The sequence below is a fragment of the Polypterus senegalus genome, chromosome 10 (genome assembly GCF_016835505.1).
Source record: "Polypterus senegalus isolate Bchr_013 chromosome 10, ASM1683550v1, whole genome shotgun sequence".
Lineage (NCBI taxonomy): Eukaryota > Metazoa > Chordata > Cladistia > Polypteriformes > Polypteridae > Polypterus > Polypterus senegalus.
Window position 1 is genome coordinate 138,034,262 of NC_053163.1, and position 60,948 is coordinate 138,095,209.

General features: G+C 41.7%; 2 protein-coding genes across 3 annotated transcripts in view; one reads left to right on the plus strand and one right to left on the minus strand.

The window, feature by feature from the left end:
- Nucleotides 1-3,082, minus strand: part of tmem59l (transmembrane protein 59-like) — a 67,337-nt gene extending 64,255 nt beyond the window's left edge. The window contains exon 1 of the mRNA XM_039767713.1: nt 2,872-3,082. Coding sequence (XP_039623647.1) covers nt 2,872-3,021 — 150 coding nt within the window. The 5' untranslated portion in view covers nt 3,022-3,082. The remainder of the gene's footprint in view (nt 1-2,871) is intronic.
- A 27,714-nt stretch (nt 3,083-30,796) lies between these two features.
- Nucleotides 30,797-57,977, plus strand: crlf1b (cytokine receptor-like factor 1b). 2 transcript variants are annotated; one of them, XM_039766825.1, is made up of 8 exons: nt 30,797-31,098; nt 43,041-43,319; nt 43,435-43,564; nt 43,648-43,817; nt 46,975-47,132; nt 48,343-48,511; nt 48,712-48,897; nt 55,551-57,977. In XM_039766825.1, exons 1-8 carry the CDS (start codon nt 31,041-31,043, stop codon nt 55,565-55,567), a joined length of 1,167 nt encoding a protein of 388 aa, XP_039622759.1. In that variant the 5' UTR covers nt 30,797-31,040; the 3' UTR covers nt 55,568-57,977. The 2 variants fall into 2 exon arrangements, with proteins under 2 accessions (XP_039622759.1, XP_039622758.1); XM_039766824.1 differs by having other exon boundaries at nt 48,712-48,893.
- The last annotated feature ends 2,971 nt before the right edge of the window (nt 57,978-60,948 follow it).

Genomic DNA, 60,948 nt, shown 5'->3' on the forward strand with positions numbered 1-60,948 from the left:
AATTAACAGCTGTACAACATAAAGACCGAATGAAAGAGCTGCGCTGCACGTGCATTGTTTCATTATGTTCACATTACAAGCCTCATCGTGCAATCCCAATTTTTCACTCAGATCGGGTTTGCCTATACTGACAGTTCACATTCATAAGAACAAGTGACCTTCTGTATCTAACTTAACGTGAACGCATCTGACCTCCGAAATGGCGTGCATTTATACATTTGTGCCCATATTATCTGCATCACCAACAACTGAAAACATATTTGTGAGACGAATCATGGTATTAAAACCAACTAAAAAGATAAGCTAGTAGCTAGTGTGTGCACTGCATTTTGCTCTGGAGGATGGCAAACAAGTTCGTCAGCTGTACATAATTAGGTGGAGAAGACAAACTAAAGCCAGGCGACTAGATTTTGGTGTTTTAGCAGCTACTGCTGGCACTGCTGCAACAAGAGATGTGTAGGGACAAGAAAGGAGCCTGCAATGGTGGGACCATGACGACTGTCACAGCTGTAGCTCTCATCCATCGTTGTTTCACCACGCTGTTGGGACTGGCTGATAACAACAGCGCTCTGCTCATGTGTAAAGGCAAAAAAAAAAAAAACATGAATTTTGATCATGCATGTTACATCGCCAAAAATTGGATACGTATCCAATCTAGGACCACATATGAAAGGGATGCAAATCTGATTTGAAAAGGTTAGCTTTCTGTGTCACACAGTGCTGAAAACATTAGACATGTGTCATGTAAAAGCAAAAATAAAATTGGATTTGAGTCACTTCAGCCTTGTAATGTCAAAACCGAGTTCTTTAATTTGGACTGATATGCAAACAACTTTGTAATACTGCTGGATACAAAAAAGCACTCAATTAAATTGCATTGAAATTTCTTATGAGAAATGCTGCCATGGTCCAAGCACACAGACACCTTGGTGAAGAAGGCACGATAATATATTTTGCCACCTCAGATGCCTCATAGATTTTATGCTTCCCTTCCAGATAGTAATGAACCTCTACATTATCCACCATCAAAAATATCCTCAAGGAAAAAAAATCACCACCTGGTCTGGAAATGGCATGAAGCAAAGGACCACAAGGCTCTACTGAGAGTGGTACAGTCAGCTGAACTCCTCACCTGGCGGCGTGCACTCTCTAACTTCCAGGACATCCTTAATAAATGATGTCAGACCAGGGCAAAGAAAATAATCAGAGATGTCAGCCACCCAAGCTACAGCCTATTCTCTGTGCTGCAGTCAGTGAAATACTATAGCTCTTCTGAAAGACCGAAGAGGTGCGACTGTTCACAGCCCACACACATCCACATGAGGGCAGAGTCTACATGATGCCCTAAAACAATGCAACCTACTACTGTCACTGTACAGTACATAGCAATTTTTACTGGGTCATTTAAATGATTTTTTATATTCTTCTTGTAGCTCAGCAACTAAGCATTTCACTACATGCGTGCAACTGTATGTGACAAATGAAATTTGATTATAAAGTAAAGATTATTATTAAGAGGGGACATCCATAGCAGGTAATTAATGCACAATTTCTTCATACACGGGACCTCGATCAGCTCTCTAACACACCTTGTGTGCTCAGTAATGTAACATTCTTAAACTCAGATAAAGCTGTTCAGGGTTGCAATTGTCCACTGCCAGCTATCCAGCTGTGGATATCACTGTACAAATTGGTTACTTGACTGACTGACCTGTAAGCTGAAATTTTGTGTTCTCTCTTTGAAATAATCCTTTTGAATGTGTGTATATATATATATATATATATATATATATATATATATATATATATACATACAGAATATAGTCTTGTAATATAATTTATTTATTAATTGTATTATTTGTCTTCTTAAAGCTATTGAGTTAATAAAGGTATTGTAATAATCATAACCTGCATGTGTTTTTCCATACCAACAACTGTAAAACCTACATTTGCCCACCCCTGCATGTATGTATATGTACACACACACTTTTATAGTGTCACTGAGCGTATACAGAAGTATATTGTTTGCTCTAGTGAATTTGGATTGTGCAGATTCGGTAAATTTTTGGATGGACCTTTCAGGTTGTACTGTGAACTGATGTATTTCAGTCTTGGCACAGCAATAGACATAAAATGCACTCATTGTAATAAAAATAGATTGCTTTGCTGCCAGTCATCAATGCATTCCTTAATGCATTTTTATTTATATATACTACATAATGTTATCAATAAGCTTTGTTTAATAATGTACAACTTGGATCTCGAAATTGTACACTGTAATGGTTTTCGCTGTAAAATGCGCTTAACCACATAAAAGACACAACTGACACATAAAATATTCTTAGCTGATACATTATCACAACGTATAGCCTGTACTGCTCACGCTTGCCTGCTACCAAGAAAATGTTTATAAACTGAAACAGTGCTCGTCTGGTTTATTTTTAACCCCGCTCGCGGTTGTTCGCGTGTGTCATATCAACACCGTGACGCTCCTGCGGTAGTCTTTCGTGTGTAATGACAGTTCAATTTCTATCCTGGGAAATATTTTATTCCACCATATTTAAATCAAGGCTTTGCGTTTGTGTTTTTAAGCATAACGATACGCTGTCTTCGCGTCATTATAAATATTTTTTTCTACAGCCAGATCTGGCGACATTCGTTGCACAAAATGGTACTGAACGAGCTGCGGTTCCTGCGCGTCGTCGATGTGAGACCCGATTAGGCAGCCGCTTATCCCACAAATAACATAAAGGCAGACATCGGAGGGGAGGCCTATTTGATTCTCGGTAATCCCATCATCATCATCAGCAGCAGCAGCGGTAGCGCCGGCGGAGGCCTCTGTCTACTGGGACGAGGGTGCCCATCTCTTACCTTGACGGCGCTCCGCTCCCGGAAAGCTGCCTTACATTGCCTTTTGCAGTAAGCGATGTCGCCTAACTGGGAGTCAAAGAGGTCGGAGGCCAAAGTCAAGGAAATTAAGGCGAGTGAGATGCAAGCAGAGAGCGTCACGTATCCTGCCATCCTGCGTCTTGTGTACGAGGTGAGCCGAGCCGAGTGGAGTGCAAGAGGGGAGGGAAGGGGAGAAGATGAAAGGGGCGTGTCTTCAGCGTGACTCCTCCCTCTTCCTTGTCTTAGGGCTGCTGCCTGTCTTCCTGTACTCGTTGTTTAATTATGCGGCAAATCGTTTTAACATACATTAAAAAAAACATATCTCTTATATTGGAAAAGAAGGAACTCGTGTAGTTTATCCATTTCTAACCTGCTGGTCCAGCTGAAGCCAGGCCGCGAGGAGCGCAGCTTAGTTATTTTATATAAAAGCAATTAAAATTAATGTCGAATGCATATGGGTGTGTGCGTGATTGGGCTCACCACCATTCAGTGTCGATTCCTCTCTTAAGCCCAGCGTTTCCTGGGCAGGTACAACACACCGCTGTCCTGAACGAGACGAGGCTGAAGTAACCAACCTAATCGGCTGGCTACTTACTCGCTTCTAGTCAGCTTCTGATACGAATGAAACTTCAGTTTTGATTTATAATAAATTTGCAAACCTTTCTGAAAACATGTTTTCATTTCGTCATTGTTGGTTATTCAGCGTAAATTGACGGGCAAAAATAAACCGGAGTAAAAGTAACGACTTGTGTTTGTGTTTGAAAGTTCTTAAATTTCCCAAGGGATCGATAATGTGACTATCTATCTATCTATCTATCTATCTATCTATCTATCTATCTATCTATCTATCTATCTATCTGTAATTAAGTAAAAATGCAGAAAAGACAAATTCTTCACATATACTCAGGTATTAAATGGAGTATTTATTTCTGCTTTGTTGCAATACAACACTAGTACTAGGCTGCAATTTGCCAAAGTGCCAAACTCCATATGGCAGTGCATCCTTAAGCCCTATTCGAGTCTGTTCTAGTCGGACTCATCGCATCTTCACTCACACCTTCAGTATACCACACAATGTCCATCCATCCAGTATCCAACCTGCTATATCCTAACTACAGGGTCACAGGGGTCTGCTGGAGCCAATCCCAGCCAACACAGGGTGCAAGGTAGGAAACAAACCCCGGGCAGGGCGCCAGCCCACCGCAGGGCACACACCCACACACTAGGGACAATTTAGAATCGCCAATGCACCAAACCTGCATGTCTTTGGACTGTGGGAGGAAACCAGAGCACCCAGAGGAAACCCATACAGACACGGGGAGAACATGCCACACAATATCACATCCGGAAAATGTTATTCTGAAAGCTATTTTTTAAGTTTCAACTGCAGATCACTGTGTGGGATCACGTTATGTCACGTTACTGTCTAACCCACTTAGTCCAGACCAGGGTCGCAGGGGGTGCTGCAGGAGCCTATCACAGCTAGCATACTCCTTTGAAGGGAGAACACACACACTAAACACATATTAGGGCCAATTTATTGTTGTCAATCCACCTAACCTGGACTGTTGGAGGAAACCCACACTTATATGGGGAGAACATGCAAATTCCAAGCAGGCAGGACCTGGGACACAAACCCTGGTGTTACTACAAGGTGGCAGTGACACCACTGACCTACAGCGCCACTTGTAGAATCAGTTTCAGGTTTTTTTTTTAATTTATTAAAATCAAATAACATTCCATACAAGCAAGTCAAGTTTTACAAAACTAGGTTTGAAACAAATCAACCCCCAGTTTCATCTTATTTTTGTATAGTACTCTTCAATGAGTCCAGTCGTACAGCACTCCGTCAAGTTCTACAAATACAACATTTAATATGACGAGCAACAAAATGGTTTGACACTGTTTAACATAAGCAGAGCCCAGCGGTATTTGGCCATTAATTAATTGCTGAACTATGGTGCCAATTTAAACCTGCTCTGCTTCCTTATGACATAAAAATGCCATTCACCCATATGAGCAATTGACAGAGAACACACTTATCAAACAAACCTTCCTGGTCCAAAACAGAATTTAATGTGAGGTTGTGTTTAAAACAACCATGGTATGGTATGCCTTGCACATTTTAGGCCTCCTAGCCTCAGGAGGGCAGTGTGATTATCTTTCAAAGTAAATGAGTCTTTGGCTCCCCTCTAATTACCTACCACGCTAACACCTTTCCACTATGAGGCTACCCAGCTGGTAATGTTAGGTATCAGGATTCTGTCAGCCCCTCAGTCAAAGGCAACCTACATGAAAGCACTTAGCCCAGTTACTGTATAAGAAAAGCCATGTGACTCTAAGTTGGCCCTATGTGAGTGGGATTGCAGGAGTGTTTGTGTGTGTGCACAACCTGTGAAAGATCTGCACTCCATCCAGGTTGTTACCTGCCTTACACCTTATGGTTCTGTCATGGGGTTGGCCCTCATAACTCTTAACTGGGTTAGTCAGGTTTAATAGTTTAATGATGGATGAATGTGATGGGTGGTCATCTGAAGGAATTATGGGTCGAAAGACAAGATAAATGTTGGGGTACCAACCCAGCTTTGCCTGTTTACTTGCAAAGTGAAAAATAAACAGCGCTCAATGGTGTGAGTACAAACAAAAATGTCGCCCTCTAGTGTCCTAACAAAACAAGGCTTCTTCAGGTGCTTTTCTCTGGGCTTGCAGGAGCTCCATCTCCAGTGCTCTCCAGTCAACAAGTGATGCTTCCTTCCAGGTGGCTGGGCTTTTAAGGTCCTGGGACTGGTAGTCAGTTGCCTTCATTGGGTGGTTTCTTGGCACTGTCGAGACAAAGGAAGACAACATATTTACCGTCGTTTGCCCCCAGCCACCCTTGGCCCGCAGCAGTATTACATACCTGGTATGAACCTGGATGGTGACCTTCTGACACATATGAGTGACAGACATGAAGTACTCACCGAGTCATAATGAAAAATCCAGTGGAGGACTGCCATCCCTGCTACTAGAAGATCTCCAATTCATTCTGCTAAAGTAGCCATTTTATTAGAATGAGCTCCATTTCAAATCTCTAGTCAAAACTAAAATGAAGAACACATATTCCAAGCTCATTCAAAGACAAAAAAGAAGATTTCAAGCTGAAATCATAAGAAGAACCCAGAAAAATAAAAAAAAAACACAATAGCCAAAAGTTATGCAGGTTTCTGTTATGTTTTAGACAGGGTTCTTTCCTCGACTTATGTTTAAATTCCTTTGCTTTGTCTTTTTCATTCAATTTTCTATTTGGATCATTTATTATGATTATTTCTGTTAATGTTATGTTCATTTGTCAGTTAGTCATCATGTTTAATGTATTGTTATGTGTTAATATGTGTTTATATATTTTATTGATATTTGCTGTTTTTGAGTTATTATGTGTCATATTTTAATGTATTTTCTGTTATGTCTGTCATAACGTGCTGTTCTTTAAAATGCCCCTCTGTTCTTTCTTCTTTGTGGGTGGAACCCCAGAAGGCGGAGTCACACTAACATCTCCACCCCTGAGCCCTCCCTTTAGGTATTTAAGTTAGCTGAGAAGGCTCAGGAGTAGGAGATCACTTCATTTACTGTAGACTTCTGTGAGTATTGCTATTTTTATAATTATATTTACTGGTTAGTTCTGACTTAAGATTCTGATTTCTAGATAGAGTTTTTTTTGCACTTGTTTGCTGTAAGATTACCTTTTAGGCAACTCCTTTGTCTCTTTTTGCTCTGTTGAGAATTTCTGCATTTTTCTATTTTTAATTAAATACATTTTCAATTTATAAAGATTCCTTGTTGCTTTTTTTCTTCACAAGCTGGGGTTTGATGGTTATCCTCCATTTTGTGGGGCTTTTTAATATATGTCTCTAGACATTTTACATTACTTTGCCAGCTTTCCATTTTGGAGTCCTGCTCTATTTGGGGCCTGGCTGAGATTAGATGAGCCTCTTCTGGGTGGGTTTTTGGCCTATGTTTGGATGCCTTACACCCATTAGCCTTGTTCAAATTGCCTTTTTCTTTAAATGTCATTGTGTTCCTTGTGTTCTGTGGATGGAACCCCAAGAGGCGGGACCACTCCTTGAATTACTGCTAAGGGACCACCCCCAGAATTTAAAGGCAAACTGATGAAAGAGAGTTCCTCTGTTGTTCATTTGAATTTATTTCAGAGTACATTGTGAGTATTGCTATTTCATTGATATTACTGTTTTTCTGATCATGTTTGCTTCTGTTTTGGGTTTTCATTTTCTGCATAGTGCATTGTGACTTGTCCACCTTAAACTTAGGCAACTCCTTTTTGCTCTTTTGAATCTATTCTTATATTTATCTATTTGTGAATAAGTCCTGATTTTTTAATAGATTCTTGTGGGTCTTTTCTCTATACAAGCCAGAGTTTTCATGGTCCTCCCTCTTGTGAGGCATTTTTGCTGTTTTGAGACTTCAAAGTATTTTTGAATTTTTAAAGTGTATTCCCCATTTTTAGGGCCTGAGTAGGTTCAAAGTCTTGTAGTTGTTTTACTCAAAGCACCATGATGACCCAGCATTGATGGACTAAAAGCCAGAAGTCCACGTGATCATCATCATCATCATCATCAAGTCCTTCCGTGAGAACCCTAAATACAAAGAGGACTGTTTCATTTATGTTAGGTAGATTGCCCAGAGGGGACTGGGCGGTCTCATGGCCTGGAATCCCTGCAGATTTTATTTTTTTCTCCGGCCGTCTGGAGTTTGTTTTTTTTTTTCTGTCCCCCCTGGCCATTGGACCTTACTCTTATTCTATGTTAATTAATGTTGACTTATTTTCTTTTCTTACTGTGTCTCTTATTTTTCTATTCTTCATTATGTAAAGCACTTTGAGCTACATTTTTTTTGTATGAAAATGTGCTATATAAATAAATGTTGTTGTTGTTGTTGTAGGGTCAAGTCTCTCTGGCAGAGAACTGTATTGGGGTTGGCTCACCACCTGCCCCATTTCTCTGTGCGATTACAGCGGCAGCTTGTGGTGTTCAATTGCATAAACTGCAGGTGCCATTTTTTCGTGTGATTACAGCTGAGGCAAAAAAGGATGCACTGCCTAAAGATACCCCACTTGGTACAGCTTTATTAATGACTACTATTAACACATTTAAAAACAGATGTCAGCTAACTTTCTTTTTTCTGCAAAGTCATCAAAATTCAACCAAATACATCAGGGTGTGTGATTTTCGGGTATTTCATTTTTTTCCATTTTGGGGGGGATTTTACCATTAAATATTGATATATCGAAATGTCATTTCTAAGCAGAGACAAATTTCAGCTTTTTAACTAAATGGGAAATAGTGTTTTTGTTGAGTAAGTGAATCAATGAGTCAGTCATTTTACATTTTATATATTTTTTGTCTGGAGTGGCTGACTTATCACAATAGATATATAGATATTACACCCTGTATAATTAAATGAATAATCTCTCTATTATAAAAAAAAAATCCTGGAAAGGAAAAGCTTCTTCTCTGGAAGACACTTAAAAGACCCGCGAGACGCAAACGATATCAAATAAGAGCACGGCCAGCAAAACACTCAGTCGTGTAAAGGCACGTAGCACACACAGATCCTGTGCTCTCAGCACATATAAAGCATATAAGGACAATACGTTCTAGATGAAATGTCAATGTCTAAGCAAAGAAGAAAGAGCAGTGCAGAGAAAAGAGACCCAAAAGCGTTGGAGAGAAAAAAAGGCAGATAAGAGATTATGAAAACAGTGGGATTCAAACGGCTCAAACAAACAATGGCGCAATACACGTGCAGGGAAAGGTAAAGAATATGAAAGCAGTAAAATTCAAAAGTATTGTAGCATCCCAGCCAGTTTGAAACCTTTTTTTGTTTTAAGTAATTGTTAGGTCCGATTATGGGAGGGCGGAGTACAGCACAGAAGACTGATAGCGGGGTATTGATTGATGTGGTAAGGGGAGAGTGAGGCCCGGGGATGAGGGGCTGGAGAAAGTGCTAGAAAGTTGTGTTTGGGGTTATGAAGTCAGCGATTGTTCAAGTAAAATTTTTGTGACACTTAATTACGTCAGTCGCTACAGTATCAAACAAAGATAGTAAAAATCGCATTAGTGCAAACAAAAGGAAATTAATCATCAGGACCAGGTGTAATTGAAAAAATAGCAGGACAAAGCGAGGTCAGAAATAAAAGGCAAAGAGCAGAAAACAAAGTATTTTGCCTTCGCGTCATTCAATGCACAAAACGTAGATTTACACAATAATGGACCGTACGCTATGAGAATCTGTGGTCCCGTAACAGTTAAAGCAATGACAAGTTTAATTTCAAAGAAAACACAATTCAGTCAGGTGTATATTTATGATCATGGAGAAGTGATCACAACACAGCAGAGACACGAAGGGGCATAAAGGACATTGGCTGTACAGGCTTTAAAATGATCGATGGGCAGCGCAACAGCAGCTGCCCGCCCCCCCTCACAACGTGAGCAGCGTTATACGTCCTGCAAGAAAGAGACTTAACCACGCCCGGGGCCAGAAATAAAGGACAAGTATTGTTTTTACAATGTCACGTGAGACAAGGCAGTGAGCCATAATTTAAAACAAGTCCACAGACATCTAACCTAGCAGTTGTTGGATTGCTTTTGAAAGACATGCATCATGTGCTCCCAGCTCTTAAAATAATGACATGTGCCAAGCAGAACAGGCAGCTTGCCAGCAGCAGAAAGACAGCAGATGATCCGACTGCATCTCCAAAGCGTGCGTTCAGTCAGCACTCCTTCACAACGCGAGCAATGCTATACGTCCTGCAAGAAAGAGATGTAACCATGCCCGGGGCCGGAAATAAAGGACAAGTATTGTTTTTGCAAAAGTTTTTAAAGTATAAGTGAAAATAATGCATATGTAACAATTCCCATGAAAATAACAGTCTCTTTAAATTGTATATCCAGTAAACCAAATACGGGGGTGGGCGAGCGAAGCGAGCAGGGGGCGGAGCCCCTAATAAATTAAGAAAAAGTGCATAATAAATGCAGTGCAAGTCATCCTTAGACCAGAGTCCTCTTAGGTGACTGACAAAGATGGGAATTCCTCTGGTTATGAGGCGGTTCCATCGTGACATCGGAGGAGGAGCGCTGCCAATCTTTCTTTCTGGAGAAGGAGAAAGGAGAAGCCGTTATCATACAGCACCAACCTCTGCAATGGCAGAGAATTATCACCACATGACAATACAGGATATACAGTATAAGTATAGATCTACAGGTTACTTGGCTATTCTGTTATTTACTTGGCACATTTTCAGTTCATATGTCAAATGAGTTGCTTCCTGTCCATTTAACAGTTAAACTTGATATTTGCCTTTGTCACGCATGTGTCGTGACTGGGGATTCCAAAAAGCACAAAAGTTCCAAAATGCACTTCAAAGGTTGCCTTCTAGGTGGAGAAAAGACCCTCAAAACCTTGAAAAAATCTTGATAAAGTAAAAAGGTTTATTTGCTAAATGGCTCTGCAATGCACTAAGCCCTGAAAAACACAAGGAATTGCCTGAAAAGGCAAAGCAATCCACAGTGAACAAAGTCTCAGTACAGAATCCAGAGGTGTAGTCAAATACAGAGCAAAGGTTCAATTAAGAATAAAACACAGTTCCAAAACAGAACCCAAAGATGTATTCAAAAACCAGAGCACAGGGTCAAAATACCAGAAAATTAGGAATCATTAGCATAAAGCACTATAAGCACAAGGACTCTCCAAACCTAGCGTATTTGATTAGAACCACAAGGAACAATGGAAGGCCTTCCCTTAAATAGGGTGGAGGGCAGTCCCTGGTGGTGATTGGCAGGTGACCACACCCCCTCTGGCAACCGCCCACAAAACACAAGGGACATAACCTGTTACAAATAGACACAAAGAAAAATGTACATAATAAACAAAAGAAACATGAATACAAATAAATAATACAAAATTAGACAAGACAGACTTAGAACCCCAGCCAGAGGAGAAATGCTGGTTGAAATATTTACATGTATTTATTTGGCTGACGCCTTTATCCAAAACAAATTACAACATTTGAGATGTAACTGGTTAACATTTCTTTTCCCAATTAGAGAACAGGTGAAGGGACTTGCTCAGGGTCACACAATATCAGTAGCAGGATTTGAACCCCCCATCTCAGGGTTTGAAGTCCAAAGCCTTAATCAAAGCACCACACTGTAACATGACAGTATGAGAGTTATCTTCCAGGCATGTCTAAGGCAAGCACTACTACTACTGCAGGATGCCAGGGGCGCAATCTCCAACTCTCTCATCTCTCTCATCACCCACAGTTCAGAGAAGACCCCCACTGAGGGTAATTGACCCCAGGCCTTTGGTGCCAGGAACTACAAAAATGAGGTGCTCCAGAAAGGTGGCGTCTCATTCAGGAGACGAGTTAACCACGTTACGGAGCTCCGACCCTGTGACTGGACCACTCTCTAGAGCCTATTGATTTGAAGTCAACGTATTAAAGATTGTTTTATTAACCCTTTGCACTATCAAGTGCCTGTTATTTTCAGTTCTTTTTGTTTTTGCAAGTAAACAGAGTGGCCTGGCTGACACCCTATTTCTTTCAAGTCCCGTCCTTCTCTTGAGTGATGGACACCATTTTAGCTGGATGTATGAGATATGAGAGATTTGCAGCATAAGTGAGACATCTGACATACAAGCAGGGCTTTTACATTATATACTGGATGTTTGATATTTTGCACAACAAAAGAAACAAAACATCTGATAATAAAAAAAAATAGTGCACTGTTTCAGAAATGGTGCCCCCTGCGTACATACTGTGTGTGTAAGTGGCATTCATACCTTCAAACACACTGAGGATCTTCTAGTGTGTGCCGAGCAGAGGGTGACCATGAGGTGGGTCATACAGGGCTCTCCAGAGCTCATGGAGATAATCTCCCAGCCGCCACCTCTGCCACTTAACTCGCCCTGCTCAAGCTATCCCAAGCTGAACCTCCCTGTAGACGAAGCTGCAGATCAGAGAGAAATTTAACACGCCCCAGAGTGACGCACAATAGCGCCGGCAGGCTCCAGGATAATAAAAGCAAATCCCCTTTATTGTGAAAGTAAAGCATTTTTCCCCAAGCCTCCCAAGTGCAATGAGCAGGCATGCCTCACCCGCTTAACATACAGAGAAGAAAGGATGTGTGCAAAACAATGCGCTGTCTGCCTTGGAGACTAAAGGTAAATAAGGAAGAATGTGTATGGAGAAAATAACATGAGTGTCTAATTCCTGCTCGGAGTTTGCCAAATGGCATTTTAAAAGACTCTTAGAGCATGAGGGGAAAGATTCTCTGGTGTGATCAGACAAAAATGGAACTCTTTGGGGAAAAACTCCAAGCGCTATGTCTGATGAAGACCAAGCTCTGCTCATTACCTGCCTAATACCATCCCAACGCTGAAGCATGATGGGGGTGCTTCTCAGTGGGAGACACAGGGAGACTGGTCAGAAATGAGGGAAGGACAAATAGAGCCAAATACAGAGAGGAACTTGAAGAAAACCTGCTCCAGAGTGCCGTGACCTCAGACTGGGGCGACGGATCGCATTTCAACACAACAATGACCCAAAGCACACAGCCAGAGTCGGTCACCAGCCCTTCTTGTCACCCTGCACCTGCCTGAGCCAATAATGTCAATGTCCAGTTAACTGAATGATTTCAAGTTATCAGTCACCTCCCGGTTCAGCCACTACATTTACTAATGTGTGCTGTTGTACAGCGTTGGTCACCACAGTCCCCTACTATATCAGAAACTTTGTTATCTCACTTCTGTGTGAAAGCATAAGATTAAAAACTTTTATTGGCCTTTATTACAAAAAACATGGGGTAAGTAACATATAAAAAAAAATCACATTTAGGTGGAGTTCTCTGTTAAATCTCTTTGGTATCTACAACAACAACAACATTTATTTATATAGCACATTTTCATACTTTACAATAAAGAATAGAAAAATAAAAGACACAGTAAGAAAATAAAATAAGTCAACATTAATTAACATAGAATAAGAGCAAGGTCCAATGGCCAGGGTGGACAGAAAAAACAAAAAAAACTCCAGACAGCTGGAGAAAAAAATAAAATCTGTAGGGATTCCAGACCATTAGACTGCCCAGTCCCCTCTGAAGCTGAACAAGCTGTGTGAGACCCTAATCCAGGTCTTCAGAATCCTCAAAAGTATTAATAAAATCGATCCACAAGTTATTTCAATGAAACAGTGACTCAGATACTCAAGGGCACCCAGTGGACACTATGGAGAACTACATTTACTGTGAGACTGACGTCAGGAGGTGCTTACAGGTTCAGAGGTTTATCAGGTCATCTGTGTCACACATACAGAGAGCAGTGAAATTCAGACTTGTATGTGCTATTCACCTGAAACATCAGTCTTCTTAAACTCAGAACTGCTCTCTTCCTTGAAAAAATGACTCTGCAGTGGGTTCAGAAAGTATTCAAACCCCTTCACACACCCCTGCACACTTTATTGTGTTGCAAAATTAGATTTAAATGGATAAACTTGCCATTTTGCTAATCAATCTACGCTCAACCTATAATGACAAAGTGAAAACATATTTTAATAATTTATTAAAAATCCATCCATTATCTAACCCGCTATATCCCATCTACAGGGGTCTGCTGGAGCCAATCCCAGGGCACAAGGCAGGAAACAAACCCCAGGCAGGGCACCAGCCCACACACACTAGGGACAATTTAGGATTGCCAATGCACTGAACCTGCATGTCTTTGGACTGTGGGAGGAAACCGGAGCACCCGAAGGAAACCCACACAGACACGGGGAGAACATGCAAACTCCACGCAGGGAGGACCCGGGAAGTGAACCCAGGTCTCCTGACTGCGAGGCGGCAGCGCTACCCACTGTGCCACTGTGCCACCCTTATTAAAAATCAAAATATGGAATTTCTCATTTATTCCTATAAGGATTCAGACCCTTTGCTGTGGAACTCCAGATTGATTTAATTGTCCTTGAGATATGTCTAGAACGAGTCCACCTGTGGCAAACTGACCTGACTGGACATCATTTAGTAAGGCACACACCTATGTGTTTAAGATCCAACAATTCACACTGCATGTGAGGGCAAAACCCAAGCCATGAAGTCCAATAAACTGTTTGGTTTGGACATGTGCAGAGTAGAGATGCTGGATATTTTGGGAAAAGGATGCTAAGGACAGAGCTGCCAGGGAAGAGACAAAGAAAGAGGAAGGCCTAAGAGAAGGTTTATGGATGTGGTGAGAGAGGACATGCAGGTGATAGGTGTAACAGAGAGAAATCCAGAGGACAGACAGATATGGAAGAAGATGATCCGCTGTTCCAACCGCTAACAGGAGCAGCCGAAATAAGAAGAAGAAAGTCTAATGAACTCTCTGAAGACCTCCATAATCAAATAATGGTAAGGTTAAGATCAGGGATAAAAACCATTTCTAAAGCTTTGAGTGTTCCCAGGAGCACAGTGGCCTCATTAATTGTGAAATGGAAGATGTTTTGGACAACCAGGACCAGGCAAGAAGTTGTTTTTTCAGAGATTACCAAGAGGCCAATGATCAATTTAAAAGAGCTTCAGAATTCAACAGTATGCCTGATTGATGGAGTGCTGCAGAGATGGCTGACTGTCTGACAGGTTGTTCTACCTAAGCAGCACTCCATTAAGCAGGTGTTTATAGTAGAGTGGCTAAATTAATAAATCTGTGTTTTGCCCATTAATCTGCATTCAATAAGCGATAACGATAAAGTAAAAATATTTTTAAAAGGGTTTTCAAATTTATTAAAAATCGAAAACTGCATTCTCTCAATCATAGAAGTATTCAGACCCTTACTTTGGTATTTCGTAGAAACCCCTTCTACAGCAACTACACCTTTATGTCTTTTTTGGTTTTGCGCACCTGGACTTGGGCAGTTTATCCCATTCTTCCTGGCAGATCCTCTCAAGCCCCATTAGATGGATGAGAAGTTTCTTTAAACTGCCATCTTCAGGTCTCTCCACAGATATTCTATGGGATTCAAGACAAAAGAGCATGCCAAGGAGCCTCTGAGAGCAGTCACCATTCAGGGGACGACGTGGCAGTGGTGCAGAGCTACAAGTACCTGGGGGTTCACATGAACAACAAACTGGACTGGTCTGATAACACAGTGGTGCTGTACAAGAACGGCCAGAGCAGATTGGACTTGCGAAGGAGACTCAGGTGTTCTGATGTATTCAGTAAACAGCTGGAAATGTCCTACCAGTCCATAATAGTCAGTGTGGTGTTCAACACTGCAGTCTCCTGGGGAAACAACCTGAGCACAAAAGAAGCACAAACTTACCAGGAAAGTCTGCACCATCACAGGGTGAACCATGAACACACTAGAAGCTGTTATGGAGAAGACAATGATTGCAAATTTGGATGCCATCATGAAAAATCCCCACCGTCCCCTCCAGGAGGTGCTCTCTTGGAGGACTTTTAGCCACAGGCTCATTCCACCATGGTGTGCTAAGTGTGCCTTTGGGGATCCTTTCTACCTACTGCTCTCAGGCAATTCAATGCTTCCTCCTGATACACTTATTAAGTTCATTTTTAAATTTCTGCACAATATACATTTATTTATTTATTTTTTATTTTTCATTGATTAATTGATTGATTGACTGTATTATTTGTCCTGTGAGACTGTATTCTTGTTTTTTATGTTTTTGTTGCTGCATGCATCTGAATTTCCACATAGGATTAATCAAATTTATCTCATCTAATCTAATCTAATATAATCTAGTTAAGTCTGGCCTTTGGCTGGGCCGCTCAAGAACAGTCTCAGACTTGTCCCCAAGCCACTTCATATTGTCCTGGCTGTATGCTTCAGGTCATTGTCATACTGAAAGGTGAACCATCGCCCCAATCTGCGGTCACTGCACTCTGCAGCAGGTTCTCTTCAGGGACCTCTCTGTTTTGGGGTGCTTTAATCCCACATAGTATGATGCTGCCACCACCTGGCTTCACCGTAAGGGTGGCATTAGACAGGTGAGGAGCAGTGGAGCACTTGATGTTGTTCACAAAGTGTTCAATTTTCTCTGATCAGACCAGAAAATCTTTTTTCTCATGCTCTCGGAGTCCTTTAAATGGCGTTTGACAAACACAAAGCAGGAATTAGACACTCTTCCATAAATGCATGATTGACGGAGTGCCGCTGAGGACTTCTGAAGTTCTATTAGAGGGACCACTGGGTTCATGGTCACCTCCCTGACCAAGGCCATTCCTGCTCTTTTACTGAATGTCACACATGCACTTCAAAGGGTCACCCTCCAAGTTCTTCCCAGGTATGTGGTACTATTGTGGGCCAATAGGGGGCTCTGCCTCTAACTGTCTTGTCTTTCTGTTCCTCCACAGTGTAGAGAAACTGCCCAATGAGGGCAACTGACTCCACCCCTTCTGGTCCCTGGGCCATAAAAACACAACAGCCCGAGAGGAGGTGTCACTTCTTTTCCAAGTGACCATAAGCAAAGCAGCTTCTCAATCATTTGACAGCAGATACAACGTTCATTATTGTACTGGCCACATTATTCAGTTGGCCAGAGTTTTTATTTCCTTTTTACGTTATTGAGTGTTGTTTTTGTTCTTACTGTTAACTAAACGGGGGCAGCCTTCTTGATGCCCCAAAATTTCTAGTTTGAGCCTGTCATTCCCTTGGAAGACCATAACTCCATGAAGAGTCTTGCTGGTTCCAAACTTCTTCCACTTCACAATTATTAAGACCACTGTGCTCTTGTGAACACTCTAACCTTTAAAAATGGTTTTATCTCATTGCCCTGATTTGTGCCTCACTACAATCTGATTGCGGAGGTCTACACAGAGTTCCTTAGACTTCATGCCTTGGTTTTTTGTTCTGAGATGTAAACTGTGGACCTTACATACACAGGCACATGTGCGCCTTTCTAAATGATGTCCGATCAATTCAGTGTGCCACAGGTTCTAGAAACATCTCAAGGATACTCAAAGCAAACAGAATCCATCTGTCAGCAAATGGTCTTACTTACATGCTTTTTGATCTTAAATAGACTTGCCGACCTTTCCAAAAACATGCTTTCACTTTGTCATTATGGGTTATCACGTATTGATTGATGGACAAAAATGGAAACTATATCCATAATTAAATCTACAAAACAATAAATTGTGCTGAAAGCGAAGGGGTCTGAATACTTTCAGAATCATGAAATTACAATTATAATAGAACGTGAAGCAAAAGTGAAAGTATTCCGACACATCACTGTGGATTCATGTAACAAACTACTGAGTCCTGACGTTGAGGAGGAACCCTTGACAGCTTTTCATTAAGTTATTGGACCAGCTTGGCTATTAGTTAATCAAATGACCTGGTTGGACTGAATGGCTTGTTCTTGGTTGGGAGATGTTCTCTCTTCCTATCTATGTGTGTTGTTTAGCACTTTAAAATTTTCTTTGGTCCACGTGGTAAAGAAGAAGTCAGCTTTAGTGTTTAAAAGTATCCATCTTCCAATAACCTGAAATAGAATAAAAGAAAGGCTGCTGCCCCGACGGACACCACTACACTACACTAGGAGCGCGTCGGCACACACATACACATTGGAGAGAGGGGTGATGTGGCTCTGATGTGGCCAATGTCCGGAAGCACAGGCTGTGAAGGTGGGCCTGTGTCCATTCTAGCTGTCCCCTTATCCTGCTCTTTGTCTCCACTAATAGCAGATTCCCTGAATCATCGTTAAGTAAGAGAATGACACTCAGAGCAGGATCTGCTGGCCATTTGGGAAAAGAAACAGACATCCATTGTCCAAATTCTATCTGTGGCTGGCATGACTAATGTGCACACTCAGCGCTGTGACGGCCCTCATAACTTTGGCTTTACTCAGCTGGGTGCGACAGTCTGCTGGGAAAGCCCACGCTGGCCACCGCAGTGGATGGTGGGCATGGCCTGCCCCCTCTGGCCGTCATTTGATACCATCGACCCAACTTGAATGGAAGCCCTTGGCAGACAATTCAGCAATTTGTCAAACTGAATCGGCCAATTACGAAGGGTGCAATGGGAATGAAGCACAGATAGAAGATCAAAATAAAGATGACAGGCAGGGAATTCTGAGCTGCAGCAGATGAGTGGCGAGCTTCTGAGGTTAAAGGGACAGCCTTCTGACCTCCGACAACCAGCAGATCCAATTTCAAAATGACTTCCTTCAAGGGCTTTTTTGTATTTTTTTTTTCAGTTTTGTGTGGTTTTTGTTTGACAGATTATAATAATTTATTCTGGAGGTTAAGGGATGATAATTGTGAGCAGGTTTCAATTGTGAGAGACAGAAGGCTTCCTTGTCAAACAGCAAACAACAAATGCAAATATGACTGGCAAAAAAAATTAAAAAAAAAAGAAATGCAACTGTTTAGTATTGTCGATGGCCATTCACGCAAGAGTATATCTGGCCAAAATGTTTTCAATTATAGTTCTGTCAGTCAGATTGAAAGCTTTCATATTCCTGTCCCAGTTAACGGGGCCTCAGAGTCAAACTCACAGGAGATAAAGTTAAATCTGTTTAAAAATGAGAAAGGAAGTACCTAAAGAGAATGGCCCAACCGTCCATTTTTTATTTTTATTTATTTATTATTATTTATTTTATTTATTTATTTCATTACACTGGTACTGTGAGTGCTGCACAGAGTGCAGGCAGGACCGCTGCGTTTTTCCCAGTTGATTCTGGGGTTCGTCAGGCGTGTGTTTTTGCTCCTACTGTTGGCGAAGAAAGACTCACAGATCTTGACTTTGCTGACGATGCTGTGATTTTCGTGGAGTCAATGGAGGCTCTGATCAGGACGCTCAAGAGACTGAGTGAGGAGTCCGAGTGTCTGGGCTTGTGAGTGTCCTGATAAAAAACAAAGATCCAGGCCTTTAATGACCTCTTGGGCACAGCCATCAGCAGTGTGTCTGTCTGTGGAGAGAATGTCGACCTCATTGAGAGGTTTACTTACCTCAGCAGTGACATTCATGTCTCTGGTGACACTTCCTGTGAAGTCAGTAGACGGACTGGGAGAGCATGGGGGCGGGGGTCATGAGGTTGCTGGAAAGGGGTGTGTTGCGCTCCTTTGCAAAAGGATGAAGGTCCAGGTCTTTAGAGTCATGGTGCTTCCTGTTTTGCTATATGGTTGCGAGACTTGGACACTATCCAGTGACCTGAGACAAAGACTGGACTCCTTTGGGTATGTGTCATTCCAGAAAATCCTTGGGTATGGTTGGTTTGACTTTGTTTTTCGAATGAGCAGTTGCTCATGGAGTCCCGAATGAGGCACATTACCTGCATTGTGAGGGAGCGTCAGTTACGGCACTACGGCCATGTGGCGCGTTTCCCCGAGGGTGATCCAGCTCGTAAGATCCTCATTGTTGAACCCCGAGTGGACCAGGCCAAGGGGTCACCCACGTAACACCTGGCTGCGGCAGATAGACGTTCATTTCTGGAGGGCGGGACTGGACCGCGTGTCTGCCTGGGGGATTGCAAAATGGGACTCCAAGTTGTTTCGCCATGTAGTGGTTGCGGCAATGCACTGCACCAATGCATGCTCCCCGACTTGACTTGACTTAACATGGTGTATCTTGGAGGTATCAACACAAGATCATTAAGGATAAGATTGAGCAGCACCTGGAAAGGACAGAAGTTATTCTGAATAGTCAGCTTGGGTTCAGAAGAGGGAGGTCGTGTTTTACTAACATGTTGGAATTCTTTGAGGAGGCAACAAAAGGATAAGATCAAAATGGGGCAGATGATATTATTTATCTGGAATTTCAGAAAGCATTTGATAAGGTGCCACATGTGAAGTTGGGCATCAAACTAAAAAAAGTGGGAGTTCAGGGTGATGTTTGTAGATGGGTGCAGAATTGGCTCAGACACAGGAAGCAGTGGGTGATGGTGTGAGGAACCTCATCAGAACTGGCCGATGTTAAGAGTGGTGCTCCACAGGGGTCAGTGCTGGGGCCGCTGCTATTTTTAATATATATAAATGATTTAGATAGGAATATAAGTAACACGCTGGTTAAGTTTGCAGATGATACCAAGATAGGTGGATTGGCAGATAATTTGAAATCTGTTATATCATTACAGAAGGACCTGGACAGCATACAGGCTTAGAGATTAGTAGCAGTTGAAATTTAATATCAGTAAATGTAAAGAATTACACATAGGAAGTAAAAATGTGAGGTTTGAGTACACAATGTGCGGTCGGAAAATCGAGAGTACACCTTATGGAAGGATTGAAGGATTTAGGAGTTGTAGTGGACTCTAAGCTATCAACTTCCTGACAGTGTTCAGAAGCCATTAAGAAGGCTAACAGAATGTCAGGTTATATAGCGCCTTGATGTGTGGAGTACGAGTCACAGGAGGTTCTGCTCAACCTTTATAACACACTGGTGAGGCCTCATCTGGAGTCCTTTGTGCAGTTTTGGTCTCCAGGCTACAAAAAGGACACAGCAGCACTAGAAAAGGTCCAGAGAAGAGCAACAGGGCTGATTTCAGGGCTACATGGGATGAGTTATGAGGAAAGATTAAAAGAGCTGAGCCTTTACAGTTTAAGCAAAAGAAGATTAAGAGGAGACTTGACTGAAGTATTTCAAATTAGGAGGGGAATTAGTCCAGTGGATCGAGACGGTGACTTTAAAATGTGATCATCAAGAACACGGGGACAAAGTTGAAAACTTGTTAAGGGTAAATTTCACACAAACATTGCAAAGTTTTTCTTCACACAGAGAACAACAGACACCTGGAATAAGCGACCAAGTAGTGTGGTAGGCAGAAGACTTTAGGGACTTTCAAAATTAGATGTGATGTTTTTGTAGAAGAATTAAGTGAATAGGACTGGTGAGATTCACTGGGCTGAATGGCCTGTTCTCCTCTAGATTGTTCTAATGTTGTAATATTCTATTATCAGACTATGTAATGCACATTACTTTTAACATGTTATCCCACTCTGCAGTGGGCTGGCACCCTGCCCAGGGTTTGTTTCCTGCCTTGCGCCCAGTGTTAGCTGGGATTGGCTCCAGCAGACCCCCGTGAGCCTGTAGTTAGGGTTTAGCGGGTTGGATAATGGATGGTTGGATGGATGGATGTTACCCCACTGCTCTCGAGATTGTGTTGCTGAGTTTAGTGCAGTATGTTCAGCTCATCAACATCATTTTAGACAGATTATTTTGGCTAGGAGAAGGAATAATGTGATTACCTCAACATTTGCTTATTGGCGCTTCTACAGTACTTGTGGGCCCTAAAAGCGAGTTTGGAACAAAAACATACGCAGGCTGACAGAGTGCAATGGACATGCACAGACTACAAAATCCTTAACAGTAACCCACTTAGGGGTTCACAAGGCCACAGAAATCTACCTCTATTCATATTAATGGTTTACAAGGCATGTTAGAAACCAGGTATCTGAATAATCAGGTTATTGACGCAGATGTAAACACACTAATTGGCTCTCATGACTCGGAAATTTGTTCTTTTTGGGTTCAGTTTGATTCCCACTATGAACTCTGTCATGTCTGGCTCATCCTCTTAGTTCATTGTCAGCTTAGATGTTTCACTTGTTCTGAACCAGCAGGTGGCACTGGTGTGCAAACTCTAGCACACTGGAAAAGAAAAGGAAAAGCAAAACACTGGGACCCCCAGGGTCAAAATTTTGGGATCTAAAGTAGTCTGTCTTATCCGTGTGGTCTTAGAGAGCAGCCATGCCAGATTTGGTCCAAATTGGTCAAAGGTGTAGGATTGCATAGGGAACATACCGACATTTAGAAGGACAGATGCACATTCTATTTTATATTTACAGATTTTGCTTCTTTTATACGATAGTAGTGCAGACTGCTAGGTATTGATTTCAACTGTGAATCTTTCATTATTTTAATCTTTATTGATCCGAATCTTTATCGGTTACTTAATTTCTTTATACTGTCCAAAAACAACCTTCTTAGTTAGCCTGTGAGTAAATAAGATTAATATAAGCACCAGCCTGAGTAAAGAATGTAATTTTGTAATATTTTAAAGGAATATGCCACCCAAAAATGGTATATTTTTTAAATGTTACTTACCCCATGTACTTTGTAGAGGTAACCGTGAAAAATTTTCATCTCACTCTGCCCTCTGCCCTCCTCACTTGCTAACTCCCTGGGATGGGTGCTGGGCACCCACTCCATTGTGGCTGAGAGACTCAACGGGCATTGGGGCGCTCCTCTGTTAGAGAAAACGACTGAATTTAAAGAGATGGTATATACAGTAGAAGAGTATGCAGGGCGCGGGAGGAAGACAGTTTGGTCCTTAGTTATTACAGAGAGAACATCAGTTACTTGAGTATTTCACTATAACTGTCTATTTTAAATTACAATGAATAATAAAATGTAGTAAAAAGTAAAAATATAAAAATAAAGTAGAAGTAAAAAAGTGAAACGTAATAAAATGTAATAAAAAGTCAGTCATTGTCCAACCCGCTACATCCTAACAACGGGTCACGGAGGTCTGCTGGAGCCAATCCTAGCCAACACAGGGCGCAAGGCAGGAACAAACCCCAGGCAGGGCGCCAGCCCACCGTACGGCACACACATACCAAGCACACGCTAGGGACAATGTATTGTATGTTTGGAGCTACAACAACAACAACATTTATTTATATAGCACATTTCATACAAATAGTAGCTCAAAGTGCTTTACATAATAAAGAACAGAAAAATAAAAGACACAATAAGAAAATAAAATAAGTCAACATTAATTAACATCGAATAAGAGTAAGGTCCAATGGCCAGGGGGGGGCAGAAAAAACAAAAAAACTCTGTAGGGATTCCAGACCATGAGACCACCCAGTCCCCTCTGGGCATTCTACCTAACATAAATGAAACAGTCCTCTTTGGATTTAGGGTTCTCACGGAAGGACCTGATGATGATGGTCATGTAGACTTCTGCCTTTTAATCCATCCATCACTGTTGGTGCATCATGAAGCTTTCAGTAGGTGGAGGTGGCGCAGGCCACCACCACAAAGAAACCGGAAAATAAAACAGAAGAGAGAGTAGGGGTCAGTACCGATTTTAGAGCCACCATGAACAATTATTATGAGGAAATTGAACATACAGAGTATCAGGATTAAGTTAAATTAAGTTAAATTGAAGTTATAAAAAGGCCATGTTAAAGTAATGTGTTTTCAGCAGTGTTTTAAAGTGCTCCACTGTATCAGCCTGGCGAATTCCTACTGGCAGGCTATTCCAGATTTTAGGTGCATAGCAGCAGAAGGCCACCCGCCTCACCACTTCTGAGGTTACGATTTGGAATATAACGTGTCAGACATTCCGATATATACGATGAGGCGAGATTATTTAAGGCTTTATAAACCATAAGCAGAATTTTAAAGTCAATCCTGAATGACACAGGTAACCAGTGTAGTGACATCAAAACTGGAGAGATGTGCTCAGATTTTCTTTTCCTAGTTAGGATTCTAGCAGCACCATTCTGCACTTGTTGCAAACGATTTATATCTTTTTTGGGTAGTCCTGAGAGGAGTGCGTTACAGTAATCTAGTTGACTGAAAACAAATTCGTGAACTAATTTCTCAGCAGCTTTCAATGATATAAGAGGTCTAACTTTACTTATGTTTCTTAAGTGAAAAATGCTGTCCTAATGATCTGATGAATATGCGATTTAAAATTCAGATTACAGTCAACAATTACCCCTAAACTTTTTACCTCCGTCTTGACTTTTAATCCTAATGTATCCAGTTTATTTCTAATAGCCTCATTGTATCCATTATTGCTAATCACTAAGATTTCAGTTTTCTCTTTATTTAACTTGAGAAAGTTACTATTCATCCATTCTGAGATACTAGTCAGACATTGTGTTAGTGAATCAAGAGAATCAGGGTCATCAGGTGCTATTGATAAGTACAGCTGTGTGTCATCAGCATAGCTGTGGTAGCTTACGTTGTGCTCTGAGATAATCTGACCTAACGGAAGCATGTAGATTGAGAAGAGCAGCGGACCCAGGATAGAGCCTTGTGGAACACCATATTGGATATCATGTGTCTTAGAGATGTAATTACCACAACTAACAAAATATTTCCTCCCTGTCAGGTAGGATTCAAACCAATTTAAGACACTGCCAGAGAGGCCCACCCATTGACTAAGGTGATTTCTAAGAATATTATGATCAATGGTGTCAAATGCAGCACTCAGATCTAAGAGGATGAGACCAGATAAATGGCCTCTGTCTGCGTTCACTCGCAAATCATTTACTACTTTAACGAGCTGCATAGACTTTTGGATTATCTGACACGAGTGATGTGAGATTTTCTTTTTCCTTCTTATTATGGATGTTTTTTCACATCATTTGCTGTTTTACATCAAAACCATAAACTCTCATTTGACCATTCTGCAAGAAAATCTCTCTATTGTATTAAAAGAGTTTTACCATTGTGTCCGTGTTATTCAGCTTTGTCCACTCCCCTCTGCGCCATTCACCCAATCGTTACTCCTACTGTGTACATCCTCTCTCCATCCCACTCCGTGACACTCTCAGTGCTAACTCATCCTTCAACACGGGTGCTTATAATGGCAAGACAGAAAAGCAAAAGATCTCTTCAAGAACATCGAACTTTACATTGCGATAGAAAAAGAGGGTCAAGAGCTGATAATGAACATCAAAAAAAAGCAAATGAACAAAACAAGAACTGCATGTAATAAAAATCAAGAACTAAGAGAAATGCCCAATAAACAAAAAAGAGAAAAATATCCCAAACAATATGCAAACAGAAATGCAAAAAAAGCAACGTTTACAGAATGTACAATTTTAGGGGTAATTGTTGACTGTAACCTGAATTTTAAATCACATATTAGTCAGACCACTAGGACAGCATTTTTCACTTAAGAAACATAAGTAAAGTTAGACCTCTTATATCATTGAAAGATGCAGAGAAATTAATTCACGCTTTTGTTTTCAGTCGACTAGATTACTGTAACGCACTCCTCTCAGGACTACCCAAAAAAAGACATCAATCATTTGCAACGAGTGCAGAATGGAGCTGCTAGAATCCTAACTAGGAAAAGAAAATCCGAACACATTTCTCCAGTTTTGATGTCACTACACTGGTTACCTGTGTCATTCAGGATTGACTTTAAAATTCTGCTTATGGTTTATAAAGCCTTAAATAATCTCGCCTCATCGTATATATCGGAATGTCTGACACCCTATATTCCAAATCGTAACCTCAGATCCTCAAATGAGTGTCTCCTTAGAATTCCAAGAACAAAACTTAAAAGAAGTGGTGAGGCGGCCTTCTGCTGTTATGCACCTAAAATCTGGAATAGCCTGCCAATAGGAATTCACCAGGCTGATACAGTAGAGCACTTTAAAACACTGCTGAAAACACATTACTTTAACATGGCCTTCTCATAACTTCACTGTACTTAAAATCCTGATACTCTGTATATCCAACTCATTATAATAACTGTTCATGGTGGCTCTTAAAACTGTACTAACCCCTACTCTCTCTTCTGTTTCCTTTTCCGGTGTCCTTTTGGTGGTGGCCTGCGCCACCACCATCTACTCAAAGCACCGTGATGTTCCAACATTGATGGATGGATTAAAAGCCAGAAGTCTGAATGACCATCAACATCAAGTGACTCCATGAGAACCCTAAATCCAAAGAGAACTGTTTCATTTATGTTAGGTAGAATGCCCAGAGGGGACTGGGTGGTCTCGTGGCCTGGAATCCCTGCAGATTTTATTTTTTTCTCCAGCCGTCTGGAGTTTTTTTTGTTTTTTTCTGTCCACCCTGGCCATCGGTTCTTACTCCTTTTCTATGTTAACTAATGTTGTCTTATTTTAATTTCTTATTTTGTCTTTTATTTTTCTTCATTATGTAAAGCACTTTGAGCTATATTATTTGTATGTGCTGTATTGGTACATTCTTGCCATTTCTAACAGCTGTGAGTACTTCAGTTAGTGACCGCCTTGCCATGAGTAAGGTGTAGAGGCGTACGGTTATAAACTGTGCTTGTGATTACACACGTGACCTTGCCTGGGCGTGTGCTCATGCCCTCACCTACGGGCTTTTTGAGTGTGTAAAGTAAATGTAAAACAGCACATATTTAAGTGTTGAACCGTACGCTTAAGGCATACAGAAGAAGAAATTAAGAACCTTTAAGTACAGAAGTAACTAAACTTTCTCAAGAAAAGCTAAGTTTAGAGAAGATACATTTTTTCCTCATTTTTTGCCTTTTTAATTCTACATGTGTAACTATTTTTTCTTTTATTCTTGTATGGATTGTTTGCTTTTAACTTTCACTAAATATTTATAAAGCAAACTTTTGGACTGAGATTTCTTTTGACACGCGTTTTACCAGTGCTTGACTTCACCTTACACTTTGGCGGCTACAGTCATTCTCATTGATTGTTATTATTTTTTATGTGTCTTTGTTAATTACATTTTGTTAATATGGATCTCTTTATTTATTTTTAATGTGTTCTCCTGTGTTTGTTGTATTTTGAGGGTGGAACCCAAGAGGCGGGGCCACACTGACATCACCACTGAAGCACCGCCCATAGTCTGTATATTGGGAGCCTGAGGCTTTGGTTCATTATCATGTTCATGTAATTGTAATTATTCATTTTCTGTTTTTTGAAATTATTGTTTACATTTTTCTCTTTTGATTATGTTTCGGACTTGTTTGCTCAAAGTTGCCTTTTCAAAGTGTCCCTTTTTGCCTTTACTCCTTTTGCCATTTTTTCCTGTTTTTCTGTTAAATCCAAATTCATTTCCTTTGATTATAAAAGACTTTGTGTGGGACTTGATTGGCACTCCAGCCGCCAAAAAAAACCTCACACTGTTCCTGTGTGCTGCCGAGCTGTCACCCGTTACACTCGGGTCCCAATCCAGGTGGTTCATTGTGCGATGGGTGTGGCAACTTGCTCTCATTGCATGCTCCCAACCTTGTCTTATTAAGCCAGAGTCCACTTAAGGACTGTTATGTGTATTTATTGGAAATCAGATTCACTTTTAGGACTGTGTAGGTTGAAACCTGCCTGTCAGGTTTGTTGTTGGGGTGTCTGAGGTGACATCAGTGGGCCAACGGGCCAGTGAAGTTTTGTGGATCTTTTAGATTTCTGGAGGGCCGCAGTGGCTGCAGGTTTTGATTCTCACCCTTTTCCTAATCAGTGACCAGTTTTCACTGCTAATTAACTTCTTTTCCCTTCATTTCAATAGCCTTGTTTTTAAGCAGCCAGTCCTCTGTATTTATTCCTTTCTTCATTAAATGGCAGCCAAACAGAAATGAGATGTGAAACGAGCCAACAGATGACCAGCTAAACCGGGTTTTCAAACTCCAACCAATTTCACTCCAAGCACTTCCTTAATGAGAAGCCAATTCTTGCTGTTAATTAAACTCGTTATTTAATTCCACAGCTTGTTGCTGCTCTCATTCTGCCACAGCAGACATTTCCAAAACTGTTGATTTTCTGTTTTTTCTAAGAACACCAATGTCAAAATGTTTAGGTGACCTGAGAGATCAGCCTTACTGAGACCTTCACCTTTCTTCATTTTCAGATATTGTGTGATGGGCACAGGTGAGCTGCTCATGTGGCGGCTCGTTTTGTGTCTCCTTATTGTTTGGCTGCTAATTAAGGAAAAAGAAATAACTAAAGAACCTGAGTCAAGTTAATTCAACTTAAAGAATAAGAAGTTAATTAGCAGCAAAAACTGACTCACTAATGAAGAAGATAGTTAGAATGAAAACCTGCAGCCACTGCGGCCCCCTAGGATCAGAGTTTGACACCCCCGTGTTTTGGAGGCATCACAGCATTTTTTTTCTAGTGTACTCAAATCATAACACTGTGCAACCTGCCATTAAAAGAGACAAGTGGACCTGAGTGATTAATTACTGGAAAACTGTGTCAACGACAAAATTATGACCCTGTTATAAAATGGGAAGAACTGCCCCTCTGAGATCAGGATTTTAGGACATCCCATCTATGGTATGAGGCACAGTAACCTGGATGGTTCTCTCTTGCAGCATCACCCTGGATTTGTCCTAGGAGTCTTCTTTCTTTGACATGAACAATCTATCTATTAGGGGCAGATCTCCCACCAGGGCGTGCTGAGTGCATGCCAAGGGGCTCGTGACTGCAAGGGGCTTATTCATCAATACTCCTCCAGGCTCGATGAAACATCCAAGAACCTGCATGTCAAAATGTGACATGACCATGGGGGACTCTCCCCCAACTGATGAATTGACTAATGGGGGGGGGTGAAAGCAACTAAAGGGGACCCACTCAGGGGCGATGAGGTGATTCCAAAAGCAAGAGTAAGAGATGCTGAACTTCTTTAAATGACCCAGTGAATGCATGCTACATTGTTAAAAGTTAAAATGTTAAAAGTGTGATCAACTCATTGTTAAGGAGCCAGGGGCCTGTGGGGGTCTTAATACAGCCTTGCTATCGATCTATCTATCTATCATATAGTGCCTTTCACATCTATCTATCTATCTATCTATCTATCTTATAGTGCCTTTCATATCTATCTATCAATCTATCTATTTATCTATCTATCATATAGTGCCTTTTCTATCTATTTATCTATCTATCTATCTATCATATAGTGCATTTCATATCTATCTATCTATCTATCTATCATATAGTGCATTTCATATCTATCTATCTATCTATCTTATAGTGCCTTTCATATCTATCTATCTATCTTATAGTGCCTTTCATATCTATCTATCTATCAATCTATCTATCTTATAGTGCCTTTCATATCTATCTATCTATCTATCTATCATATAGTGCATTTCATATCTATCTATCTATCTTATAGTGCCTTGCATATCTATCTATCTATCTATCTATCTTATAGTGCCTTTCATATCTATCTATCTATCTATCAATCTATCTATCTATCTTATAGTGCCTTTCATATCTATCTATCTATCTATCTATCATATAGTGCCTTTCATATCTATCTATCTATCTATCAATCTATCTATCTATCTTATAGTGCCTTTCATATCTATCTATCTATCTATCTATCTTATAGTGCCTTTCATATCTATCTATCTATCTATCTATCTATCTATCTATCTATCTTATAGTGCCTTTCATATCTATCTAATTTTCTATCTATCTATCTATCTATCTATCTATCTATCTATCCTATAGTGCCTTTCATATCTATCTATCTATCTATCTATCTTATAGTGCCTTTCATATCTATCTATCTATCTATCTATCTATCATATAGTGGCTTTAATCTATCCATACCTCATTGCTTGTTGCAAAGTGGCCCCAAAAATTTTGGTCTGCCACTTGGAGAAAGTCTGGTCATCTATCTGTGACCTGAAGCTGAAGCATTTCTGGCTTATGCAGCAAGATAATAAACCAAAGCAAAAAAAGCAAGTCTACAACTGAATGGCTCAGAGGAAGTCAAATTTAAGTTTTGTAGTGGCTTTTTCAAGTCCTGCCATGAACCCAGCAGAGGTGCTGTGCCAGGACCTGAAATGAGCAGTTCACATTGTCGCAAGTCGAAGTCACAAACTTGCCAATGTGTCTGAACTAAAGCAATTCTGCAAAGCAGAGTGGGCTCAGCTTCTTCATCAGAAATGTAGGACTGGTGTCAAATTACAGGAAGTGTTTAGTTATGATTATTACTGCTTAACATGCTGCAATCAAATATTGAAACGATGGGGGCAATTACTTTTTCACATGGGTGAGAGGGTTGTTGGATAACTTTGTTCTTTAAATAAATAAAGTAATTGTTAAAAATCTGCATTATCTGTTCACTCAGGGTGTCTTTCTCTAATATTACATTTGTCTGCAGATCTGAGGCCATTCATTGTGTAAAACATAAAAAAATTAAAGATATTAGGAACAGGGCCAATATTTTTTCATAGCACTTATTTTAATTCCTATTTTTCTTCTGTCTGTCAATTTGTAACCCCTTGTCCAATTGAGGATCATAGTGAGATAAGAGGCTACTACTGCAGCAGTGGGCACAAGGCGAGACCCCACACTTGACAGGGCACTGGTGCATCATGGGCACAGTTACTCCAAAGGGACAGTTTAGAGAGCCACCAGTTAAGTCCACCTTCATGTTTTTGGATTGAAATAACTTAAAACTGAAGTAATGGGTGAAACACCCACACAGAAACTGATGGAAAACACAGCCTGGAGGCAGGAATCTGGAGCCCTAAGGCAGCATCACCAGACACCGAGCCACAGCATCAATGGCTGCTTACCTTAGACTTTACCTTTTCTGTTATTTTCATTTAGCTGGTCTGTGTGCTTTAGCAGCTCAGTCATAGGACTTTATATCAGAGTCAGTAGCAGCCATGAGGTACACAGAGTCCTTGGGACATAGATAGATAGATAGATAGATAGATAGATAGATAGATAGATAGATAGATAGATAGATAGATAGATAGATATAAAAGGCACTATATAATAGAAAATTCACTGTCTGTGTAATAAATGAACACTTAGCTGTGAAAGGCTCTATTTTATAAATCTTTAATAAACTTCTATTAAAGGTTTTTGGAGTTAGAATGTTCTGAAAGCTCCAAGGATGGTGAAGTTGACTGCCATGGAGAACACAAAGCCCCATGTGGGAAGGGTGCTGAATTATTCTTTCTTTCTTTCTTTCTTTCTTTCTTTCTTTTCTTTCTTTCCATTTTCCTTTGGATTATCAGAGCACATGAGTCACGCCCGGACAGGCCGAGTGCTGACAGCACATTACTGGAAAACAGCGGGCTCGTCAGCTTCCAAACGTGCGAAGGAAAGTGCAGAGGTGGAATGAGGAATTGAGCTGGAAAAAAAGCAAAGGAAGCGCGGCACGGCGCGGGGCGGACGGGGTGGGGGCGACTGACTGGGCGGAGCTCCGCTGCCCAACTTGAGCGTCTCCCGGACAGGCAGCCAGGGGAGCGGAGCGGAGCAGAGTGTGTAGTTGTGAGTGTGAAAGCGTGAGACATACACTGATACACTAAGGAGATCGGGAGTTTTTGGAGCTGGCGAACGTGGAAGAAAAGGATTGCCTTTTAACTCTCTTGGAATAATTTGCATTTCTTGTCTTTTTAAAACCTATGTGTCTGTACTAGAAGAAGCATCGGGGGCCCCGAAACATGAAGTCCTGGGTCGTGTTGTGTTTTTGTTTTTTCCAAACAGTCTTTTCACTGACACGTAAGTAGACAGTTCAGCACCGCCGCTGGTCAGGACGCTGTCCTGCTGTGTCGTCCCTCCAGTGGTCTCATACACCCGTAGTGGGGTTTGATGCGGGGCTGAGGGTGGATGGAAGAGGGGGTCTGAAGTTCAAGTCTGTCGTTTAAGTAAACAAAACAAAGCGTGCGACCGCCTCATTAAACGCGGACAACTCACTGCTGGGTACCTGCTTAAGCCTACGAGTGAAGAAACAGCTCGGGGGTCTCCTTAAAACCACCCTGGGTGAGAACTTTTAATAACAGCGGTGGGCACGTTTTGGTAAACCTGGTGTCCTGTGTACCGTAGAGGATCATAAAGAGTGGCTAAAGAAAACGGATGAATTTGAAATACATTGAAACCTATAGACGTGCGGGGTCTAAAACAAAGAGCGCTCATTAAAGCTCGCAATTTAGAATCCCGTTTCTGTTCCTCTAGCGGTGTATGCCTTTCAGGAAGCAGCTAGTGCGTCTGTTTAATTTGTGTAGCGCCTTTTACCAGCATTCGCTTACAGTGGCTTGGACATTAATACTGTATTTGTTCCTTCTGCTATTATATAGCGCCTTTACGAATGCTGTATTTGTTCCTTATGCTGTTATATAGCGCCTTTGCGAATACTGTACTTGTTCCTTCTGCTGTTATAAAGCGCCTTTACGAATACTGTATTTGTTCCTTCTGCTATTATATAGCGCCTTTACGAATACTGTATTTGTTCATTCTGCTATTATATAGCGCCTTTACGACAAAACAGCCTTTGCTTACTCTACCCCAGACCAGAACGATTATTATTTTCTTTAAACAGCGCACTTTCTCACGAGGCAGTATTTACTTACAAAAGCTTAGACATGAACAATTATTATCTATTTCGTATTATAGCGTCGTTTCAATGTCAGGCTATTCACATAAGTAGCCTAGACATTAATAATTGTTACATCTGTATTGCTTATAAAGCGCCTTTGCCACGAAGTGTGTATTTATAAACGTCCCTCCCAAAGTCATGTTTAGCTCATTTCAGAAGCTGTCATATTGTGGAAAATATTCTATGGCCCAATTTTTTCCCCATATGTATATAAATATAATATATATAGTGAAAGGGCAGCACGGTGGTGCAGTGGGTAGCGCTGCTGCCTCGCAGTTAGGAGACCTGGGTCTGCATGTTCTCCCCGTGTCTGCGTGGGTTTCCTCCAAAGACATGCAGTTTAGGTGCACTGCCGATTCTAAATTGTCCCTAGTGTGTGCTTGGTGTGTGTGTGCTTTGCGGTGGGCTGCGCCCTGCCCGGGTTTGTTTCCTGCCTTGCTCCCTGTGTTGGCTGGGATTGGCTCCAGCAGACTCCCTTGACCCTGTAGTTAAGATATAGCAGGTTGGATAATGGATGGATGGATATATAGTGGAACACCTGGAATGAGGGGCAGCAAATGGCAGAGGAATGGAATCAGCCTACTCAGACTGCTGGCGAGTGGTCCCTAAAAAGTCCTGTTGGCTTCTTCAATGGCCTCTTCTGCCATGCCGCTGAGATCTTTGGTGTTGCCTTGCACTCCCAGCTGCTTCGTCCCTTTGTCTGCACACACACACACACACACACACACATCACCCGGCTCCGCCTCACTCAACTCACCTGGGGTCAAATGCAAGCCATATACCACTCTAGACCCCTGGCTCTGTGAGCCGACCTAAGGATAAGGTCCATGTTCTGAGAGGTCACACATCAGGACCGATGGGCTTTAGCAGCAATATGCTGTGATTAAATTGCTCTCTAAGTGCTGTGTCTATGCCCCCATTATGCTGCTCCTTGGACCCTCTCAGGTCTGGACCCAAGGGTGCTACACCACCCTCTTCTTGGGACCCTCGTTCTCGAGGGTAACACAAAGTCCACCCCCTGTGAAATTCGAGGAGCTCAAGGCAATGTGCTCTGCCCAGGCAGAAGTGAGCCATTGTGAGTGGGATAGAGGGGTCCACCAGTGTTAGTGCAAAACCAGTCATCTGTGTTAGGGATCATTAGTCAGTTCTCATCCCACCGCTGACACCAGTGTAACAACCTTTGGTGGGGGTGGGGGGGTACAAGTAACGTAGGAATGGAATCCACCTTTTTACATGGGCTGCTAGTGAATGGCCCTAAACCGCTAAAAGTTTAGGGCCTAAAGTGGCCTTTTGACCTTTTCATCAGCTGCTTCGGCAACATCGTTCAGATCTTTGGCAGCAACATGTGCCCTCAGCTGCTTCATCTCTTTGTCCACTCATATATGCCACCTGTATGCTGTGCCTCACTCTGAGGTAACCACACTCCACTCTCTGGCTCTGTGAGCCGACCTAAGTCCGGGGTCCACATCTGAGACTCGCCAACAGCCACACATCAGGGCTGGTGGGGTTTAGCAGCCGAGTGATGCGATCACATTGCGCTCTAAGTGCTGTGTCTGTGCCCCTGCTATGCTGCTCAGTTTCTTTCAGGTCTGGACCTGGGGTGCTTCACTATATATAATATACGTACAGCGTATATACAGTGAAAGACCAAGGAGTAGGACATCTGAAGACAGTAACTGCGGCTGCTTCTCACTACAAAGTCCACCGTTCTCTCTTTAACTCAGGCGCCCCCCTGTGGTGAGGAATTACTGGGCCTGGCATTTAGTTTGTGGCTCATTTGACTGGCATGTGGTCCTCCAGTCCCGTAGCTTATCATACTCCAGCAACAAACATTACTGCTTCCCATTGAGTTTATATATCACCTTTCACTGTACTTTAGGTAGGAGAAAACCTTCTTAAAAGGCAATTATTCTATATATTTTAATTTATATATCATCTTTCATCAAGAAGCAGGTTTCCTCTTCTGTAGTTTAACCCACTTATTATTTTTCTGTGTAATGCCTTTCATCAAGAATCACTTTTTCTTTTCTATTACCTAAGGACTGCACAGTGAAGCATTGGTAAGGCGCTCTTTCTGGGGGTCACAGCACCTTCTCCCAAGAATCTCCCCTCTCTTTGTGCAAGAATCTCATGCATCTGGCTTAGCATATGTAGCGCCTTTCAGCAAGCGTCCGTCTTTCTTTGTAAAGGTCAAAATCCTGACCTGATGACCATTACATTGCCCCTCGGCGTTTGTTTTTTTTTTTTGCATTACAACCAGAAATTAAGTTGACTTTTGGGGGGTTAGCATCATTTGATTTACACAGCATGCCTAGCACTTTAAAGGTGCAAAATATTTTATTATTATAATGCAAACTATAATTCAGACAAAAAAAACCCCAGAAATTCAGAGTATGCATAGTGTAAGGGACGGCCAGCAGCCTTACCTGGCCGGGATGTTCATGAGATGCAAGGACTGGGGGAGAGAGAGCCTGCACAGGGCATTATCTCCCCCAGAGCACTTGATGGCGTCCCCCAAGGGGGTTACAGTGGTGCCTCAGATTCCCACAGGGCAACATGGGACATGGAGTTCTTCAATTCAACCCTGTTGGGTTCTGTGTGTGCCACCAAGGGGTGCTGCAAGGACTGGGGAACCCTATTTCATGGGGTTTCTGTCTTACACAAAAGTGCTTCAGACCACATGTATGGAAGACTGGAAGTACACCCGGGTGGGAGATAAAAGGACAGGGTTGCCTCACAGGGACAAGCCAGAGTTGGGTGGAAGGTGGATGACGCTTGCTAGGAGGAGTGGAGAAGGCAGTGACCACCCGTGAAAGACGAAGAGAGAAAGGAAGCCAAAGGGTGTGCTTAATGGTACTTGTGGCTGTGGTGGTGGGAAACGCTTGCTTCAGAGAGTTTCCCACAATGAAACACTCTTTGTGCCTTTTAAAACTGTGTCCGTTCCTGTTTGTGGGGAGCTGGAGTGCCCCCTGGTGTCCACAATAGATATTCATGACCCAAAGTCAGTACTTTGCAGAGTGCAGTGCCACCTTTGCTGCAATCCCAGCTGCCAATCTCTTGCAGAAGGTCTCTATTACCTTAGCACATCATGCCACTAGGATTTCCGCCCATTCCAAGGTAAAACTGCTTCAGCTCCTTCCAGTTAGATGGGCTGAGTTGGTGCCCAGCAATCTTCAAGTCAGTTGGATTGAGGTCTGGGCTTTGACTCGGCCATTCCAAGACATGGAAACGTTTCCTTTTAAATCACTCCAGTGCAGCTTTAGCAGTATGCTTAGGGTCATTCATTATCCTGCTGGAAGATGAACCTTCAGCCCAGTCTCAAATCTTTGGCAGACTGAAACCGGTTTTCATGAAGAAGTGCCCTGTTTTTAGTGCCATCCATCACTCCTTCATTCCTGACCAGATTCCCTGTCCCCACATCCCCACGGTGTGACGACGCCACCACCGTGCGTCACTCTGGGAGTGGTGTTCTCGGGGTGATTAGAGCAGTTAGGTTTGCACCAAACATGACATTTCCCACATTGGTCAGAAAGTTCAATTTTGGTCTCAATTGAACAGAGAACTTTCTTCGATTGGTTTGGGGAGCCCACCACATGCTGTTGGGCTGACTCCAGATGTGTTTTTTTCCTTTAACCAATAGCTTTTTACTGGCCAATGACCCTTCCATAAATCCTCTTTTTGTGGAGTGTCCGACTTAAAGTGGTCCTATGGACAGACACTCCACTGTGGAGCTTTGCAGCTCCATTGTTGTCATCCTTGCTGTCTTTAAATTAACTCTAAATATGATAATAAACTTGAAAATAATGGAATACAACTGATTACTAACAATAAATATTACAAACACATTTGGTACTAATGATTCAGTTAACACCTGTTATAAACATGCATACAAAATGTATAATGTTTTAATAATTATACAAGAGAAAATGATATACAATGGTGTGAAAAACTATTTGCCCCCTTCCTGATTTCTTATTCTTTTGCATGTTTGTCACACAAAATGTTTCTGATCATCAAACACATTTAACCATTAGACAAATATAACACAAGTAAACACAAAATGCAGTTTTTAAATGATGGTTTTTATTATTTAGGGAGAAAAAATCCAAACCTACATGGCCCTGTGTGAAAAGTAATTGCCCCTTGTTAAAAATCACCTAACTGTGGTGTATCACACCTGAGTTCAATTTCCGTAGCCACCCCCAGGCCTGATTACTGCCTCACCTGTTTCAATCAAGAAATCACTTAAATAGGAGCTGCCTGACACAGAGAAGTAGACCAAAAGCACCTCAAAAGCTAGACCTCATGCCAAGATCCAAAGAAATTCAGGAACAAATGAGAACAGAAGTAATTGAGATCTATCAGTCTGGTAAAGGTTATAAAGCCATTTCTAAAGCTTTGGGACTCCAGCGAACCACAGTGAGAGCCATTATCCACAAATGGCAAAAACATGGAACAGTGGTGAACCTTCCCAGGAGTGGCCGGCCAACCAAAATTACCCCAAGAGCGCAGAGACGACTCATCCGAGAGGTCACAAAGACCCCAGGACAACGTCTAAAGAACTGCAGGCCTCACTTGCCTCAATTAAGGTCAGTGTTCACGACTCCACCATAAGAAAGAGACTGGGCAAAAACGGCCTGCATGGCAGATTTCCAAGACGCAAACCACTGTTAAGCAAAAGAACATTAGGGCTCGTCTCAATTTTGCTAAGAAACATCTCAATGATTGCCAAGACTTTTGGGAAAATACCTTGTGGACTGATTAGACAAAAGTTGAACTTTTTGGAAGGTAAATGTCCCGTTACATCTGGCGTAAAAGGAACACAGCATTTCAGAAAAACAACATCATACCAACAGTAAAATATGGTGGTGGTAGTGTGATGGTCTGGGGTTGTTTTGCTGCTTCAGGACCTGGAAGGCTTGCTGTGATAGATGGAACCATGAATTCTACTGTCTACCAAAAATCCTGAAGGAGAATGTCCGGCCATCTGTTCGTCAACTCAAGCTGAAGCGATCTTGGGTGCTGCAACAGGACAATGACCCAAAACACACCAGCAAATCCACCTCTAAATGGCTGAAGAAAAACAAAATGAAGACTTTGGAGTGGCCTAGTCAAAGTCCTGACCTGAATCCAATTGAGATGCTATGGCATGACCTTAAAAAGGCGGTTCATGCTAGAAAACCCTCAAATAAAGCTGAATTACAACAATTCTGCAAAGATGAGTGGGCCAAAATTCCTCCAGAGTGCTGTAAAAGACTCATTGCAAGTTATCGCAAACGCTTGATTGCAGTTATTGCTGCTAAGGGTGGCCCAACCAGTTATTAGGTTCAGGGGGCAATTACTTTTTCACACAGGGCCATGTAGGTTTGGATTTTTTCTCCCTAAAGAATAAAACCATCATTTTAAAAACTGCATTTTGTGTTTACTTGTGTTATAGTTGACTAATGTTTAAATGTGTTTGATGATCAGAAACATTTTGTGTGACAAACATGCAAAAGAATAAGAAATCAGGAAGGGGGCAAATAGTTTTTCACACCACTGTAGATCCACTGAGTGCAAATATTTTAACATCTTACCCAAATAATATATCTACAGTGCGAGCCAAAATGAAGTACCACATTGCACATGGCAGAGGCAGCCGAGTGGGTTTGGGTTATGGTTAGGGCAACATGCCTTGGTCCGGTGCACACCGTGCTTTCACTGTTGAAGCATTCTTCAAAAACAACGAATCCATCATCACTACGCAACGCGCCTTCCGAACGCACTTCAGTATTCCTCCTAACGGTGAAGTCCTAAATCAGAAAACAATTCTTCAGTGGGTGGATAAATTAGACAGACGGGTACAACATTGAACATAAAATCTCCATGCTGTCCTCGGACTGTACAAATGCCTCAAAACATCCAACCTGTAAGGGCATCGATTTTGCAGTCTCCTAGATGTTCAGCACACAAACATGCTTCTGCATTAAACATCTTTAAGAAGGATTCTGCATGAGGACCTTAACTTCCATCCATATAAAATGATGGTAGTGCAGGAACTCACTGAGAGAGACTGGGAGAGCCGTAGAGAGTTGTGTGGGGACATTCTGCAAACCGCTCATCTTGATGCCATCGTCACGTGCAGCAACAAGGTACATTTCCATTTGAATGGTTGCGTAAAAAAGCAAAACTTTTGCTATTGGGCTGAAAGCAACCCTCGTGAACTTCATCAGAGACTCCTGAACAGTGAGCTTGTTACAGTTTGGTGTGCCGTTGCAGAATTTGGCATTGTAGGCCCTTACTTTTTTGAGGCTGGGGGAGCAACGTTCACCGTCACTTCAGAATATTACATTGAAATACTAGAGAACTTTTTGCAGTCCCAACTAGAAGAAATGGATGTGGTGGATGCCTGGTTTTAACAGGATGGAGCAAGAGCTCATACAGCGCAGAGATCCATGCAAAGTTTCCGGGGAAGCTGATCTCCCTGCATGGCAATGTCGGGTGGCCTTCACGTTCTCGCTCCGTGTGATTTCTTTTTATGGGGCTATCTCAAGTCGAAGGTATACACGCACCGACCTCAAAACACTGAAGCCCTCAAGGACGCTATTTGCCTAAAAATCGCTGCTGTTACCCTTGAAATGGCCGAAGGAGTCATGTGAGCATTCAGAGATCGTCTCGAAGAGTGTATTGCTAATGATGGCCACCACCTTGAAGACACAATTTTTAAAACACGATGAAAAAAATCTATTTGGTATACCGTTTCTTGTGTCGTAATGAAATTCATTTTATCTTGAAGAGTTTTTGTAGAATAAACGTTTGAAATGTGGTACTTCTTTTTGGCTCACCCTGTATATAAGTAAATAAACAACCAATTATAAATATAACGTAACATATAACAATAACAGATGTGTAACACCCAATACAGAAAGATCATATAATGTTTACATAAACCAGGGAACAAGATACAAATTACATAACAGTAAACAAGAACATGTACAAAATCAAGACATGTTAAACGAAATAGATGTGACTAAAAAGATCACCAAACAAATAACATAAAATAAACAGAAGAAAAACAATGTGAGCCACACATATATCTAACAAGTCTATAATAATGAGGATGTATAGATTCGGCCAACGCGTTTCGACGCTTCACCTCCTCTTCAGGGCCCAGCAACCAAGTAAGAAACTTGAACAGAGTGATATAATCAACCACTAAATGTATAACAGTTCCATTACAGTATATACCTCCAACCATGTAAATTAAAAGGATAACAACAACAACAACAACATTTATTTATATAGCACATTTTCATACAAACAGTAGCTCAAAGTGCTTTACATAATAAAGAATAGAAAAATAAAAGACACAATAAGAAAACAAAATAAATCAACATTAATTAACATCGAATAAGAGTAAGGTTCAATGGCCAGGGGGGACAGAAAAAACAAAAAAACTCCAGACGGCTGGAGAAAAAATAAAATCTGTAGGGATTCCAGATTTAATTTAATTCCAAATTAAAAGGATAACTACCTATTGTATACAAACAGCTGCTCACTGAAGTAGACCCACAGTAACTTAATTCCCTAGAAATGACAACTGTATGAAAATAAATAAAAACAGTAATCAAACATTCAACCGAACTATTGATACTAGAAATAACTAAATATTAGAAACAGCTAAATAGAAGGTCCCTCTTACCTCGTCCATGTTCACAATGCAAATCGAAACATCCTCGCAGTCTTTGTCGCACCTCTGATTAATGCCCTCCTTCCCCAGTCAGAGAGTTTTTGTCTTATCAGGTTTGTAGTGGTGCCATATTCCATTTGGTTATCATGGACTTCATGTTGCTCTGTGGGATATTCAAATTATGGGATACTTTTTATAACCTAACCCTGACCTCTAATTCTGCACAAGTTTGTCTCTGACCTGTCTGGAGTGCTCCTTGGTCTTCATTGTCCTTAGTGGAGCTGCAGAGTCAGGGGCCTTTCAGACCAGGTCTGTTTATACAGTCATCATGTGACACTTTGATTGCACACAGGTGGACCCCAATCAACTAATTATGTGACTTCTGGAGTTATTGGGCTGGAGCAGATCATATTTATTTAAAATACTCCTTATGGTTTACAAAGCCTTAAATAATCTCGCTCCATCTTATATTTTGGAATGTCTGACACCTTACACTCCAAATCGGAACCTTAGATCATCATATGAGTGTCTGCTTAGAATTCCAAGAGCTAAACTTAAAAGAAGTGGTGAGGCGGCCTTCTGCTGTTATGCACCTAAAATCTGGAATAGCTGACTTTGACTTGAAATTCACCAGGCTAATAAGGTGGAGCACTTTGAAAAACTGCTAAAACACATTACTTTAACATGGCTTTCTCATAGCTTCATTTTAGTTTAATCCTGAAGCTCTGTATATTTAATTAATTATCATTACTATTCATGGTGGCTCCATAATCCGTACTAACCCCTACTCTCTCTTCTGTTCTCTTCCCGGTTTTCTGTGGTGGCGACCTGCGCCACCACCACCTGATCAAAGCACCGTGATGTCCCTACATTGATGGATTAAAGGCCAGAAGTCCACATGACCGTCATCATCCAGTCCTTCCATGAGAAACCTAAATACAAAGAGGCCTGATCATTTATGTTAGGTAGAATGCCTAGAGGGGGCTGGGTGGTCTTGTGGCCTGGAACCCCTGCAGATTTGATTTTTTCTCTCCAGCCGTCTGGAGTTTTTTTTTTGTTTTTTCTGTCCTCCCTGGCCATCGGACCTCACTCTTATTCTATGTTAATTAGTGTTGCCTTATTTTAATTTTTTACTTTGTCTTTTTTTTCCTCTTTCTTCATCATGTAAAGCACTTTGAGCTACATTGTTTGTATGAAAATGTGCTATAGAAATAAATGTAGTTTTTGTGTCATAGCAAAGGAGATGAATACATATGTACTCATAATGTTTCAGTTTTTAACTGTTTATCATATATATAATATATATATATCTTTATACATAATACGTTACCGACTACTATCTGCTTTGTGGGTGAAGATTGACCTCCAAGGTTATTCCTCTTTTAATTTTTATTTTATTTTATTGTAGAATCAACTCTCAGGAGTGGCCAGCAGGGTGGGCGTGTGGTGCATGCGTACAGACGCCGTTCTCATTCCTACCACCTTCACCGTCACTTCCCTACGTCTTCATATCTTAAATCATTCTTGAGGCAGATTGAAGACTTAAGTGCCAGCTTAAGTGAAAAATTAAGGAAAATGTACTTAATGTACGTAATTGCAATGCAAACACTGAATCACTTTTAACGTAAAAGATGCCGACGAAAGGAGAGAAGAAGCGGGACGCTAGGGTGAAGAAAAGAAGAGCTGCTGAGGAAGCAGCAAACACATCAACCTTTGAGCAAATGAATGATAAACGTACAGAGAAAGAGGATAAAAACTAGGATTGCTCAAGTGACGTGAATTCACTACACATTATCATGTAGTGCGAAGTTACTGGTATAATATAAAAGTCAATGTGTGTATGTATGTTTGTTCCAGCATCACTTCCGAATGGCTGGTGAGATTTTCATGAAACTTGGTACACAAGTTTCTCATTGGTCAACTAAAAATACTGTAGGGTGAAATCAGCCCTAACCCACCCCCTTCTAAATAGGGTGGGGGGTGATCTTGCAGTCTTGTATGCATGTTATCATCCAGTTGATACTCAGCATGACCACCAGAGGGCGAACTGGAAGTGACTGCCAGCATTCCTTATGTTTGAGCTCCAGCGCACGCCTGAGTTTGCCAGTTTGAGCTTTAACGGATGATAACATACATACAAGACAAGCACATTAGTGAGTCCTCATTGTTTGTTAATTTATTTTTATTTTTAAAGTGGTGTTTTTTTTAATTATATTTTTCTCAAACAATTAAAAAAAAACAAAAAAACTTTAATTTCATACACAATGCTGGGTGTGTATATATATAAACAGGTAAAAATTTTTAGAACACTACAACAATCTAGATGAGGACAGGCCATTCAGCCCAACAAAGCTCACCAGTCCTATCCACTTAATCCTTCCAAAATAACATCAAGTCTAGTTTTGAAAGTCCCTAACGTCTTACTGCCTACCACACTACTTGGCCGCTTATTCCAAGTGTCTGTCTATTGTGTAAAGAAAAACTTCCTAATGTTTGTGTCAAATTTACCCTTAAGAAGTTTCCAGCTGTGTCCCCGTGTTCTTGATGAACTCATTTTAAGTCACTGTCTCGATCCACTGCACTAATTTCCTTCATAATTTTAATAATTTTCATTCCACTTCAACAATTTGAACTTCATTGTTACCGTAATAGGTGCCATTACATAAAATCAAAATCTGTTTAAGTTCCGGATTATAATGTGACAAAACAGGACAAATACTGAGAAGGATGAAAACTTTTGCAAGGCAACGTATTAAGCAACTTTCTCTGTGACTTCTAAGAGGGTCACCAGCACCACCCGTGTTCTTGTGTCTCATTTCTTCCTGGAAAAGTGACTTTGGATTGTGGCCGGTGGGTTCCATTGACATCCTTTAATCCTTTATGAGACAAGCGGCCAGTCCTGGTGGTGAGGATGCTCTGGACTTAAGCCAACAGTGGGGTTCAGATCGGGTGACCTGTCTGCAGCTTCATGTCTGTCACATTTCCTGAAAGCTTTGGGCTGGCAGTTTGTCTCGTTGTTTTAAAGGTAGACGGTGTCTGATACCCACTGAAGGGATGGGTGAGGAAATGGAAGACTATGGAATACTCAGTTGAGAGGATCCCTTAAGTCCCTTAAGTTCAAGGTCACAAAGACCACAGCCGGTCCTGGCCGTATGGAACAAATGGGGTGCCAGTCCATCACAGAACCAACTCAATCTTGTGCCCACATTTGCATATTGTGGCATGTGGCTGCCACAGTGCTGATTTATTTCTTTTAAGTTTTTATTCTGTGCGTTTGTACACTTGGGTCTCTTTGGCATAATTCTGGATAAGAGGGTCATGATAATTGTGGCCCCTCATTGTGGCACTAATCTTAATAGTACAAATAATTAGTATCCTTTTTTTTTTTTGTTTCTGCAGAGTTTGCTTCCATTTCACCTCAGGACCCCGTGCTCACTATTGGCTCTTCTCTCACGGCGACATGTGTGGTCAGAGAAGAATTCAGCCTGGAGGCTAAGACCCTGTTCTGGACGCTGAACGGGAAGAGGCTGCCCGCTAAGACCTACACCATCGTGAACAAAACTGCACTCGCTATCACTCTACAGCATCTCAACGGCTCACGGCAGCAGTCCGGAGACAACCTTGTGTGCCACAGCACCGAGGGCCACATCCTGGCAGGCTCCTGCATTTATGTGGGCAGTAAGTTTTATTGATAACAAATAATTTTGGGTGGAGGGGATTGCCAGGTTGGCACAGATGGTGTCTTTGAAGATCACCCTACTGTTCAAGTATGAGAACTTCTTTCCCATTGCAGTGCCACCTGAAAAACCAGTGAACCTGACCTGCTGGTCCCGAAACACCAAAGATCTCACCTGCAAATGGAGGCCTGGGGGTGAGGGCGAGACTTTTCTCAAAACCAAATATACACTCAAGTATAAACTACGGTAAGAAATAAACGATAAAGTCATCTTCCCTTGTTCTGCTCTCTTGCTACACATTATTGGAAGCCATTTATGCGTCTCTTTAGGTGGTACGGGCGCGAGAAGGAATGTGACGATTATAACCTTGGAGACCCCTACTCTTGCTACATCCCACGTGACTTGGCTTTATTCACACCTTACGAGATATGGGTGGAGGCCTCGAACCGCTTGGGCTCAGCCAGTTCTGATATCACTACGCTGGACATCCTTGACGTAGGTAAGGCAACCTGAACCCCCGTCAGTTTCCACAAGTGCCTGCCATAACTTGAAGTGACTATTATTAATTGGGGAGGCAGTGGTTAGTGCCGCGTCACCACACATTTAGCACCCTCTTCTTGAGCCTCTGTCTTTAGAGAATCAAACTGCTCCTCCAGGGTCTGAAGGTGACGTCAAAATTACATGACTAGTCGTGAGGTACGTCAGGCCTGCCGACTGCGGTTGCTGATCTCGTTGGCAGTCTGTGTCAGTTTACACAAACGAAGATCACTGGATATGTCACATTTAGCGACTGTGTGTCAACTTTCCAATTAGAGCTGACAGCAAATGGCGTGCTGCCTGATTGAGTGAGTGACTTTGGAAGGGTTTAACAGGTACTACGAGTTTAGCCACACACTTTGCCCTTCTTTATTTCTTCCCCATTCTGTCATGCTACGTAAACGCGAGACATCAGACAGACAAGCCACTCTCCTGTTTGTGAGGTCCTTATTCTTCATCGATGAATTATATGCATTGTACTTCCTGATGAGCATCCATCCTGCACACAGAGCCACCATTGCAACTTACCCGTTTGACTTTGTGAGCGTCAGTTGAAGTGAACCACTGGGAATGTCACATCTCAACATCATGATGACAACTGCCTGTGGCTAACTAAGATTTTGTAAGGCTAAAAAGTCGTCTAATGTGAGGTTTCCTTCCACATCCGTAAGGCGAGTGTTACAGTAGGTTGATTGCCGACTCTAAATTGAGTGAACTAGGTACGTGTGCCACTTGACCAAGTGACGGTCTACTGCAGGGGTCTGCAGATACGGAGGGCCGCAGTGGCTGCAGGTTTTTCTTCCAACCCGATCGCTTAATGAGAAGCCACCCCGTGCCACTGACAAATCTCTTTTAATTGTTCAGCTTCTTCTGCCATGTCAGGTCTTTCTTAGATTTTTTTTTCCTTTCCCAAGAATCATCCATTTGTATGTTGAAGTGGAGTAGTGACTCTCAGTTGTGGCCTTTTCTCTCTTCATTTTCCTTCCAAATATTTGATGAAACCGACGACACACAGGTGGAAATGGAGTCAAGTTAGATGGAGGCCTGCTGGCTCCTTTGTCATTTGTCTCTTATTGCTCATTAAAAACGGTGAATGTCGTAATAATTCAGGCCCGCCGGGTGCCTAGCAAAATAGCAGAGCGGAAATGGAGGGGCATGAGGGGATCATTTTTAATAAGACAAGCATATAAAAGATGAATTCCATAGGCGTTGGTTGGTTGGGAGCATTCGCTGATAGCGTGTTGTCACACCCCCCACACGACGAACCACCCCTTATTGTGACCCGAGTGCAGCGGGTGACACCTCAGCACCACACTGGAACAGTGTGAGGTTTTTTATGGTGGCTGGAGTGCCAATCCTGTCCTCAACCCCCCAAGTTTTCCCTGTAAGTTGGAGGACCTGCTTGCTGGGCTGGCTGCAGGTTAATGTCATACCCAGGATGGAGCGATTGCAGGTTAAGGGCCCATCGGAGTAGAGTCACTTCTGGCATTTATGGGGTTCAATTCTGCAACCTTCTGATTGCTGGCATAGACCCCTATTCTTAGAGCCACCACTGCACCCTCCATAGGCTTTGGACCACCTTAACCCTGAAATGGATTAAGCAGGTAGGAAAAAAGGTGGATGGATAGACAGAGTGTACACACACCAGCTTCAAAACATTGAAGCCCTTAAAGACGTTATTCGCCTCAAAATCGCCGCTATTCCTCTTGAAATGGCTGAACGAGCCATGTGAGCGCTCAGAAATCCTCTCAAAGAGTGTACCGCTAATGATGGCCACCCAGTGGGAAAAAAAAATATTTTGTATACCTTTCTGAAGTAAAAAAGTGAAACGTAATAAAATGTAATAAAAAGTCAGTCATTATCCAACCCGCTATATCCTAACTACAGGGTCACGGGGGTCTGCTGGAGCCAATCCCAGCCAACACAGGGCGCCAGCCCACCACAGGGGAGACACACACACACACCAAGCACCCACTAGGGACAATTTAGGATCTCAAATGCATCTAACCTGCATGTCTTTGGACTTTGGGAGGAAACCAGAGCACCCGGAGGAAGCTCACGCAAACACGGGGAGAACAATGATGAAGCGAACCCGGGTCTCCTATCTGCGAGGAGGCAGCAGCGCTACCCACCATGCCGCCCTAAACATAACATATCATATAACAATAACCTTCCGACTGCTGGCATAGACCCCTAGTCTCAGAGCCACCACTCTGCCCTCCTTAGGCTTTGGACCACCTTAACCCTGAAGTGGATTAAGCAGGTAGGAAAACAGGTGAATGGATAGACGGAGTGTATCACAGTAAAGCCCTTAACCAGAAAATTGATCCAGGGGTGCTGTACAATGGCTGAATCTGCACTGACACCCCCCAAAGATCATGCGAAAGGACAATTTCTCTTCAGGGATTAACAAAGTATATCAAAATAAAAAACAAGTCAAAGATCTAAAAGTAATAGTGAAACTGTCCTCCAGGCTGTGTCGGGTTTGGGAAGCTGGGGCGTCCCCTGGTGGTCATAGCAGTTTAAATCAACAATGAATGAATCAACTTTGAATCATCTTTTTAACATTATTGAATCTTGCCACTGGTACTGTCTCCTGTAATAATATGGAGACCTGCAGCCCCCTTACTTTCTGTGGTCCATGGATTCAGTTATTCAGAGTAAAAACAAACTGAAAACTATTGCACTACCATGGAACACAACACAAAAATATACCCAGCACATATCCATCTAATCTCCATAAAACGTAACGCAGATTAGTAAAACCCGTGGGCAAAAACAGCAACCAAAAAACAAAAAGGAGAAAACCAAAACAAAAAAACAAAAAGGGCATAAATATGGGAGGTAAACAGACGAGGCATGAAAGGAGGAGGCGAGCCTGAGGAGGAGTGAAGTGGAAAAAGAAGTGAAGTCAGAGGAAAATGAAAAGAAAAAAATTATTAGAATGAAAAGAAAGAATGTGTGTCGTTTTGTAAGCTCCCGAGTGCAAGAGAAAGCCTGTGGCACGTATGTATGGAAATAGAAACTGGGCTATCAACCTGGAACTGTTGTGAGAAGTGGAGTCTGAGGGGTTGGGGACATAAGCCACTGAAAACAAGCCTCTACTTTTGACGTTGCAGTGACCACAGACCCTCCATCAGATGTTCACGTAAGCAGAGTGGGTGATCTGGAAGACCAGCTGATTGTGCGTTGGAGTTCACCTCCGGCCCTTAAGGACTTCTTGTTTCAAGCCAAGTATCAGATTCGCTACCGGGTGGAGGATAGCATGGAGTGGAAGGTAAGCAGCAAGAGAGTATTTCTTTTATTTTGTTTTTGGTTCTTAAATTAGTTGGTCACTTACAATCCAACTTAAGTAAGTGTCTGTGTAAGTCTGTCTGATTGCGGTGTCTTTGTCATTCCAACAGATGGCACATCACAAGCATTAACACTACTTTTACGAATCCCATACCAAATGGCATATGACAGAGACATCTACATCTTGCTTGTCATTCCAACAGATGGCACATTACAAGCATTAACACTACTTTTACGAATCCCATGCAAAATGGCATATAACAGAGACATATGCATTGCATTTGTCATTTCAACAGATGGAGCCTCACAAACATTAATACTGCTTTTACGAATCCCATACCAAATGTCATATAACAGAGACATATGCATTGCATTTGTCATTCCAACAGACGGAGCCTCACAAACATTAACACTAATTTTACGACTCCCATGTTGCATTTGTCATTTCAACAGATGGAGCCTCACAAACATTAATACTGCTTTTACTTAATCCCACACCAAATGGCATATAACAGAGACATATGCATGGCATTTGTCATTCCAACAGATGGAGCATCACAAGCATTAACACTACTTTTACTGAATCCCACACCAAATGTCATATAACAGAGACATATGCATTTCATGGTGCACTGCAAAGTTAGTCTATGTCAATTAATTAGATTTTAACCCACCTTAACCCTTTCGGCCCTGGCATCCTATTACTAGTACATATATATGCAGCCATTTTCGCAAAGCACAGGTATGTTTGCAGCCGTTGGAACCGGGTGTGCTACTATTAGCGCAGACTAGAGAGACTGGTGTTCAGTCTGCAAAACACGGAAGTGAAACAAGTAGTATTGAAGTATTTGGCAGCTATTGTATAATAAGTGATCACTTTTTTGTTTTTTCATTTTTGAGCTTCCTAGACACCCCAAAGGTAGAATATCTCACAAAACAATTTTTCCCATAAAAACAAAAAATCCAGGGATGAAAGGGTTAAATGGGTAGCCCAGCTAGTCGGTTCTATAACAGATTAACTGTTGTGGCTAATGAACTGGAGTCGAACACACAAGGTGGCCAGTTCAGGTTTTCCCTCCTGTGCTCCAACTGTAGAAAATACAGACAGCTGCACTTTGCCGCTGTACTTGTGTTGGTGCTACAAAGGCACTATATTAAGTTAAGGGGTTACTACTCCAATGCTTGGTCCACAGGTGGTAGATGATGTTGGGAACCAAACGTCTTGTCGACTGGCGGGGCTCAAGACTGGGACTGTATACTTTGTGCAAGTTCGCTGCAATCCTGTCGGGATCTATGGCTCTAAAAAAGCTGGTATCTGGAGTGACTGGAGTAATCCCACTGCTGCCTCCACTCCCCGGAGTGGTAAGTGATCAAACTTGAATGCCAGAAACTAACCCAATCTCACCCCATTAGATCTGAAGAGAGGTGCGTGTTCTTTGGTTGCTATCTCAACGCTGAAAGAACAGCTGAAGATCTCCAGTTCAGGGTAAAATGCAACCAAATTCGGAGGATGTTTGTGTGGCATCCCTACAGAATATTCATAACCCACCCTCTCATTTCAGAGCGCCTGGGAGACAGTGTCTGCGACCCAAAGAGTGGCGAGCAAAACTCAACCCTGCGCCGGGAGCTTAAGCAGTTTTTTGGGTGGGTTCGCAAGCACGCCTATGGGTGCAACGGCATGAGCATCAAATTGTATGACCAGTGGCGGGTTTGGCTACAGAAGTCCCACAAAACGCGCAACCAGGTAGGTAAGCAGAACCATGCTTCCTATTGACCCTTTTTGATGGTGGCCAACAACATGATTTGGGGGGGCTCATGACACGTCTGACTGGAAAGCAGCCATCACAACATGCTGGCTTGTTTGACACCCAAGTCAGGTATTCTTAATGAAGAAGGAATGCCTTTATTATTAACTTGGGCCTCTCCAGAACATTAAAAGGACGGTCGATTTTAAAAGGAATGGACCCCTCATGAGGGATGTCACACTCCACACACGTAGAGTGTTTTGCATTTGGTGAGTGTCAGATGTGTTCATTACGCTTCTGGTTAGGGAGGCTTTTAGACAAATTGGATTGACACATTTTGCACCTCCACGTTTCTAACACGTCACATGAGTGTCCCTGCCCATGGCCTTGGTCACAGCACTTTAGGTCAGCAGCGCCAACCCACATGATGCCCTCACCCTCACTTGTGCTGGGAGCAGAGATCTACCGACCTTAACATTTACCTGGGGTTCGAAACTGCCTTCCCAAGTCTTATTTCTGCTCGCTGAAATATTCTCAAAATTTGACAATCTTGTCTTTGTCATTAGTGTAATGAGAGTTTAGATCAGCATTTCCCCAACAGGTGGTCCGTGGCAGCATTGCAGGTGGGCTCCGACTGTATTATTGTTATTGACATTATCAGCCTGCAGCTAAGTGATGTTTGAATGCATTAATTAACATGGATGTCCTAACTGATATAAACACAGGATGGGTTTACAAATGGCAGTGGCATCAGGAGCTGGAGGGCTACAGTGGTTGAACCCCCCTGATCTTTCATTCTCAGATATACATGAACAACAGCAGCAGGCCCCTAATCTTCTTTTTCTCATTGTTTACCAGTTGTATTCCTGTTATACAATAAGTCGGTTGCTTTCCGAGTTCTTACTTATTTATACGAGGGAGAGTCCAATATTATCCACACTCCAGCTGTAGGATTTATGGTAATCAACTTTCAGGAGAGACAAATACACCATTTTTCGCCATAATCTCCCTGCTCTTCAATACACTTTGTCTGTCTGTCAACAAGCTTTCGTATTCCTTCATTAAAAAGTGTTTTAGGCTGAGCTGCGAGTCACGAATGCACCGCTGTCTTCACCTCTTCATCAGACGTGAATCTTCGTCCTCTTAGGGCTTCTTTCAGGGGACCAAACAGATGATAGACTGATGGGGCGAGATCAGGACTGTAGGGTGGACACTGTGACACCTCAAACCGAAGTCTTGGCAGTGGTGTGCGGACGTGTGTTGTCATACAAGAACACAATGCCCTTGGATGACAGTCCTTTGTGTTTTGTCTGAAGTTTAAGCTTTAGCTCTTCAGTGAGCATCTCACTCTGACAAGCACTGTTGATTGTTGTACCTTTGTCCTGATGATGTTCCAGCATTGGCCCTCAAGAATCTCATAAAACTGTAAGCATCAATTTTCCAGCTGATGGTTGACTTTTGCACTTCTTCTTGGTTGGTGATGGAGGATGTTTCCATTCCATACCCTGCTGTTTACTCTCCAGCTTGTGGTGATGAATCCGTGTCTCGTCACCATAACAAACGTTCACCTTCCTTAGAGTATCAGTCCAAATTTTGTTTGCAGATATCCAAACGCTTCTGTTTGTGCTCTTCTGTGAGTTGTTGCGGTTCCCGTCTCGCACAAACTTCTCGAAACCCAAGTCTGTCATGGAGTATTGCACAGGCAGAGCCAGGGCTGATTTGACGCATCATCTACTGTCACTCGTCTAGTCAACAGAATCATTTCACATCTACGCTCAATGTTATCGTCAGATGTGAACGTGGACAAGCGTCCAGCTCCTTCTTCATGGCTGATGCTTGTGCGACCTTCCTTGAACGTCTCTATCTATTCATGCACACTCCTTCACGATAAAACACTCCCTCCATACTGTGCACAAAGTCTTCCATAAATATCGACACCAAGCACACCCTCAGACCACAAAAAACAAATCTCTGCTTGTGCTCGTTGCTCTTCTTTCGTGTAAATCTAAATTGGAGCAGCCATTGTTTCTCGCACTGCAGTTACAAATGACCTGACGTAAAGCCTTCACACATGTGTAGCAGTGACTGGGGAGATGGGGACCTCATATGGAAAGACGGTGCTGCCAACAGACAGAGCGCAGAAGATTTTTGACTCACCCTCGTATAATTTTAACTAATGTTAACAGCTAGATGGAGAACGCATTTCAGTTCCTTTTGTCTTTTCATATTGTAATGTTGATACTGATTGTATGCTAGCATTGATCATTTTGTATTAACATAGTTTTAATTATTGCATACTACACTATTGGTCATACTTTTAAAATGTTTAAGAAAATCCAACAACAAATAGTCGCAGACCCTGCAGGACTAACACGCATTAGTCGATGCCGTTTTCACTGCCCTGTAGTGTATAAAAGGCGCAGATTTAATGTCGCCAACTAACATGTGGAATTGCATTCTCTTACCGCAGTTACTTCTGAATGTGACTTATTGTAACAAAACTACTTCATAAAACAACAATGTAATAACTGACTGGATGAAGTAAGTAAAAATCTGAACTTCTCCACCAAACGCGCCCTAATCTGTGCCGACATCACCTAACTTGTTTTCTTTTGAGTCACTCCTGTGCTGCCTTGGCCTTGTGCGTGCTGTCGTTGCCTTTCTAGAAGGTAAACCTTCCCCTAAGCCTCCATTTCTTAGCCGACTTGAACAGATTCTCTCCCACAATTTCCGTGTGTTTACTTCCATGGATCTTAACAAGATTCCCAGTCCCTACTCGTGAAATGCATCCCCACATTATGCTGCCACCACCATACTTCACTGATGGGATGGCATTTTTGAGGCATGAGTAGTGTTGGGTCTGCACCACACATAGTGTTTGGAATTTTGGCCGATAAGCTCCATCTTGGTTTCATCAGACCTGCAAAGCCTTTGGCCACGTTCTTGCTGGGTCTCCCTCGTGCACTGTGGTGAACCCCTTTTTATACTGTAGATATTCCTGTATTATGGATTCTTTCTTGCCAATCTCCCAAGTTGTTTCTTGCTATTGTGGACTCAGGCACGTAATACATTTGTGGCTGGTTTCTCTTACCCTTTGAGGGGCAGCCATCTTTAAGCAGGGACATCCACATCACAGTCCTCACTGGGATGTCCAAGCACTGTGGTATTTATTTTTGGTCACCCTTTTCCCAATTTTGGCATTTGTATTTTTCTTACCCAGCCTTGCTAATGACCCCCACACGCTGGCTGTATCTACATCCACACACATAACTGGGATAAGGTGAATAACCCAGTTAAAGCAGACACCTTGTTCCTTAAAAATCTACGTTGACATTTGCAAGTAATCTTCTGGAGTTCTTTGGCGAAATACTCCGACATCAATAAACTACAAAGAAAAAAAAAAGTTAAATGTCATTGTCAGCCACGTAAATCTGAAAATAAGCTTGGCACCTGTGATCATTTTTTAATGTTTTATAAATATGTTGAGCCCTGCAAAGGACCGCCATACCAGTACATGTGCTTCATGCCTTACACTCAGTGCTGCTGGAATAATAAAAAGCACAGGTATTGTGTTCAGTTCAGTAAGAGAAGTATTGTGTTAAGTACTCGTTATTTTAAAATGTCTTCGACCTACGCCACGCACGTTACTTTTAACGCATTTCCCTACTGCTCTCGAGAGTTTAGCGCTGTACGTTTACCATCTCAGCATTCTTGTAAATTTTGCAATTTCAGAAATATTGAGACAGATTATTTCAGCTAGGAGAAGGAGTAATGCGAGCACAAGAATATTTGCCACAGGAAATTTATCTTGAGTTAGCTTCTACCCATAGCTGCTGAACAACGTGTGGAACAGAGACATACGCAGGCTGACAGAGTGCAATGCACATGCGCCGACTACAAACTCCTTAACAATAACCCGGTCATGGGTTTATACAGAAACATAACCAGATATTTTGCAAAGAAATCGACCTCTGTTAATGAGGTTCCTCTAAGCAGAAATATTTTAGGCATTTTAGAACGGGGGCCTTACTTATAAAGCTTGCATACGTACAACAAGAGGCTCGAAATGTGCATACACAACTTCCCACACAAACGTCGGGATTTATAAAAGAAAACTTGATGGGCGAACATGCTGTCACAATAATAGCCGAAACACATCAAAAAAGGTTTGGGGCAGCCACCCGTATATTGTGCCCTGGCTGTAAATGAGTAATTGTTCACAGGTCTGAGTCCAAAGAAGAATTGAACTTAAGGTTGTAAAGATAACGGCATTAAAGGCTGCAGCAGGAAGTGACATCATCAGGGCCGGGACCGGAAATTATGACATCAGTGTCCCCGGGAACCAGAACTGATGTCATCAATGGCGCCGAAAAACCTGGAGTGACGTCATCAGTGGGACCGAAACCATGCGGGATTTCCCGTGGATGGTCTGCAGTGGATTGAGAGAGAAAGTCACTACACCTTGCCACCCCCCTGGTCTGGCATGGAAATACTGTTATTCAGGGCCTTTAGCTGCCTCCCAATCACACGTGTATCACAAAGTGTATATTTATGGAAACCCTGACGCATGTGCACATGATGCTTCAGTGAAACTGGGAGATGGCGACACCCCTGATCAAGCAGCGAAATGCAATCAGACCATGTAAATGAGGACTTGCAAACATAATCATTTATATCCCTGAGCCGTTATTATAATGTGTGTTGACTTGATAAATATGTTACACCTCAAAAGTGTTAAATATGGTGCACAGTCTGTATTCTAATTCCCCTTTAAGAGGGCCAATGCTGTGTATTTGCACTGAAGAACTTTTTTTGTTTTTCAACAGTTTATATTGGCTACCTGTTGTCAGTCCTCAGGTCAGGAATATTTTAGTCAAGCGTCACCCTATCTTACCAGCTGTGTTTGAAGATATTAACGGGCTGACAGAGTACTATATCCAGTTCTCGCGTGGTGTTGTGCACATACATTAAACATGTCTTTCCAAACCTACAAAGTCAATTTGCAGCAGTGTCGGATCACTTTACTGCACTCATATTGCAACAAGGGCATCTAGAGAGAATGAAGTGTCTTTTGTTAAGGATAAGCAGTGACATTCCATTAATGCACAAGTCATCCAAGCCATGGCTGACAAAAGTCATGTCTCAGAGGCCTGGGTCAACCCCTAATTTATTTATTTCGAAACAAAGTAGCTTTGAAAGACGTGACGGTGCTGTATGTGATGGCTGGCTAGTTGGTAAGGTAACTGGCTGAACCCTCGGTGTTTCATATGTCCTGTGTCATCCATTGTAATAGGATACGAACATCTACAAGGTAAATTACATAGAAACATGTGTCCTCCAGGTTTTATCGATCTGAGGTTTTCTATGGTGTACAGGTTTTACTGTTTCTTTAGCATGCACATATTTTCTCAGTTGAGGTAACACAAAGTTTTATAAATGAGGCCTCAGGTTTCTGTGAATAACCAGTTTATTATGGGGCAGGCAAATGCACTCCCAGAGTGACTTTAATAAGCAGAAAAGCTTCCTTTTACTCTAGACGCTTACTTGTAGAAACTACTTACCGTATATACGTGCAGATAAGTCGGGACTTGATTTTACCGTATAATTTCTAGTATTTTATAATGTCGGTCATGTAAGTCGAATGTGGAAAACTCACACTATTGATCCAAGAGATTATGATACGCTAACGTCCACCTGAGAGGGTAACGACGGAGCACGCTGTCTTATTTTTTGCTATGTATTGTGCCTACATGACCACATAGTAAGAACTATTCGGAAGTGACGTTTGCACTGATTTGTGGTTTTTGTATCTCACCCCCTCATACACCTTTATCGTAAGAGAATCCCTTATCTACGATGGAGCATTTGATCAGAAGAAAATATGAAACTGGTGTTAAATTAAAAGACGATGAAGTGGCAAAAGAAATTTGTAATTTCGCTGCTGCAACAAAATTAGATTTGTCTGCGAAAGTGATGTGAGAAAAAAAAAATTAAGTGTCGCATTTTTGAACGGGCGTACAAGTCGGGTCCGATTTTATGATGGATTTTTCGGGTTTCAAGACCTGACTTATACGCGAGTATATACGGAAACTTAATGAGGTCCAGATGTGTCTTGCTTGGGAACATTTTGCCACTTCAAGCTTTTGGAGCCTAAAGGGTTTGATTGCTTATGAAAGTTTCTTTTTAGAAATATACTTTGGACAAATTAGTTTGGCTTTACAAATGAACTGTTAGAAACATTTAGGTTGTCAATTAAAATACTTGTTGAAGGAATAAGTGTAGAAATCTTTTGAAAGCCGGAGAAGGGGATGCCTTCCTAGGGGATGGAATGGTTTTCTAAGACATTATATGTAAGTAAAAGGTAAGGAAACGTGTAGCTCCACCAGCCCCACGGTTCAACCAAAACATCTGACGTGCCAGCACATAATAAGAAACTGATGTAATGAACAACAATTCCTATTTTTAAAATATTTAATGATCATCCTTCTATTTCTATGACCCATTGGATGGGTACGGGTAAGGGTACCTGCTTTGAATAGGACGTACGGTAGGTGTTCCATGTCTTCCTGGTCTATAATGTATGCAATAAAATACAATTTTGAAGTCAAGAAAATAACACCTCCATTTTAAAATACTTCTGACATTCCAATTTCCAGGTTCTACAAGGAGATAAATCCTAGCTGGCTCTTTCCGGGCACCCCAGGGTCAGTCAAAACTTTCCAATGACTCGTGCCCAGGAGAACAAAGATGCTAAAAATCATTTGCCTTCTACCAGCCAACTGCAGAATCGGGGCTACCTGTGCCTCTACAAGTGACCCTGCGGTGAAGACCCGTCGCCAGAAGGATGCCAGTAATCAGCCGTCAGTGAACTTTGCATGAGGTCATTGGGAGGTTTCCTTTAAAGTAATTGCAGCCGATACAGGCTTTGTACTTTTCTAACACGTGGTTCTTGTTTTTACAGAGTGTAGGTATTTGGTACATTGTGCTTCTATTACTGATTAAAAAAAAAAATCGTTCTGGATTCAAACCTTAATGGGGTTGGAATGTTTTGCAGGGAATATTTAAAATTGTGCTTCTCAAGACAGCCCGGCAATTTTCTCAACTCTCGCATCTCAGACAGGCGGAGTGCAGTACAGGGAATGAAAGGCTTTACGTGCTGCTCTTAAACAGTTACTGCTGTCAAATGTTTTTTAATTCTTTACATTTATAAAGTGCTTTTTTTACTACTCAAAGCGCTCTCCTTGCAGGGATGATCCGGGAAACGAACCCACAATCTCCTTACTGCAAAGCAGTAGCGCTATGACTGCACCACCTGCGTGGTAACAGTTTTTAGGGTTGGGTAGGGTTTGCCCATCTTTGAACAGATTATCTCCTAGGGTTATATTCTCATCTAAGTTTCTAAAGGGGGTTGATTTTTTAACATTAGGGCTACCAACTTGTAGAGTTTTAAGGTTAGGGTTGGTTTGGATGTGTCGTTACTGTAAGATATGGCCCAACCCAGATTTTAAATCAATTTCCAGAATGTTAAAGGGGTCTAAATTTTTAATCTGAGGGCTCTCATCCCCTAAATGTTTAGGAGTTGGGTTGAGTTGGGTTTGTCTGTCAGTCAAGTTGCACCCTAATTCTGAATAAAGAGGAATATCTACAATGGTAATGGGGATTAATTCTTAAACATTAGGGCTGATGTTATCTAAGTTATTAAGTGTGGTTTTAATTCCATCACAGTATATAGACACGCATATATTACAGTTAAAGTGTATAATCCACTACATCTTGGAATGAATCTTTCCATTTTCCAGACAGTTTTTTTCTACTGTAGCGGCTCCCAGCATTGTGGGACAGAAGCTAATGAAATACCTAAAACTTAAAAAAGAAAAACAAAAAAACAGAAAGCGATTGTTCAGGATTACCCAGAACAACAAAGCGACGACAGTGGATGTAAGGACCACTGAACAAAGTCGAGAATCCAAATGCAGGTGTAATGCATTATGGTGTCAATGACTCTCTGCTAGGTTTATTGTATGACAAGAAGGCATTAATTAATAATTAGCAACTAAAACCTCAAAGTAATAAACTATTACTGTTTCAGAATTGCACCTTTATTAAATAGAGTTAAATATAAATATGTTTAAATTTCATCTTATAAAGCTCTCTTCTACATTCCCAGTGCTCAGACTGAATTCAGTTTAATTCAATTCATTTTGTATAGCACTCCTGACTGAGAATCGCAATTCACCAACAGTCAAGTGCTGGAGTTTAGAACATTTAAATAAACACACAAATTACATTAAACACATGTTAAAAAAAAAAGAAGGAATTGCACTGACTAACATAAAGCGTCACAATGTAAAGTCTTGATGAGATAAAACTAGATGATAGATCAGGAGAGCAGAGGAGAGGAAAATGAAGAACACCAATTCACAGCATTCCTGAGGAAAATAAATCTCTGGAGTTCCATAGTCGATTATAGCAGACAAGTCATAGTTCTGATGTCCTTCACCGACCGCCTGGTCTCCCTCTCTTAGGCTGGCTCAGTTGTCATCCCAAGTTACACTGAATGAGAACTATAAAGTGGGAGTGGCCTGCAATAGCTTAACAGCCTATCAAGAGGCTCGTCCCATCTTCTAACTATTCATTCACTCACTCACTCATTCTCACCTGCAGTCTTAGCAGAGAGGCCTATGTGTCCTTTTCCCCAGCCATACTTGCCAACTCATACTGTGAGATCCCAAGGCATTTCCAGGCCTATTTGGGAGATGTAATCCTCCTAGTGATCCCTGGAATCTCCATAAAACCTTCACAGGGAGGTGTCCAGGGGGAAACACGTCAATTGGTTCCTCTCGACATGGAGAGTCAGCGGCTCCACTCTGAGCCCGTCCCAAATGTCTGTGCTTCTTACCCTGTCTCAAAGCCTTCCAACTAACTCTGCCATAGTAGGCTTCAGTACGTAGTGGTCAGCATAAATGATACACCCCAAAAGATTTTTCAGAAAATAGTATCTCCCTTTAAAATGAATACATTCTATGAGATCCCATACCATAAAACAGAACCAGAAATCTGATGTATTGGATGCAAATGAGATTTGTCAGTAAAAAAAATAAAATGTGATTTTTTATTTTTTTTTTATTAAAATATTGGAAGTATATGGTGCAAAAATGGGCACACCACAATGAAGTCCTTATGAATACCACTAATTAACAGGAATTCAACAACAGAGGAGTTAATCAGTCATTACAAATAAGGGAAGTACTTAAATCCCCCTTCAATATTGACAGTAATGGCACCACATGGAAGAGAAATGCTACAAGACGTGAGTAAGAAAGTAATTTCTTAACACAAAAAAGGTCAAGGCCACAAGAAAACGAGTAAGAAGCATTGCTGATCAGTCAGAACACCGTAGCAAACATGATTCAGAAATTCAAAAAGGCTGGACTTGTCACAAGCTCTCCGATACCCCAAGCCATCCACCTAAGCTAACACCTTGATATAAGCATTATGTGATAAGCCGAGATGATGAAAATTACCATCCAAGTTCATCACAGATACCTAAAGCAGTAGAAACCCAAACTGGGATGACTCTTTCTCGTGGCACAATATGACGTACACTGCAGAGGAGTGGCATGCAAGGGTGTCGTCCACAAAGGAAGCCACTACTGAAGCCCTCAAACAAAAAAACATCATTTATCATTTGCCTTGGCTAATGTTTACAAAGGTGAAGAGCACTGGGACTCTATAGTTTGGAGCGACGAGACAAAGGTAAATATTTCTGGAACTGATGGCATCCAAATGGCATGCAGCACAATGAAAAATGCAAGGTACCTACACTAAACCATGATGGTGGCAGTGTTCTTCAGGGAATCACACTTCATTGATGGAATCATGAATTCACAAATGCACTCCAAAATACTGAAGGAGAAGATGATACCATCTCTCCATGCCCTAGGTTGCCAGGAACTTTTTCAACATGATAATGACCCAATTCTGGAGAAGAACAAAGTGAAAGGGATTCAGTGGTCAAGAATGTCACCCAACCTCAACACAACAGAACACCTGTGGGGAGTTCTGAAAAGACAGCTTGGACGTCATTACCAATCCAGCATCCAGGCTCTGAATGAGCTCATTCTCCAAGAATGGAGAAAGACAGACCCTGCAGCATGTCACCAACATGTTCAATCCATGATGAGACGAGTTGGTGCTCTTCTTAAAAATCAAAATGTTAGATTTGCTGGAATTTGTTGCAGGGTGTGTTCAGTTTTGCAACACCTCATTTGAATAAAACATATTATTTTGTTATCCTAATGATGTAGGTGACCGAGTTTTTATGTGGTTAATCAAACAAATGTTTACGAAAACTTGGTTTTGTCAAAATTCTGCTAATTGTTCACTGAGAAATGAATAAAAATGATGATTTCCCAAGAGGGTATACTCATTTATGCAGAGTACTGTACATACAGATATATCACTTAGAGGTGGTGTTTGGTGATTTCACTGAAAACACATTCAGTGATTCAGTAGGCAGAACTTAATGTCACCCTTCCCCATATCTCTCTATTATAATAAAAAAAACATCCTGCGATGAGACGAGACATGTTGGAAGATATTTTTCAAGTCCCGCAAATCTTATTGAAGGATTTTATCACAAAGGTTTATCAACAGCAAAAATGAGTTCACGGGCAATCCTAGCACCAAGAAACAATGAAGTCAAATGAATTAACGGCAAAAATGACGATCGGTTACACTGCAAAATGGTTAAACGCGTATCAATAGACAATTCTGAAGCAGTTGGTGGTGATGGTGTGGAAGATGAAAACATCAGCTTACAATGCACTGAAGAATATCTACAACCGTTAACACCATCCGGTCTTCCTCCACACGAATTACTGTAGAAAGAAGGATGTATCCAAGAAAGGTAATGCAGTGCATCTTCAGGGGATAACAAACAACAAAGGAGATCTTGACATGGCATTCATATTAAAGCGTTAACAGTTTCCCATTAGAACACCTTTTGCAAAGACAATTAACAAATCTCAGAGCCAAACATTTAAAAAAAAGTTGTTTTATTTTATAGAGAGAAAGAAACAAAATTCAATCACGGGCAGTCATATGTGGCGTTGTCACGATATAAATCCAAACACACAATCACAATTCAATGCGATATTGACAAAAATGTAATAAAACATTTTTTACTAAAGTTTTTGTGTGTTCATTTTAAAGCCAAAGAGAACAAAATCATATTACGCAACGAAAAACTCAAACGCAGCATGAAACATAATTTACATTCAGATTATTACATTTTAATATTTTTTTAATATGGTTAATTACTTGCTGTAATGTAAAATAGTAAATTGTACATTTGCATCCCCATACACTAGCGGCAGAACCGCAAAGAGGCTAACGCATAGCGGAAGCACAAGGGTTGGCATGCAAAGCCCCCTAATGTGATATATACTCAGCAAAAAAAGAAACGTCCCATTTTCAGGACTGTGTATTTGAACAATAATGTTTTAAAAATCCAAATAACTTTACAGATCTTCATTGTAAAGGGTTTAAACAATGTTTTCCATGCATGTTCAATTAACCATAATCAATTAATTAACATGCACCTGTGGAATGGTCGTTAAGACCTTAACAGCTTACAGAAAGTTGGCATTTAAGGTCACAGTTCTAAAAACGCAGGACACTAAAGAGACTTGTCTACCGACTGTGAAAAACACCCAAAGAAAGATGCCCAGGGTCCCTGCTCATCTGCGTGAACGTGCATTAGGCATGCTGCAGGGAGGCATGAGGACTGCTGATGTGGCTAGGGCAATAAATTGCCATGTCCGCACTGTGAGACGCCCAAGACAGCGCTACAGGGAGACAGGAAGGACAGCTGATCATCCTCGCAGTGGAAGACCACGTGTAACAACACCTGCACAGGATCCGTACGTCCGAATATCACACCTGCGTGACAGGTACAGGATGGCCACAACAACTGCCCGAGTCACACCAGGAACACACAATCCCTCCATCAGTGCTCAGACTGTCCGCAATAGGCTGAGAGAGGCTGGACTG

Coding starts and splice junctions, on each gene's coding strand:
- crlf1b (XM_039766824.1), top strand. CDS start 31,041: ATGAAGTCCTGGGTCGTGTTGTGTTTTTGTTTTTTCCAAACAGTCTTT. Junction 31,099..43,040: donor AACAGTCTTTTCACTGACAC/GTAAGTAGACAG, acceptor TTGTTTCTGCAG/AGTTTGCTTCCATTTCACCT. Junction 43,320..43,434: donor CTCCTGCATTTATGTGGGCA/GTAAGTTTTATT, acceptor TTCCCATTGCAG/TGCCACCTGAAAAACCAGTG.